At 39.9% G+C, this 72,089-nt stretch overlaps 1 protein-coding gene across 1 annotated transcript; it reads left to right on the forward strand.

Annotated features, from left to right (window-relative positions):
• Window positions 1–25,898: 25,898 nt before the first annotated feature.
• cbln1 (cerebellin 1 precursor) lies at window positions 25,899–48,994 on the forward strand (the record flags this gene model as incomplete). The annotated part of the gene is made up of 3 exons (XM_083894107.1): window positions 25,899–26,159; window positions 27,483–27,602; window positions 48,797–48,994. The coding sequence occupies 3 exons, from the start codon at window positions 25,899–25,901 to the stop codon at window positions 48,992–48,994; spliced, it is 579 nt and encodes a 192-aa protein (XP_083750233.1).
• Window positions 48,995–72,089: the final 23,095 nt, after the last annotated feature.

Raw genomic sequence — 72,089 nt, forward strand, 5'->3', positions numbered from 1 at the left:
ACCTTTATTACATACGCCTTACACAGACCCAACACACACACACACACACACACTGTGTTTCTACACTCAAAATGGAAGAAATAATATCACACTTGGATTATTACGCTCACTCGCTCACCTACGTTTTGTGTAACGACAAACTTGACGCTCTCTATTGCAGCATAAAAATGGTGTAAAGTGTAAACACATCCACGTGTTCCTGTTTCCAGGTACTGTCCTAAATACCAAGACTGGTTAAAACCGGTTTGAACCGACTTTTGACTGAAATAAAACTCTTTATTTACATACACTTTCGTATCAAATGTTCAGCCGTTTAAACCTGGATTTAAACAGATTTTTCTTGCTCAATAAACAGACAGTCTTCTTTGTTTTTTGGCAGCGACGCAAAGCTAAGTCGCTAAGATGCTAATCTTCTAGCCATACTCCGAATCAAAAAAATACTTTATTCATCCACACCGAGTGAAATTGCTTTAAAGCCTTCGGTCAAACCAAAATTTGAACGTTGGATCTTCTTGCCGCGAGGTAACAGTGCTAGCTACAACACTGCCATGTGGCACAGCCGTTAGTTAGCCGTGAATGTTTTTTAAGCTAATATACGCCATCCAATCATTTTCCGTGTCATCTTACTTCATTTCATTTGGACTTTTCTGGCGTTGAGTCTTATTAATTAAAAGATTCAGAAGAGTCAAGGCCCTCTGGTATACTTCCCAACATGCATCGCGTGCATGACCCAAATTAACCTTCATCAACACGTAGGCAGAATTTGGAACTGCATGTTAGGACCACAAAAGCAGGACTCAAAACGGTTAAACACCTATGTTCCGAAAACCCTACAGAATACAGAACGCTAACCCCAACACTAAATGACATCGACTGATGCCAGATTTGTCGGGGAACATTACACTGGAGATAAATCCACACTTTCCCCAAGGCGCAAGACTCGTTCCGCCCTGCGAAACACTTACCAATGGCTTTTTAGCACCGCAAAATCGCCCTCCACTGAAAAGGCCATTGAAATGTGGAGGTTACTACATGGTAATCTCAAAACGCCGGTCGGAACGAGGGCAAGGAGGTCAAACCTCATAGGGCTTTAGGAACATAGGGCTGTCCCCACTCAAAGCAGTTCATATGTCTCAAAAGGCAGGTTCAGTACAAACAAATCCAGGCAAGGCAAAGAAAAGAGTCATTAACCAGGCGATCGTCCAAAAAAACCCGCAGGAAAACAGATCTTGATGGATTATTAGGAAGCTTGGACCTTTGACACGGAGGCAAAGAAACATGACAGAAGGAAACAAAAATCACGACATTTAGGAGAATACCGAGATGTATCACCATGCAAAGAGCTGAACTTCCACCCCCCCACCAGTAGGTGGAGTATAAGCCCCGCTCAACAAGCAGAAAAAGAACATTAAGACAACAGAAGAAGAAGAAGAAGTCTCTAAGGAGTCGTCATCCGAGCCTCGACCTTGGCTGACACCGCTCTAACCACACTCCAACCGTGAGCTATAGCATCATTTTCTTCTTCTTTTGGTGCGAGTGCGTCCCAATCCCTGCATCCAGACTTGTACCGCCACCCGATGGCGAACTGGGATACTACAAAGACCCTGATGCGCGAGTATATGATGCGCTTAAGAACTGTTTCCTTCTATATCTGCTAATTTTACCGTGAATGAGGCTCCAGTGCGGGGGGGGGGGGGGGCGCCATATCCTATGATGCATGGATGGATGTTTCCTGTATGACCGTGTGTGTGTGTGTGTGTGTGTGTGTGTGTGTGTGTGTGTGTGTTAATCATGGAGTGCCACAGTGGAACACAATCAGGTGAAGGTTTAATTCTTTGGCTGTTAGTTTACAGAGGTTTATAGCTGCAACGCGAGGCTCAGCGCGTTCACGGGAGGCATAAACAACGCACTACAACACACACACACACACACACACACACACACACACACACACACACACACACACACACACACACACACACACACACACACACACACACACACACACACACACACACACACACACACACACACACACACACACACACACACACACACACACACAGCACCGGGGAACCATGTGTGCTCGGCCATAAAAATAAAAGCCCCGCTGAAGATCTCTGCTGTGAGTAAACTAAATTATTTTTCTTCCTCTTCCATCCTCACCCGATTTTTTATTCATTTTCCTCCCTCTCCTCCTCCTCTCGACGAGCTCCTTTATATCTTTTACACACCGTATATATGCAAAGATCTACAGACTGCGTTCGTACGACTGCGTTTATTCCCGTTTCTAAAAGGCAAACGCTCGCTTTACTGTAACCTCAGTAAATCTCAGAAGACAAAAAGGGCGGAGATTGAAGGACGAGTGACGACAGCTCATCACACAGGTGTTGGTAGACGAGGGTCAAGGTGACACACGAACCTCCTCACAATCAGGTTAGCTCAGTCGATTAGCACGACAGAGGGGGTCGCGCCCCTGGGAACTGTGGGAAATTGAGTTTTTTTGGAATGCACCGGGGAGGTTTGAGTGCGAATGAGAGACAAAGACAAGGAGATAAAAGGTCAAAGCCAGACTTCCTCCAATGAGTCGAGTTTAGAGTCTTCATGGAAGCAAAAAGTACCAATCGTCTTTATATGTGGGACTCTGGAGGCCCCACGAGTCGGCAAAGTGTGAAAAAAATGACAACTCGCTCGTGTTTTTGTGGAGATAAAACACACGGATTGTTACGTACGTAAATGAAATGTAATAGCTTGACTTTGTGTGATTCACGGAGTTACATGAACAATGTAAAGCTGCACAGTCCGAACTGGTGTCCAAAAAAAAATCTGCCATGACTGACAAAAAGGCAGTAATTGACAATGTTGTGATGATTGTGAAAATCAGAGTGTCATCAGCGTAACGGAAAAGTGTGGCACAACATCTCATGTTTTTGTCGTCCGCCTACAGTCCAAGTACAGCAGATTAAACTCGCCATGTTGACCTTCCGCGCTCGTTGCTACGTCACAATGAGACATTCCTGGAATTGTCGTCTCGCGGAGCTACGCTTTGTCGCAAAAAAAAAAACGCGAGATTGCAGGCCAAGGCGATCGTATCCAGAAGAGCGGAAGTCTGCGAAGCGTTCTATTCTTGGCTGCACAGTGCAGCACAGAGTTCTACACACACTTCCAGCCTCAGAGGATAATTCATATGTGCCGGCTAGAGTCGCCTTTCCAAATGCTAACTGCTGTTAGCTGCAGTAGTTTCCTGTGTCTCATTTGCATATTTAAAGAGACAGGCGCTCATAAGCGAGCGTTTTGAACAGGGCTGTTTTGTTCAGGGTGATTAAACTGCTGTGGTGCTTCATCCTTAAGGTGTTTTGACCAAATCGTGTCACAGACATGTTCGTTAGGACACCAGGGAACGAGGTTAGCTTGTAGAAATTGGCTATAATACGAGTCCTTTTAAAAGCATTTAATGAAATTTTCAAAATAAAAGTCAAATCGCAGTTTATCCAGAGCCTTTTCAAATGTCAAATAGTGCTAAATGCTGACACAACTACTGATGGTACCTGCTCGAGCTGGGAGCATAGCTGGAAGAGACGGTTTACATTCCCAGGACTTTCCTTTTACGAAAAGCCGTTTCCTACTCCGTTCCTCGACCTGGAACAAAAGTCTCAAGCTGTTTTTAAAAATTATTTTAGAGGCCATCTTTGGGAAGTTGCTCCTGCTCCTATTGTATTGTATTGCTGTTGTGATTGTCCTTGACAGGTCTCTCTTGAAAACGAGATGGTTAAATAATAATACTAATAACAAAAAGAGTAAACTCACGTGGATAAATGCAGGAAGTCACAGGTGTTCAGTGATGCAACAACAGAGGTGAAGATAATCAACAGACGAGAGAATAACGAGACGCGAGCGCTGGATACAAAACTAAACAGGAAGTGAATTCAAGTCAATGAAATACTAAAACACAAAAAAACTCAAATAAAAGCCAAAATAAATCATATATAACCATGTTTAAGCCCCACGTCATTTGCATAAACATATTCACACTTTAATGTAGAGACATAAGAGAGAAACTTAGAGTCATTTTAAACCCTTAATCCTTCTTATATGAGAAGTTTTATCATGTTATTTTACTTTATATACTATATATACGTATGTGTGTGTGTATATATACGTGTATATATATGCACATGTGTATGTATTTATACATGTATGTATGTATTTAAACATATATACATAAACATATATATATATATACATACATACATACACACACATATACATAAATACACATATACACACACACGTGTGTATATGTGTATTTACGTATATGTGTGTGTATTTATATGTGTACATATATGTACATGTGTATGTATTTATACATGTATGTATGTATGTATGTATTTAAACATATATACATAAACATATATATATATACTTACATACATATATATATATAGCTACATACACACACACACACACACACATATATATAAACATACATAGTAAATAAAGTAAAATAACATGATAAAACTTATCATATACGAAGTTATAAGTGTTTAAAATGACTCTAAGTAACTCTCCTATTAAAACATGTTTCTACATTAGTGTGAATATGTTTATGCTAATGACGTTGGGTCTTAAATATGTTTATAAAGTCAAATCATCATTAACTCTCTTTCCATTCAAACACACTGTACTTCTCCAATCTTTTTTTTTTCCAACAGTGATTTAAAATTTTATTGAGTGTTTTTTTTATTATGCTTTTATATATGGAATATAAAATTTAACAGCTCCACTGAACGTAGCATCTATCAGGGTTAATGCGCCTGAAAGTAAAGAATAAAGCTTTTGTTTTTAACGACCTACAGTAAAAAAAAAAAAAAAACAGTCCAGAGACTGTGATCATAAACACTTTTCAAGATTCCTGATGAAATTCACCCAATATGAGAATCTGAGACCGACTCACTCCACTTTATTTATTCAGGGGGGTTTTATTATGATTTTTTTTTCCCACTGTATTTATTTGTGTTATGTAAATTTCTGTGGTCGTGCTGGTGAATTTGATGATTTAATAAAACACGCACTTGGCTGAAGTTTGTGTTTCTCCGAGTACTTTCTCTTTGTTGTGATTAATGCACAACACCCGTGGGCACACAATGAAGTATTCCTTATATTGTGTCGTACAGAGTGTGCTGCTTTGTTCTTTAATGTAAAAACGGAATTACTTTATTTATGTAGCACTTTTCAACGAGAAGGTTGAAAAGTGCTTTGCAAACATAACAATGGAATAAAAGAAGTCGTGGAAATTCATAAATATTTGCCCCAAACCTCTGAGCAGTAATTTAAATATGATAAAAACCAGTGAACATAACAGAATGTGATGTGATTTGTGATCTAAAGTTCACTGTGTGCATGTTTTATATGAGCTTGTTTTATCACATTTTATTTTACAATGACCTTGTTTTTACTTTTACTTCAAGTTCAAAGCATAATCTAAACCACTAATCCAGCTGTAAACCAGTGTATATGTGTCATTTTGTTGTTGTTTTTTTTGATCCAGGTGCAAATCATCACAGTATAATGTAAAATATAGAAATTATACATACAAATAGTTATCGCCCTCACTCAGCTCTCAGCCCACTCCTTTGGCATATTTCTAAATTATGCTCTGGGTGGAGTTAAACCAGGGGGTAACTTGTGTGGGTCACTTCTGTTGTCGGTTACTTTCGTTGTGGCATTTGTGTTTGTGTTGTGGATTTTGTGTTTGTTTTGTGGTGTTTGTGTTGTGGCGTTTGTGTTTGTGTTGTGGCGTTTGTGTTGTGGCGTTTGTGTTGTGGCTTTTGTATTTGTGTTGTGGCGTTTGTGTTGTGGCGTTTGTATTTTTGTTGTGGCATTTGTGTTTGTGTTGTGGCTTTTGTATTTGTGTTGTGGCATTTGTGTTTGTGTTGTGGCGTTTGTATTTGTGTTGTGGCATTTGTGTTTGTGTTGTGGCGTTTGTATTTGTGTTGTGGCATTTGTATTTGTGTTGTGGCTTTTGTGTTTGAGTTGTGGCGTTTGTTTGTGTTGTGGCGTTTGTATTTGTGTTGTGGCATTTGTATTTGAGTTGTGGCTTTTTGTGTTGTGGCGTTTGTGTTTGTGTTGTGGCATTTGGGTTTGTTTTGTGGCATTTGTGTTTGTGTTGTGGCTTTTGTGTTTGTGTTGTGGCTTTTATATTTGTATTGTGGCGTTTGTGTTGTGGAGTTTGTGTTGTGGCATTTGTGTTTGTGTTGTGGCTTTTGTATTTGTGGTGTGGCGTTTGTGTTGTGCCGTTTGTATTTGTGTTGTGGCGTTTGTGTTTGTTTTGAGGCGTTTGTGTTGTGGTGTTTGTGTTGTGGCGTTTGTGTTGTGGCGTTTGTATTTGTGTTGTGGCTTTTGTATCTGGGTTGTGGCATTTGTGTTGTGGCATTTGTGTTTGTGTTGTGGCATTTGTGTTTGTGTTGTGGCATTTGTGTTTGTGTTGTGGCATTTGTGTTTGTGTTGAGGCGTTTGTGTTGTGGTGTTTATGTTGTGGCGTTTGTGTTGTGGCGTTTGTGTTGTGGCGTTTGTATTTGTGTTGTGGCTTTTGTATTTGGGTTGTGGCGTTTGTGTTGTGGCGTGTGTATTGTAAAATACATTTTTGAAGTGGGTTAGGGTTAGATTCAAGTCGATTCAGAATTGTGGACGATTAGTATCGCGATTCTTATGTGAATTGATTTTCTCCCCACCCTTATGTCTAACCGCCTTTTCTTTAATTTGATTCACCCTTCATTTATCCAGGAAGGTTAAAATTCCAGCGAGTCCTGGTCAAAATAGTAGAAATACTTACAGAGAGGTGGTGAGGGTTAGCGTCAGAGGCAGCATGCAAAACGAGGACACTGGGAGGTTCTGGAAGTTCTTTCACTGGCAAGAAAAAACACCAACAACAAGCTTAAGAAGAATATGTGCTGACGAGGAGATTGAGAGCAGGTGTGCACCCAACCTCCCAACCCACAGGTGAGGTGATTGTACACAGGGGCGGAGACACAGGGGCGGAGACACGGGCGGAGCATGACAAAGATCCTTAATCCGAACCCCTTAAAAAGCCTACGTAAAACAACAACATAAATACAACATCTTAATGTTTTAAGACTCTTTTTGTGACCTATGGCATTTTGTTATTTCCCGATTGGAAACAATTAATGTTGAACAATTGGATCTGAAGCCGTATTTAATGGGGCTGAACGATATGATTCGCGATATATCAGAGGGAACGGAAATCTTGACATCGTGATTCTCGTTTTCATTCGAAAAACATATTTAAAATGATTTACTGTGTGATATTTGTGCAGATCTGTGCAATCTGTACAAAGATGTCCCCTGCAGTCTGAAGAATATGATCTGTATATATCAAGAAAATTATTCATCTAAAATTATATTTTGACACACATTTTGTGTCAAATTTGACATTTTTGACACACATTTTGGCTGCGATTTTGATTAAAATTTGATTAATTGTTCAGCCCTAGTATTTATTGCCAAAAATGTATTGATGTGTGTCTAAGAATCTGTCTAATCTGCTAATTCAACTGTTCTTAAAGAATTCTGGAGAATCATGGAAGCAGAGAAACAGAAATAAATAAGAAATAATAATAATAATAATAATAATGCATTATATTTAAAGGCACCTTTCAAGACACTCAAAGTCGCCTTGACTTGCATGTACATGCAAGTGAAATGATGCCTGTTATGTTATATTACATCACATTACAAACACAGAATGTGCAGAGACTTCTAAACGAATCATCTATTCACTTGTTTATTGAGGTGATTTCATTAGGACAGTGCACATGAATCAGCAAATCAGCAGAAAGCATCGATGTAAATATGACACAAATTCACTCATTTGCTAAATTACATCCGTCGTCCTGAGGCAGGAACCACATAATCAAACATTTACTAAGTAAACATGTTTTTTTTATCATCGCCCAAATTAGAATTTCCAACTTGCGCTTGGACATAGAATAAAAGAACATATGCACTCACGCAGGAGCCTCACATATTAAATATGTTTGCACTGAGTGGGTTCACTTTATGGCTGATAAAGGCAGACGGAGATCATGTAATATTGATGGCAGATTTCCATGGTGTGTGCTACTTGTTTTCTGAATAAAAAAGCTACAGCGAGCTTAAATAAACACATAAATAACTAAGAAAATGTTTCCTAAACCTTTAATGAGACAAAGATTATTTGGTTTTGTCATCGGCCGCATGTATTTTTATCCCCGTCGTCTAATATTTACACGACGCGCGGTTTTACTCGGCGTTTAGTGAACCGAGTCGCGTATTAGTCACCAGCAGCCCAACATTAATGCTTATTAAAAATAAAACATGGTAAAATATTTCCCGCTCTGCTGGATTTAATCCCATTAAACTCTTAATTTGTGCCTTATGAAGTGATATAATTACATAACTAGTAAAAAAAAACAGCACGTTCTTCGTGTGAACACTGTGGAGAACTTTTATTTAGCGCTGAGATGTTTTTAGTTTAATGGTGAATGAAGAAAAGTGAGCACACATAAGTAATTAATTGTACCTCAGAACAGCAGGAACCATTTTCAAGGAACTAAAAAGTTCCCACCGACCGCCGTTGTCTGTGTTTCTGCTGAAGAATTAGACAAAGGGAACATTAGACAGATTATCATCATGAAAACAAGCCGTTTACAATCCAACAAACAAACAACAAATAATCGATTAAACACTAGAGAATATACAAACATACTTACATAAAAACGCCACAAATAAACATGTTGCACAATAAAAACAGGTAAAATTCGTTCCACTCCCTTACACCAGGTGGCGGTAATGCAAATTGTCAATACATAATCAGTGCCACTATTTTTTTTATCTTAAAATCTATTACATTGACTTAAATGTGAATATTTTAAATGATCATTTCCACATTTGACTGAAAATAATTGTTAGTTACAGCTCTAATATTTACGTTCATATATCTTGCTAGCTAGTTTATAGCTATCTATCTAGCTGTATAGCAATCTAGCTAGAAAGCTAAAGCAGCTAAACCATCGTGACATTGACTGACTCTGTTATGTATTCTTTACAAAACCCTTAGTCTATCTATCTATCTAGTTTAGTGTTAGCTAAAGGTTAGCTAAAAGTTGCCAAAAGATAGTTTAGAGTTAGCTAAAAGGTGACATATCTATCTATCTATCTATCTATCTATCTATCTATCTATCTATCTATCTATCTATCTATCTATCTATCTATCTATCTATCTATCTATCTATCTATCTATCTATCTATCAGCTAGCTCGATCTAGCTAGCGACTAACTAAAGCTAACCATGATGTTCTGGACTGACCATTTTAGTTAGTTTGCTAATGTGTCATTTGTGCTTTTATTTTGCCTCATGACTCCATAAAACGTGTCACTTATTAAATCCTAAATGACTGAACAGTAGATTCAGTCTGGGCGCCGAGCGTTTCTGTTTTGCTTTAGCCAAATGCTATATGCCATTTTACAAATACACAAACATACATAAAAAGTCCTTTTCTTGAATATTTTAGAAATCCTTTGTCAAGCAGCGACGTTATAAGGACTATCTTAGAAAGTTAAAGCCTCATTTTTATGGGTTTTTCCTGTGAATCTAATGGTCCAATTTTTCGCCGCATATTTCACATCCGACGCCGACCTCTCTGTGCACTTGGCTGTCACGCTCTGCCACCACTAGACCCACCAGTGTCCTGTCAACAGAATGTAATCAGTTTGAGAAAATGAGATTACAGACCCGCACTTTCCATATCTGATTTGATTATTTCAACACAAGTGCTGGATGTGACGACAGGCAATAATTCACTTAATGTTCAGCCGGCACTTCAAAAAAAACGCCTATAAATAGCCGGAAAACATATGTTAATTAATCTTATGCCAGGACCGCTGGATATTAAGCAACTTATTAGGTTTGTGTCAGAACATCAGGATGCTGATACATCAATAATAACAAGATGGGAAGCGATGCCGCTGTGTGCCGTGGCCCGGGGTCAGCTGGAGTGAGGCCGCAGCAGTTTGAAGGCTGCAACCTAGCAACGGTCAAAAGAGTCATGATCGGGAGCAGCTGCTGTGACTTGCTTTTCAAAAAATACTCTGAAATCAGTTTTTTATTTACACAACATCTTTGAAGAGTATGTTGAAATAAACATGATTTCATGCAACCCCCTTGCAAAAAAAGGATGGCGTGCAACCTTTGTTTTAACTTGTTTTTTTTTTTACTGTCACCATCCATTATGAATGTTAATTGTGAACCTGAATGTGCGGTGTTTTCCGCTATCGCTGCCCCCTCTGGGATAATAAATAAAGAAACATTTTGAACTTTTGAGGTTGGCGCCAAGGGCACCTCCAGAACATCAACTGCAAGAATATCATCGGGCAGGGAAAATGGCCAAGAGATCAGACTAAATAAGGTTTTGCTTGGTGCCCACGCGTCAGCAGGTGAGGTAAATTGACAGTTATGGAGACCACATCTGATAAATGCACCCCCAGGAGGCCAGAAGAGGCAGTATATGGACAAAAGTATGTCTCTGGACCCCTTATCCCCAATGAAGGACAATCTTAACGCCTCACCAAAGATATGGGTTTGACTTTGAGTTTGGTTTGGAAGAACTTGACATCCTGTCCTGACCCTTAATCCCATGATCGAGCAACTTTGGGATGAACTGGAACAGATTGATCGTGAGCCAGACCTTCTCTTGCCCAACATCAGTGTCTCTGGCCTAATAAATGCTCTACAGAATTATTGGACATAAATTGACCATAGAGACACTTCAACAGGTTGGGGGAAGTCTTCTAAGAAGAGGGGAAGCTGTTGTAGTTGCAGATGGTCAATACTTTTTGTGGAACAATAGCCTAGATTTCTAGATTTTTAGGAGTCTGAAGGAGGTGTGGAAGTCTTAAAAGGTTTTATAAGGGTTAACCCTAATGGGGTTAACCCTTAGTTAAGGGCTAACCCTAACCCTAAAACTACGTAAACAGTACAGTAGAAAGACTACACCAGTGCTCAAATGGATTCAGATTTTTCAGCAAATGACTAAAAAAAGAGGTGGTAGAAGAAAAAACTATAATCACAAAATGCTTACACTGGATTTTTTTCCCCCCTGCAATAAATACTGTAAATCTCGATGTGAGGACAAGAAACATTGTGGACACTACATTTAAGTGCTAATTAAAGCCTCGGTAATGATGATTTCACTGCCTACAGGAATGGGGGGAAAAAAGAGCCTCACATTTTGGCCAAATGCACCTCACCGGACGATCCATCACTGAACAGCCATAAACAAACAAACCCAGGAACAACCGCCACCAAACTACGCTTCTATACTACACACAACTCTGCTGCGTTCTCTTTTATGTCTTGGAAAGGATGCATTTTCTGGAGGAAAAAAAATGAGGTCACTTATTTAAATGTCTACTTTAAATCCCTTGTGGTGCTTTTTGGCAGAAATCGGGACATAACGGTGATGACGGCAATAAAGAGACGTTCCGCCTGTAAAGTCGAATGATCTTGAAAGAGGGACGTCCTGTCCTGCGATTGGTCAGACGCTCCTGGATTTCCGATTTCGAATCCCTTGATTAACATTATTCGGAAAGGTTTTCATGACTTTCTTGATCCAACTTGTCATAGATGGTCCAAGATGATGCGGTTACAAAAAAAAGATGCTGAGCTGTCATGCCTCTCCACAGTTCAAGAGGGGAAGACGAAGCACAGAATCCTTTTTGGGCCATTGAAGAACTCTTCAATGCCAGAAATGCTTGACCGTTGATGTGAACTCCGCTCTTATCTCCTGAAGCCCTCTACAGCCAGAGAACATTCTGTCTTTGGGAGTGAGTGTGGAGAGAGCCGCCTTTACAGAAGAGCCACTTGTTACCCGTTGTTACTCGTAAGAGTTCGGGGGCGTCCTGAACTTGCGATTGTCCAAAGAATTGCAAGGGTTGAATCTCTCAGGTGAGTCTGCAGAGCTTCCTGAAAGCTCTTGGTCTGAGTCCCGACCGTATGTTCTCCAAGAACATTTGTTCTGTCGTATCTCACGACCTCACTCGTATTTGTCTTCCCTTAATTAGTCATGATGGGCACGAAAACACAATACCCTACCCTAAAACTAACCATACTGTTTACTGTACGTGACTTTTGTTTATATTTAAGATGCCGTGATCCATGATACAACACCAGCACGACTCGACTCCACGCGGTTCGGAATCAGTCACGTTGTTTTCGATAACTTCATAGTACCTCCTCAACGTGGGAGGAGGGTGTTTTAGTTCTATATCACACAAACAAACGAGTGACTTGTAAATTCAGTTGTTTTCGGTGTAACTGAATCATTAGAATCGGTTCATTACAGAATCGTTCAGCACTTCCCGCATAACTGCAGCACAGACTCTGTCTGAAACAGTCGCTGAACTGAAATGCCATCGAAACGGGCCGTGATTCGGCTCACGGTCGCTGGCTTTTGGCAATGCTCTCGATAAATACACCTCTGTTAAACATTTTAGACATTTTCTTTGCTAAATGTTGTTGATGAACACATGGATCTTTAAGTCTTTTTAACTGAGCTACAGCTCGGTATTGTTGCTAAGGCTGATTCTGTCACAACTGATCTGAAGGACTTGGACCCAAATGCACGACTAGATGAAATAAAAAAAAACTATCTTTTATTTTGAAAATACAACAAACAAACATATATATATATATATATATATATATATATATATAATATCAGAGGGAAAACATGCTAGCAAAAACAAGGGCTTGCACAAAACCTGACAAGCCAATGGGACGGGGGTTACGTTGGTTCTCTGACAAGACAAACTGGCCAAAGACAAAGAGACGCAGGCCATATTTTGAAATGAGAGGAGAGTGAAATTTCAAAATAACACAAGAAAACCACAAGACAACAACTACACTTGGTCATGACAGATTCTGACAGTTTTGTTTGTCTGTTAACGTCCCATTTGAGCATCGTCTCAGCTCGCTTGGAAACTCGCCAGAGCAGGCACAAAATGAGCCGAGCCGAGTCGCTCTAGAAATTATAGTAGAAAAGTTACATACTAGAACTTTCATATAACAATGAGGAACATGATGGAGGGAATGTTCATGGGCAAAGACTCAGAGGGGTTTTTGTGGCATGGAGTATTTAGTAGCTTTGCCAGGGAGGACTGTGTGATATATTTACAAAAAAGCTCCTCCAGTTTTCCAAGGTTTCCGTCACGTTGCTTGGTTCCATCCAGTATGATGTTGGATCACTGTCTGGCTGAGGTGACCCGGGTGTTTTTGAAAGCCTGAAACGATCATCTACCCTGAATAAACTCTGGCTTCATACTGTGTTTTTTTTTACAGCTGCCACGACTTGATCCACATTGAAGATGAGCTCACCTTCGACTTCGAGGCATAAATAATCCAACTGCTTCATGTTCCATTAAAGTGGAGAAGGTTTTAACCAGGAAAAGCGCACTTTAGATTGTGGGATAAAAAAGTTGAACTTTAGGCACAAATTTGTTTTCTGCCGACTGTCACAATGACGGCCTTTTCTTTCTTTTCTCAACGTCTTCTCCTTCTTCTTCTTTGTGTAAATGTCCCAGGTGGTCGACAGCATCCTCTGCCTCTCTTTTCTCTCTGTGTTCACTCACTGGCTGTTTCTCAGACGGATGACATGTACAAGCAGTACATGTACGACAGAGGAAAGCAGCGAGTGAACCTCCCCAATGAGACAAAAGGAGGTCAGACAGACAGTAGAGGGCATGTGTTTGGGGTTTTTTCCCCCTCCTCCTTCTGCCTGTTTTCATGTCTTTAAATTCTACTGTACTAAGTAAAACATTCAAAATGTACTGACCTCACTTCCTTTGCAACACCATCTCCAAACTCTCACTGATCTTGAACAATCTATCCTTTAATGCTTTATTTATTTTAGTAGATTTTGTCTGATGCTGTTTGTAATGTGCCTTGAATGCATGTTTTGTCACTGTAAACTACCGTTCAATAGTTTGGAGTCACTTATACAATTTTTGTTGTGTTTTCCATTAAAAATCACACTTTTATTCATCAAAAAGAGTTGCAAAATGAATATAAAATATAGTCAAGACATTGACAAGATTAGAAATAATGATTTTTATTCAAAATAATCATTTTGCCCTTTCGTTAAAGAACCAGCAAAACTGTTTTCAGCTGTGCTAACATCATTGCACAAGGGTTTTCTAATCATCCAATAGTCTTCTAATGCCATTAGCAAACACAATGTACCATTAGAACACTGGAAATGAGCCTCTATACACCTGTGTACATATTCCATTAAAAACCAGACGTTTTAATGATGTATAGAGTGTATTTCTGATTCATTTAATGTTAAAAAAAGTGCTTTTCCTTCAAAAATAAAGACATTATAAGTGAGTCCAGGTACATGTGTTTTTATCATATAGAAAGAGACTAAATAAATACTGTTCCTGAGGGAATGGGAATACATGCTAGCATGAAACCACCTACACACACACACACCCGCACACACACACCTGCTGAACCCGACTCTGTAATGGCGTGTTTTGTGTATGTTCGTCTTTGTGTAAGAACATGTTTCCGTCTGTTTTCCCAGTGAACCTTGTATTGTTCGTGTGTCTTGTGTGTGTGAGCGTGAGTGGGTGTGTTGTTGTTGTGCAGTAAAACAAACTGAGCTCCTCTTTGCTGATTAAAATCAACAACAACAATAGCCGTTTGTTTGTTTTTTTCGTACGGTCTTTATTTAATCTTCATTTACCATATGCTGTGATCATTTATATCCACACTTTCACTTTACCTTTTTTTTTTTTACACCTCATTTAAAGCAGTATTTATATTTCATGTACTGGCACAATTAATGTTTTTGGCTCAGGATTTAAACTTAAAGATAGACTGTCTGACAGTGGTTCCCAAAGACTGGGTCGGGGCCCAAAAGAGGGTCAGGGGTGATTTTTTTTGGGGGGGGGTCAATGTCCAGCAACATCCATAAAATTAAATTAATTTAGTTAATTTATTAAACATGAATATCATGCAAATGTCTGGTTTAGTGCTGCAACTAACAGTTATTTCCATAATCGATTAATTGGTTCATAAAATGTTGAAAAATAGTCATCGGTGTTTGTCAAACAATGGAAAATGACGATGTCCACAAACCAAAAATGATCCAGTTTTAATGATTTTTGATAGTTATATTGTGCAAAAATAATCATAAAATCACAGAAACTGGTTTTATTTCTTTAGAAAAAACACAAAATAGTTGACGATTAATTTAGTACTCATTCAAAATCATAATAAGGTGTTGCAGAAATGGCAGAAAACTTTGTTTTATTCAAGTCATGTACATTATGACGCACCTTTGAAATAAAATGTAGGAAACATGACAGCTTTGATGTCCAAGATGTCAAAATCCAGCGTCTAAAAGCAGGTTTATTGACTCATCTCAAGGTTCTATGCACAGTACATGTGCGTTTTTCTCTTCTTATTTTTACTCACCCACCAGCACAGCTTTCCTTATTCTGCCAAACAAACACATTTTTGACAGAGACGCTGGTCGGTTTCATGTCGGCGTTGAGCTGCATCAGCTGTTTTAGACATGACAAAGACGCACAGCTGAGGTTAAACTCTGGTCTTCCCCCAGCTCCCTCCTCTGTCAAATCTATATTTATTTATTCAGTTATTTATGTATTTTTTTTAAACATTTTATTTTGAACAGCTCAGCTGACACTGACGTCCGTGTCTGTAGTTTGAAGTCGATGCCGCCTTCAGTCATGTGAAATAAACCTAATTTATCGTTGTGTAGAAACAGCAGCAGCTCGAAGTGATGTTTTTTGGGTTTCTGGTTCCCATCGCCACCCAATGCCAGGAAAGCGGGCTGAGACACAGGCGCTCACGTAACTAAAAGCCTCGCTACCTCGCTCTTAGACCACATTTTCCCGACCAGAAACTGAAGTTTGTAAACCTGCTCACCTCCTCCGCACCGAAGTCCATGGAGAAAACCGGCGTTTTTAGCTCATTAGAACATGACAGATGTTGGTCCACTGCTGCCTTGCCAATGGACATGAGATGAAATATAGACGACTGTTATTGGACAGGAAGTTGAGGACAGATCATGTTAGCTACGTTAGGTCAGTGGTTCGGCGAGTTGTCTTTCAAATTTCGATGTCGATGCTGCCTTCAGTCATGTGAAATAAACCTAATTTATCGTTGTGTAGAAACAGCAGCAGCTCGAAGTGATGTTTTTTGGGTTTCTGGTTCCCATCGCCACCCAATGCCAGGAAAGCGGGCTGAGACACAGGCGCTCACGTAACTAAAAGCCTCGCTACCTCGCTCTTAGACCACATTTTCCCGACCAGAAACTGAAGTTTGTAAACCTGCTCACCTCCTCCGCACCGAAGTCCATGGAGAAAACCGGCGTTTTTAGCTCATTAGAACATGACAGATGTTGGTCCACTGCTGCCTTGCCAATGGACATGAGATGAAATATAGACGACTGTTATTGGATAGGTAGTTGAGGACAGATCATGTTAGCTACGTTAGGTCAGTGGTTCGGCAAGTTGTCTTTCAAATTTCGATGTCGATGCTGCCTTCAGTCATGTGAAATAAACCTAATTTATCGCTGTATAGAAACAGCAGCAGCTCGAAGTGATGTTTTTTGGGTTTCTGGTTCCCATCGCCACCCAATGCCAGGAAAGCGGGCTGAGACACAGGCGCTCACGTAACTAAAAGCCTCGCTACCTCGCTCTTAGACCACATTTTCCCGACCGGAAACTGAAGTTTGTAAACCTGCTCACCTCCTCCGCACCGAAGTCCATGGAGAGAACCGGCGTTTTTTAGCTCATTAGAACACGACAGATGTTGGTCCACTGCTGCCTTGCCAATGGACATGAGATGAAATATAGACGACTGTTATTGGACAGGAAGTTGAGGACAGATCATGTTAGCTACGTTAGGTCAGTGGTTCGGCGAGTTGTCTTTCAAATTTCGATGTCGATGCTGCCTTCAGTCATGTGAAATAAACCTAATTTATCGTTGAAGAGAAACAGCAGCAGCTCGAAGTGATGTTTTTTGGGTTTCTGGTTCCCATCGCCACCCAATGCCAGGAAAGCGGGCTGAGACACAGGCGCTCACGTAACTAAAAGCCTTGCTACCTCGCTCTTAGACCACATTTTCCCGACTAGAAACTGAAGTTTGTAAACCTGCTCACCTCCTCCGCACCGAAGTCCATGGAGAAAACCGGCGTTTTTAGCTCATTAGAACATGACAGATGTTGGTCCACTGCTGCCTTGCCAATGGACATGAGATGAAATATAGACGACTGTTATTGGACAGGAAGTTGAGGACAGATCATGTTAGCTACGTTAGGTCAGTGGTTCGGCGAGTTGTCTTTCAAATTTCGATGTCGATGCTGCCTTCAGTCATGTGAAATAAATCTTATTTATCGTTGAAGAGAAACAGCAGCAGCTCGAAGTGATGTTTTTTGGGTTTCTGGTTCCCATCGCCACCCAATGCCAGGAAAGCGGGCTGAGACACAGGCGCTCACGTAACCAAAAGCCTCACTACCTCGCTCTTAGACCACATTTTCCTGACCAGAAACTGAAGTTTGTGAACCTGCTCACCTCCTCCGCACCGAAGTCCATGGAGAAAAAAAACGGCGTTTTTAGCTCATTAGAACACGACAGATGTTGGTCCACTGCTGCCTCGTTGGGTCGTGTTGTGTCAGTAACACATTTTGGACTCACTGACGGAGGCAGCGGTGGATCAACAACACCTGTGCGCCGTGGGGGTCGAATCAGTGATTTTCTCGATGGGATTTGGTTTGTTTGGTTTACAATGTGACACAAAAAAAACTTAAGGATGTGTATTTGCTTTGATATCCCAGAATAATCACTATTCTTATCAGAGAAACATTGGATGCACATGTTTTATATATATATATATATGTTTTTATATAAGTGTTTATTCTTGTCAGATCGCGGCGACCTTGGCCTTTTTTCTTTTTTTCAACAAGAACCACCAACATTTAATCAGTTCAAACCTTGAGTTTAACTTAACATTTATACCAAACGGGAGGTCATTTCCTCTTGGCATTCTTGATGTATTGTGTTCAAAAGAAGGCGACAGACAAAAGGGACACTAATTGTTTTATTTATAATGTTTATAAATGATAAAACAGGCTTGCAAATAGAAAAAAGAGATACGTATTCCTTTCAGTTTTCACACCAGCTCAGCTCCCAAGCTATTTTTAGACCACTGACGATTATGGGACTTGCACCAAAAACATATTTTTCATGACTTTCCTTTAGTTTATCCAACTTTATACCATAAAGCTGTCATCAAAACAATTTTATTTGGTTTTGATTTGATCATTTTGTCTCCGTCGGGCGTCTCCCCCCCCCCCCCTCTTAAAAAAGATGAACTTTGGTGATCTCACCTCTTAAATGTCAGGGCGTCACTGCGCACACTCGGAGTCTGCGGCTAGAGAGCCATCGTTGGACCAGCAGGCAGACAGACAGACGGCACGGAGACGGGTTAATTAGGCTGGCAGGTGGACAGACAGGCAGTAGGGGAGAAGAGGACGAGGACGAGGCCTCGCGGGGCCCAGAGGCGATGAATTTAACATCCAGGGCTGAACTTTAAACGGGCTGAATGTAAGAAAATGTTCTTATTAAGTCGTAAAAAAAAAAAGGGGAACATGATGTGCCATCAGACATTAAGGAGATTAAGTTTACATTTTCATGTAAGGGCCTTTCTGAAACCAAACCTAGAAAGCCTCATTACCCCTCTAAAAAACGTCTCAACCAGAGGAGACGCAAAAAGAGAGTCTACAATGGACATGAGATGAAATATAGACGACTGTTATTGGACAGGAAGTTGAGGACAGATCATGTTAGCTACGTTAGGTCAGTGGTTCGGCGAGTTGTCTTTCAACTTCGGAAGTTTGGACTAGATTGCTGGCTACGCTTGTCCCTAAGATAACGAATGGACCCAAGATATTTATTGCAAAAAGTAATCCATATTATGAACTAATAATAACGCCTATTGCTGCTGTTGCCTACAACATCAAATCATCCCAAAAACCTCAGCAAACAAATGATAAATGACGTTGTCATTAAACGTCACACCAGGTTATAACAGACATCCATCATCAGCAGCAAAGATAAAGTTACTCTTGTAAAGTTCGTTTCTTGAGAACAAATATTCCACAGACGGACACTTTTACAGTTGCTCACATCTGCATTCATTCGTTCATTGTCTGTGAGACCGATCTGTCCCGTGTGAGCACAAAGGGTTAAAACATAAAGACTCAACTCCACTTTAGTGATCGCACCTGGTACTTGATGCTTTCTCTGATCTGATCAGAGAGAGTGTCGTCAGAATCAAACCCACCATTTTTAAGATGCAGATGTTCCAGGGTTTAATGGCTGACAAGGATCCAGGACGGCAGTTTCCTGGAGTAATGGAAAATGACGTGACTGCGACCCAAACTGAGTAGAGTCACGTCGTAAACCTCACTCAGGGACCTTAATTAACGCCCATTCAACTGTCCTCATCATCATTCACCTGTCCTCATCATTCACCTGTCCTCACCATCATTTACTTGTCCTCATCATCATTCACCTGTCCTCATCATTCACCTGTCATCATCATCATTCATCTGTCCACATCATCATTCATCTGTCCACATCATCATTCACTTGTCCACATCATCATTCACCTGTCCTCATCCTTCACCTGTCATCATCATCATTCACCTGTCATCATCATCATTCACCTGTCATCATCATCATCATCATCATTCACTTGTCCTCGTCATTCACTTGTCCTCATCATTCACCTGTCATCATCATCATTCACTTGTCCTCATCATTCACCTGTCCTCATCATTCACCTGTCATCATCATCATGCACTTGTCCTCATCATTCACCTGTCCTCATCATCATTCATTGTCCTCATCATTCACCTGTTCTCATCATCATTCACCTGTCATCATCATCATGCACTTGTCCTCATCATTCACCTTTCATCATCATCATTCACTTGTCCTCACCATTCACCTGTCATCATCGTCATGCACTTGTCCTCATCATTCAACTTTCATCATCATCATTCACTTGTCCTCATCATTCACCTGTCATCATCATCATTCACCTGTCCTCATCATTCACCTGTCCTCATCATTCACCTGTCATCATTCATTTGTCATCATCATTCACCTGTCCTCATAATCATTCACCTGCCATCATCATCATTCACTTGTCATCATCATTCACCTGTCCTCATCATCATTCACTTGTCCTCATCATTCACCTGTTCTCATCATCATTCACTTGTCCTCATCATTCACCTGTCCTCATCATCATTCACCTGTCCTTATCATTCACCTGTCCTCATCATTTACCTGTCATCATTATTCACCTGTCCTCATCATTCATCTGTCCTAATCATTCACCTGTCATCATAATCATTCACTTTTCATCATCATTCACCTGTCATCACCATCATTCACCTGTCCTCACCATCATTCACTTGTCCTCATCATCATTCACCTGTCCTCATCATTCAACTGTCATCATCATCATTCACTTGTCATCATCATTCACCTGTCCTCATCATTCACCTGTCATCATCATCATCCACTTGTCATCATGCTTCATCTGTCCACATCATCATTCACCTGTCATCATCATTCACCTGTCCTCATCATCATTCACTTGTCATTATCGTTGGTCTAATGGAAGAGCACCGTCACAGTCACTGCTGTAAATATTTTACAAAATATTTTGCAAAAACCAACACACCTAGACAAACAGAGTGAGGCGGTGATGGTTTTATTTCCTCATGTCTGTCAGTCCAGTTAAACCACAGTCAGACAATGTTCCACCTGTGTGACCGACAGCCTCAGACTGTTGAGCTAAAAAAAACAAAAAAACAACAGAGAACAAAGTTGTCCCGAGAAAGGACTGAGGACTGAGCGAAGAGTGACAAGGAGAGAGCGAGAGAGTCAGGGGTAGATGTGGCTCTCGTCCCTTGCGTCCCATGTCTCAGTTAAGTCCTTTTGGCCTGTCAGTCAGCGTCAGCCGGTATTATAGACTGAAGACGACTCCCGGGAGAGAGACGAACAGCGGCGGAGGAGGACAAAGTGGAGACAGGAAGAGGAGGAGGAGGAGGAGGAGTGGCAAATGTGAAAGAGAGTAGTTTACTTGTAGCCCATGGAAGTTCTGAGCCTTGGGTTTGGGCTGAACCGAGCCAGCAGAGACCCGTACGATACAGGAAATGTCAAACTTTTCATGAAATTTCACGGGTTTTACGAATTTCCCAAGGTTTTTCCATCATATTACCTCAAAATACCCCAAAATTATCTCAAGATACCCCAAGATTACCTCAAGATACTCCAAGATTACCTCAAGATACTCCAAGATTACCTCAAGATACTCCAAGATTACCTCAAGATACCTCAGGATTACCCCAAGATTACCTCAAGATAACCCAAGATTACCTCAAGATACTCCAAGATTACCACAAGATACCCCAAGATTACCTCAAGATACTCCAAGATTACCTCAAGATTACCTCAAGATACTCCAAGATTACCTCAAGATACGCCAAGATTACCTCAAGATACCCCAAGATTACCTCAAGATACCTCAAGATTACCCCAAGATTACCTCAAGATTACCACAAGATACCACAAGATACCCCAAGATTACCTCAAGATTACCTCAAGATACTCCAAGATTACCTCAAGATACTCCAAGATTACCTCAAGATACGCCAAGATTACCTCAAAATACCCCAAGATTACCTCAAGATACCTCAAGATTACCCCAAGATTACCTCAAGAAAACCCAAGATTACCTCAAGATACTCCATGATTACCTCAAGATACTCCAAGATTACCTCAAGATACTCCAAGATTACCTCAAGATACCTCAGGATTACCCACAGATTACCTCAAGATAACCCAAGATTACCTCAAGATACTCCAAGATTACCTCAAGATTACCTCAAGATACTCCAAGATTACCTCAAGATACGCCAAGATTACCTCAAGATACCCCAAGATTACCTCAAGATACCACAAGATACCCCAAGATTACCTCAAGATTACCTCAAGATACTCCAAGATTACCTCAAGATACTCCAAGATTACCTCAAGATACGCCAAGATTACCTCAAAATACCCCAAGATTACCTCAAGATACCTCAAGATTACCCCAAGATTACCTCAAGAAAACCCAAGATTACCTCAAGATACTCCATGATTACCTCAAGATACTCCAAGATTACCTCAAGATACTCCAAGATTACCTCAAGATACCTCAGGATTACCCACAGATTACCTCAAGATAACCCAAGATTACCTCAAGATACTCCAAGATTACCTCAAGATACTCCAAGATTACCACAAGATACCCCAAGATTACCTCAAGATACTCCAAGATTACCTCAAGATTACCTCAAGATACTCCAAGATTACCTCAAGATACGCCAAGATTACCTCAAGATACCGCAAGATTACCTCAAGATACCTCAAGATTACCCCAAGATTACCTCAAGAAAACCCAAGATTACCTCAAGATACTCCATGATTACCTTAAGATACTCCAAGATTACCTCAAGGTACCCCAAGATTACCTCAAGATACCCCAAGATTACACCAAGATACGCCAAGATTACCTCAAGATACTCCAAGATTACCTCAAGGTACCCCAAGATTACCTCAAGGTACCTCAAGATTACCCCAAGATTACCTCAAGATAACCCAAGATTACCTCAATATACCTCAAGATAGCCCAAGATTACCTCAAGATACCTCAAGAGTACCCCAAGATACTCCAAGATTACCTCAAGGTACACCAAAATTACCTCAAGATACCCCAATATTACACCAAGATACCCCAAGATTACCTCAAGATACCCCAAGGGAAGGGAGCAAAAGAATGGAACGTTTGGGGCTGTTTTTTTTGGTACGATTCCAAAATACAATACAGGAGTAATCTGACCGATTTAACAACTCTGTTTAACAAGTGTTTAATCTTTGTAGGTCAAGACCTCACGATATATCGTCAAAACAAATAAAAGGTTTTTTTAAATTCAACTTCGTTACACAGTTAATGTTCCTGAATGGTCCAAAAATGACCGGCATAAGGCGATGACATGGTTGAGACCGTAAAATATTCACCCAGCTCATGGGAAACGTTCTCATATTTAGTACAAATGTATGATCTCGGCGTGATCATTAATGTGCAGAGCGAAAAGCAACGGTCCGAGGATAGAGCCCTGAGGCACTCCATACTCAATTGGAGTGTCGTTATGATGAAAAATCGCACTACATTCCACCAGAAAGATAGCAATTAAGCTATTTTCTAGTCGGTCAATAAGAATACTGCAATCAGTCATTTTCAAATGCTAGTTTTTTTTATACTTTTTACCTTCACGGTATCGTCCAAAACACTAAACATCTATTTTCCCTTTAAATGGGAACATCCATTCATCTTCTACCACTTTATCCACCACATGAGGGTCGCTGAGTCCAATCCCAGCTGACATAGGGTGATAGACAGGGGTCACACCTTGGACAGTTAGTATTTAGAGTGTCCAATTGGACCTAATCCCCCAAATCTGCATGTTTTTGGACTGTGGGAGGAACCCGGAGAACCCGGAGAAAATCCAAGCACATGGGGAGAACAACCCCGGGGGATATTGACTTTATAAATTGCGTGAAAAGTTGTTTTTGCAACTATAGAGAGTCGCCCCCTGGTGACTAAGTGCTCCTCCTTCTTATACATACTGTACACTCTGCTGCCTCATGACTGTAGAGCTGATTATACAGTGATTCCCTGTGGCTCTGAGGAAAAACCTCGTCAAAATACAACTCAATTAAAAGAGAAAACCTACAACTAAGTGGTTGGTTTTTTTTTTATGTTTGAATCCACACGTATTGAGGTTTTAAAGACAAAACCATATCATATAGTTTTCTTTATTCACCCCCCGTTGGTTTGTTTCCCCCAGCGGAGCTCATTTAGCTCACGTTAAGCTTTGCTGCATCTTTAACATCTGCCAAAGAAACCTCACATTTCTCGCTCTTTTAGACGACGTTTCAACCGCGTGTTTAACGCTCGTTCAGCGCAAAACTGAAAAAAAAAACGTTTTCATGAAGCCTCTGAGGGAGAGAACACGTGTCACATGACTTCCTGTAGGTGAGGATGATGATGATGATGATGATGATGAGGTGATGAGGTGAGGAGATAGATAGATAGATAGATAGATAGATAGATAGATAGATAGATAGATAGATAGATAGATAGATAGATAGATAGATAGATAGATAGATATATCTATAGATCTATAGATAGATAGATAGATAGACAGACTGACTAAACGATAGATAGACGTACTAATAGATAGATAGATAGATAGATAGATAGATAGATAGATAGATAGATAGATAGATAGATAGATAGATAGACTGACTAATAGATAGATAGATTGATAGATCTATCTATCTATCTATAGACAGACTGACTAATAGATAGATAGATAGATAGATAGATAGATAGATAGATAGATAGATAGATAGATAGATAGATAGATAGATAGATAGATAGATAGACTGACTAATAGATAGATAGACATATCATTAGATATATAGACTAATTGATAGATAGACAGACTGACTAATAGATAGATAGATAGATAGATAGATAGATAGATAGATAGATAGATAGATAGATAGATAGATAGATAGATAGATAGATAGATAGATAGATAGATAGATCTATAGATCTATAGATAGATAGATAGATAGACAGACTGACTAAACGATAGATAGACGTACTAATAGATAGATAGATAGATAGATAGATAGATAGATAGATAGATAGATAGATAGATAGATAGATAGATAGATAGATAGATAGACTGACTAATAGATAGATAGATTGATAGATCTATCTATCTATCTATAGACAGACTGACTAATAGATAGATAGATAGATAGATAGATAGATAGATAGATAGATAGATAGATAGATAGATAGATAGATAGATAGACTGACTAATAGATAGATAGATAGATAGATAGATAGATAGATAGATAGATAGATAGATAGATAGATAGATAGATAGATAGATAGATAGATAGATAGATAGATGTGTGTGAGAGAGAGGAGGGGGCGGGGCCTGGTGTGGTCTTTACACGGTGATTGGAAAACATCTAAGACGCGCACGCGCTAATCCGCTGATGGGCTCCGTTACAGGGAGGGAGTGAGGGAGTAAGTGAGGAAAGGATGCAGGGAGGGAGGGAGGAGTGTGTGAAAAAAGAAAAAAAAAGAGAGTAGATGAGCAGGGCGGGAACATCTTCTCTCTCTCTCCGTCTCTACCTCTCTCTCTCTCTTGCGCGAGCCTTTTGTGTGTGAAACTCTCACATCTCACATATCAATAATTCAGGCGCGCGCGACACCAGAGAGCAGACGGAGCTGCCCGCCGCGCGCTATGACTTCTGCTGCCGCCGCCGCGTCACAACTCGTGCAGGCGCTTCGCTGCTGCCGCGTCCGCTCCAAGTGACAGAGAAGCCGCCGGGAAGAAGTGAGACGACAGGACGACGAGAAGTGGAGGAAAAAACTGCGCGCTCCACGGGAGGTGACCGAGAAGAGGAGAGAAACCTGACAATAATCCGCCTCAGAGTTCGCTTTAGATCCTTTTTAATCCCAAACCCGGATTGACACCGACCTGTCACACACGGTGCATCACCAGGAGAAACTCTTCTGTCTTACTTTTTGTCTGTAAAGCAGAAGAAGAAGAAGAAGCGCAAGAGACCCGCGGTTCGAGGCGCGCGCTCTGCTCCGGTCCAGTATGTTGGCGCTCTGCCTGCTCAGCGCCGTGTGGCTCGCGGGTCCGGCCCCGGCTCGCGCGCAGAACGAGACGGAACCAATCGTCCTGGAGGGGAAGTGTTTAGTGGTGTGCGACTCCAACCCGACCGCGGACCCCACGGGGACCGCGCTCGGCATCTCGGTGCGCTCCGGCAGCGCCAAAGTGGCGTTTTCCGCAGTCCGGAACACCAACCACGAGCCGTCCGAGATGAGCAACCGGACCATGGTCATCTACTTTGATCGGGTAGGAAACACAAATATATTCTTTTCTATTCTATGATAATAATATTAATAATAATGTCATGTATAAAAAGCATTAAGAGAGCGCAAACCTCACATTTTCCGCATCCGTACACATTTCTAACTTGGACCAAAACCCACATTCACAAAAAAACATCCAAATTATTATTATTATTTAAAACTTTTGGAATTTTTCTACTCAGAAAACCACAAAAACACGAGCTTCCTTATTTTATGGAGACAATAATCACCAGTCCTCACTCAGAACAGGAAAATGTTCCATTTTGCGCTATTAATGTATGTATTAAACCTTATAAACACAATATTTAACCATAAAATATAATGTTTATTGTGGATTTGATGGAAAACTTTATCAAAAAACGGGTTTTTCACTTGTGGATTTTAGCAAAAAATCTTGATTTGCAAAGTGTGCCAGAGTTTGACATCATGTTTGCGCAATATTTACTGCATATGATGTAAAAAATGTTACATAAAAGTGAAGAAAATGCGAAAAAGAGAATAATATACTGAGCAAGAACATTCATTTTGCAATAAATGGTGAAAACCGTTGTTTTAACGTCAGTTTAAATCAGTTTTCTGCTTTTCTGAAGCTGTGACTTCAGTGAGAGGCTGGATGAATGATGCGTAATCTCGCGCACCTCTGCTCTCGTGCTCTCGTGGTGCTGAAATGAGTGATTCGTTATAACACGCGTGTGGTTGTGGAAAGAAAAGGATCCTGTAAATATTTCACAATCACGAGAGTGTGTGACGTGACCATCTTCTCAGCCCAAATAATTTAGCCACGGCGCGGGGTCACGAGGGCGAGGTCCGAGCCCGCGTGCCGTTAAAGGTTAATTCCCCCTCAAATTGTCGTTAAAGCACGCGCCGCACAGCTCGCCTCCGCCCATAAAAGCAGACATTTGGCTGCAGAAATCCATCATTGAAATTCTTTCCTATTTTGAAAGATTGATTAAGTTCCTTCTCTCATAAAGTTTTTAAACTCCTGAGGCTGAAAAGATGAAAGAGAATGGGGAGTTATTCCTTTATGTGTTGTCCAGGGGCCACAGGGGCCCATTTGAGTCCTCTGTTCAAAAATAAACATGCAATATTAAAAGGGCCCATGCACGAAAATATCCCAGATAGTAAATTAATTACACTGTGTGAGCAGAATCTCACACAATTGCAGATTAAAATCTGAAAAGATGCAATTTTGGCAGAATTTGGGGTCACATTTTCTCCCTTTTTTTTTTTGATTCTTCAGTGAATATAGTTCCGTCAACAGAATATCCTGCTTTTATTCTCCCATTTTTTGTGTCTTTCTTCGCAGGTTCTAGTAAACATTGGGAGGAATTTCGACGAGGAGAGAAGTAATTTCATCGCGCCGCGCAAAGGGATTTACAGTTTTAACTTCCACGTAGTGAAAGTCTACAACCGCCAGACCATACAGGTAACATGTGTTCATAATGTGTGTGTGTGTGTGTGTGTGTGTGGGTGGCCCCCTTGACCATGCAACCCCTCGCTGAGTTTTTTCCCCCCCCTCATAAAAGTTGAATATCACCCACACTGGCAATCATTTTGTAAATGTTTAAGATGTCTTTCCCCCCCGGGGACAGTACGGTGGAGGCGGGCGGATGAAAGCCAGTCGTTTCGCCACCCGCCGGGGGCTCCATCTTAATTAATCAATACATGCACAGAGGACTGAGCCAAGTCAGGCGCGTGCAGCCAGCAGGGGGACGAGCTGCTGTGGTTTGAGCTGTGTGGTGTGTGAGCTGTGAGCCTCCGTGAAGCAGCAGCAGCGGCAGCTTCATGTTTTCAGCACCACGGACAGCGGTGGAAAGCAGCTCCAGGCTGATGCTGGGACATTTTTTGGGTTATTGAAAAAAAAAAAAAAAGCATTTAACTCAGTTTTGAACAGAGGAAACAGATGGAAGGCATTTTAATCAGAGGTCAACGGATGTGTGTTTTTTTTTTTATGGCCGGTGCCAATACTTTTTTTTTAAATTTTGTAAAATATGATAAAAGATAAAACAAACAATGCGTAACGTCCGCGACCGGCTATTGAACATGTCACGTTTGCATGTCTGCAGTGCAGTTACAATGCAGCGTTTGCATTAACAACGATGTGTAAAATAGTCAGTAAATACCTGAAACTGGTCATTTCTGGGAACAAAAATGCTAAATTTGTGATCGTAGCACAGAAAAAAATGGCAAATATCCGCCTGAATAATCAGGGATTGCTCTGCCTTTCAATTTTAACCCTGTAAAGCCCTTACCATTAAATAATTGACAGAAAATTCAAATTCTTTGAAACTGGAGCCTTTATTGGTCCTTCTGAACAAACAAACCATTTTTTTTTTTTTTTCAAATATCAATTTCCATATAGGGGTTTTAATTTGTATCATATGTGATACAGCGGGTCACAATGCTCAAAGATTCTTTTTTTTTCTTGAACGATTTTTTCTTAAATCCCTTACCCAGTGTCCCTGAACACACCCTACCAAGAAAACACACGTTCCGACCTGTTTCTTTATATTCTTCACATAGAAACAGACTATAATAAAGAACATGTCAGACTGTGGCTAATCGTAGGAGTCGTCTGAATCCAGAAGACGGCTGTAATGCAAGCGTCATGGACGCGAGCTGCCATTAAACCCCCCCATAGAAGAAGAAAAAGAAGAATCTTCATATTTGTCGAGTGACGGAAATCCCTTTAGCGTTCTTAAGGCCATTTCCGGCGTTTACCGCGCGGCATAACGACGCTGTACGAGCCACTCAGTGTTAATTACAACGTATTCTCGCAAATTAAACTGTTGTGCAATTACGATGCTGGCTCCCCCTGGGGGCTTTGACGTTATAGTTTTTTTTTTTTTTTGCTACTATACTCAATTATTGAATTAATTAACATGGCAGCAGCAGTGATGACAATAATAACAACAACAAGGAGGGCGGGTGAACATGTGAAGGGTGGGGGGGGGGCTTTGTGTGGTAGAGCGTGGACGGCAAACACTTGACTCGTGGCAAAGAGGTAATTAAGTCGGGAATACGGCGCAGATCCGGAGTGGCTATAACGTCTGTCACATTACCGCCAGCATTGTCATATTTGTGCTAATTTGTGGCGTTGTCGTAGCGTAGCCGCAAGGCTTTTGTTAGCTGTAAAACGATTCGCACGGGGAGGAAAGAGAGAGGGGAAACTGACTTTTTTTTACAAATATAATGTTTAATTCTGGGGTTGTAAAGCAAGAAAATGGCAGAAAATGTTGAGACTCAGATACAACAATATATATATACATATATATATATATATATGTATATATATATTAGTATTATTCTCATTTGCAGCGGAATCAAACTACAAACTATAATGTTAATAAACAGTGTTTCAACTGGACAAACAGCCTATTTTAACAATTCTATTTGATCCGAAAATTAAAAAAATGTGGAGCAAAAAGTCACCAGAACTACAGAAAATAAATAGTTGCAGTTCATTTTTGGACGACTACAGCTGTTTTAAGTACAATTATTAAGCGTAAAGCCCTCTAAATCTTTAGGAGAGAGTCATGTCGACGCCCAAACGCACTTAACACAAGCTTTATCTAAAATAGTTCACCTACAGCTTCAAGATGTATTTTAAACAATAAATTGTGAGAGAATGTGTCAAATTAGAGAAGCTAATGTGCTGCAGAGATAGCATGAAGTTACTTGTGTGTATGTTTTTTATCCCCTTTGTTTTTATCCTCGCTTTTGAGCTAATTAAATTGCTAGCGCGCGCTAATATTGCTAACGCTAATATGGCTGCCGCGAGGTAGCGCACTAATGCTAATCTCGCTAATACACGTTTGCGTGCTCGTATTATTGCTGACGCGAGCTAACGCCAATCTCGCTAACGCTAATCTCACTAACAAATGCTTGCATGCTAATATTGTTGCTGACACGAGCTAATGCTAATCTCGCTAACAAATGCTTGCATGCTAATATTGTTGCTGTCGTGAGCTAACGCCAAACTCACTAACACACGCTCGCGTGCTAATATTATTGCTGACGCGAGCTAGTGCTCTGATGCTAATATTGCTAGCGTGGCACAAACAGACAAACTAAAGGGATTTTACAACGAAACAGAGCAATTTTTTTGTATTTTTTATGAATTTAATTGCGGCCACTGCGGGAAACTATACCGTTTATACCATCATATTAAACAGGAAAGTACCCTAAATATCACATAATTCGACTACAAAACTGAGAATTTACAGTAATACAAAGTGTACTGTGAAAGTACACAGAATCTAGAGCACAGTCCTTTATTTAAAATATTAAGTGGTTTGTCGTTTGTTCACCAGAAGCACAGAAAATAATACTTAATACTTAACACAACCTAAATTCTGTTTTGTCATTTATGTTTTATATTTGTTCTGTTTTAATATTCATGTAAAGAAAGTCAAACTTTTTTTTTGACCTATTTTGGAGTAGTTCATTTGAAATGACTGTGTCTTTTAGTAGTTTAGACTCAGGAAAAACACTTTTAGGTCGTAAAATTATCATATTTTTTGACACAAAACAAACAGGCGTTGGTTTCTGGCTCCCCCCCCCCCCCCCCCCCCCCCCGAACGCCCTCAACTCTCGTCCACGCGTCCCACAAATCCATCCAGCGCATCTGCTGTGTCAAAATCTCCCACTGTTTGATTGCCTTAGAGGCAGCTTACTGTGGTGCAGACAGGAGAATGAGAGACAGCAGGAGGAGGACGAGAGTTAATGCAAAACAGTGAGGGTGAAGGAAAACAGGTGAGGGAGGGAGGGGGGGGTGACAAGGCCAGGAGAATATGAACACGGAGGTAAATGAAGGGCATTTAAGGAAAAGGAAAAAACAGACCAAAGGTTTCGCCAGAGAGAAGTAAATGGTGAAAATGTAGAAAATGGAAGCAAAGGTTCAGTTCAGAGCTAATGGTGCGTTTCATTTGTAGTCGGAACTCGCCCTCCAGTCCATTTCATGTGGCTCGCCGCTTTATATATATCGAGTTGTAATAGAGGGTTTTTTTGTGTGTGTGTGTTTAATTTTGCGTCAAAAATACATTGTTTTTTTCGTAAACTTTCCATGAGCAACACGGACACTTTTATTTTGAAATTCTGTCACGTATCCGTCATTGAAATGTCGTAATGGAATTTCGTCACGTATCATTTTAAGCTCAGATATCGACGTAGGGCATTGTTATCGACTCGTATTGCTAACAATTGCTAACCCGAGATTCGTTAGCGTCCGTGTAATTTCTGAGACTTTTCCAACTTCCGGAAAGTGGCTACGTCTTCATACTTTTTGACATTGCACCGTTCAAATACAAACTTACAGAGCTAGTTTTGTCAATTTGCTAGTTTTGTAGCCTTAGCATTTTTAAATGCTAAGTTTTACAGTGGTCGCCATCTTGTGCTGCCATGTTTCTACAGCAGCCCTGAATGGACAAACGTGGCATAGCATGTGTTTCACGTCATTTAACGGAAGCTTACAGGGCACCGTAGTTTTCTGACAAGAAATTGAATTAGAAAGAAACTGCGTGTTACTGTAGCAGATGTTAGATGTTGATATTTTGTGTTACATAGAACACAAATCAAGAAAACAGCTGACTGAGTGTTCACCTGATTGCTGATTATATGACCACACATCTGCTCCGAGGCAGTGATTTGACACCACAATGACACAATTGTGTTTTAACACACTTACATTTTCACTGTGAATACAGTGTGTAATAGCTGAGTTTGTGTGATCTGTAATGAACGTTGTGTAAATGTGTGTTTTTGCTGATTTAAACTGTCGTGTGTAAGCACCGCGTCATTAAAGCGATGGCTAATTCTGTTTTAAACACTCTCTCTCACACACACACACACACACACACACACACACACACACACAGGGTTTTAAACATTGATGTGTGGCTGTTACCACTGAGATGAAACTTCTCTTCTCTGTAGGCCAGAGATTATCAAACAGTTTATTTAATATAGACTGACTCCCTGTGCTGCTCTTTCAGCTGCGTGAACACAAAAATTACACGTGCGCACACACACACATGCACATTTTCAAAAAGTGAGGACATTTTCAAAAAGTGAGGACATTTCAGAAAGTTGACATTTTCAAAAAGTGAGGACATTTTCAGAAAGTGAGGACATTTTCAGAAGTGAGGACATTTTCAAAAAGGGAGGACATCTTCAAAAAGGGAGGACATCTTCAAAAAGGGAGGACATCTTCAGAAAGTGAGGACATTTTCAAAAAGTGAGGACATTTTCAGAAAGTGAGGACACTTTCAGAAAGAAGGGACTTTTCCAGAAAGGGTGGACATTTTTAAAAAGTGGGGACATTTTCAGAAAGAGACATTTTCAAAAAGTGAGGACATTTTCAAAAAGTGAGGGCATTTTCAGAAAGAGAGGACAATTTCATAAAGTGATGACATTTTTCAAAAAGTGGGGACATTTTCAGAAGTTGTGGACAATTTCAGAAAGTGATGACATTTTCAAAATTTAGGACATTTTCAAAAAGCTAAGACATTTTCAGAAGTGAGGACATTTCAAAAAAGTGAGGACATTTTCAGAAAGTAAGGACATTTTCAAAAAGTGAGGACATTGTCAGAGAGGAGTTTTCCTGAAAGTGGGGACATTTTCAAAAAGTGAGGACATTTTCAAAAAGTGAGGACATTGTCAGAGAGGACTTTTCCAGAAAAAGGGGGCCATTTTCAAAAAGTGAGGACATTTTCAAAAAGTGAGGACATTTTCAGAAAGTGAGGACATTTTCAGAAAGTTGACATTTTCAAAAAGTGAGGACAAATTTAAAAAAGTGAGGACATTTTCAGAAAGTTGACATTTTCAAAAAGTGGGGACATTTTCAAAAAGTGAGGACATTTTCAGAAGTGAGGACATTTTCAAAAAGTGAGGACATTTTCAGGAAGTTGACATTTTCAAAAAGTGGGGACATTTTCAAAAACTGAGGACACTTTCAGAAAGTAAGGACATTTTCAAAAAGTGAGGAAATTTTCAGAAGTGAGGACATTTTCAAAAAGTGAGGACATTTTCATTAAGTTAAGAATGAATGAATACACTTTCAAATGTATATTCCCACCATTTCACACTTCATGGACTTGCCACTAGGTGGTGTTTTATAGATGACTGACAGGCTCATCCTACAACCACCTGATTGGACTGCAGAGACGGTACATTCTGGAGAGAAGGTGTGTCGTTAGCTGCTGGTTTGTGAGCCGCTTTCATACCTGGTTGTCATGACGATGACTCCTCTGTTGATTGAAATTGAAATTTACCTTCATAATAGTCGGCATCGCCCTGAACAAAGGTGCGTTGAAAATATTTGCAAACCTCTTAAGGAATAATTTAAATACATTTTTTAAATTCAGGAAATTATCCATTTGCCTTGATGCACTTCGACAGTTAGGTGGCAGGGCATTGTGGGTACAACACAACCAAGACATACGCGTGTGTAGAACGATACCCGGAAGGAATGGCTATGTGACTGTGTCGTATGTTCACCTAAAAACAAAATAAAACACCCAATAGCGATAGCATTAGATGGAGATCCGGTCTCCACGACCGAGTTTTCCTCGTTCGCTGTTTGTCTCTCGTCTTCTCATTCGGTAACTCCTGCTGCAGCGCCGCCTCAGGCGAGGAGGGGAACACGTTATTCAGAAGGTTCCAGAGGGCTAATAGCAAGATGAAGACAGTTGCTTCAAGTGAGCAGGAGGTGTGGACCAGAGGCTTTAGTCTCAAAAACAAAAAATATCTCGGAATGACTTGAAATTCACCATCATAACAGTCTGCATCGCCCTGAACAAGGATCCGATGAAAATATTTGAAAACCTCTCAAGGAATAATTCTAATGAATTTTTGAAATTCAGGAATTGATCCATTTGCCCTGATGCACTTTGACAGTGAGCTGACTTTAGTTTAAAAAACAAAAAGTATCTCGGAATGACTTGAAATTTAACATCATAGTAATCGGCATCGACCTGAACAAGGATCCGTTGAAAATACATGTGAATGTGTTGTATGTTCACATAAAAACAAAATATAACACCCAAAACCGATAGGATTTGATGAATGTCGCAACCCCCAATCGAACCGAGTTTAACGGAGACTGTGAGGTGTGAAAAAATAGACAAAATTGGAAGCAGATTCTGGGATTAGCTGAGGGGGGGGAAAGACATCCAGAGTGCTAATAGCAAGATGACGACAGTTGCTTCAAGTGAGCAGGAGGTTTGGACCTGAGGAGCAAAGCAGGTCAGGGGGAAAATATAAGCTTCGGTCCAAAGGAGCACAGAAGCAAACACATGGTCAGAAACTCGGATTTAAACTCGGATGGTGTAAGTTGGGTTAAACGTGGCTGCGTCTCAATGGATGAGCTGGGGATTTACGTCGAAAGAGCTTCAGAGATCAGATGGTCAAACTACACACTTTGGGGATGAGGCCAACGACAACAGTCGGACAACAGAGGAAAAGGCAAACGCTTGATACTTCACACGAAAGCATCAGGAGACCAAATAAAAAAAAAAAGCTACGTCTCCATTTGCCAACAGCTCTCCACAGTCTCTGATCATTAACGACGTGTTAGCCACATTGTGTCCGTCTGCTAGCAGGAGATTTTGCTCTCGTGTTTTCTCACACATGGACTTGAGCTGCTGCAGTCTGCTCGTATTTTTTGCGTCCAAGTGTCTGCCAAAAAAAAAAAGAAAAGCACTGGGCATTTCCACAGTGGCAGACGTCCACGTAGTCGGTCGGACCTGGTCCAGACTGCCCGGAATAACTGAAACCTGTGTGCAGCATAACGCTTACTTCAATCGTTAGTCATTCACGTCCAATGTGTGAGATGTAGTAATTTACTGTGGTGTCAGAGAGTTTATGTTTCTCTACTCGAGACAAAACATCTGCATGATCAATGCAGATCGGATAACCTGAAGTATTGCCAGTGCATTATAGTATGAGCGATTTAGACGGGGACGCAAAATGGGGTCCGTGGACCAAAGTTGGCCCATCAAAGCCCTTTATTTGGCCGATTTGACAATGATAGTGATATTTATATCACACACATAGCGGGATAGAACGGCTCAAGGCTATTATTAAAAAAGTTATTTGAATAATTTACGTATTTTGTCTGTGAAGCAAAGGCTGGAAAACATGCAGTGAATGTTCTGACGGAGTCACCTGCACTTTAAAAGCTGATATTTATTGTAAAATAGTTGTTAATTTAGCTATGAAAATAGTAACGTAAGAAGATGTAATAAGCAAAAACATCTATCTATCTATCTATCTATCTATCTATCTATCTATCTATCATTTGCACAGCCAAAACATAGTTTAGAGTTGGCTAAAAGTTAGCTAGAAGTTGCCAAAAGATAGCTTAGCATTAGCTAAAACAAAAGATAGGCTTAGAGGTAGCTAAAAGGTGACAATGCTATCTATCTATCTATCTATCTATCTATCTATCTATCTATCTATCTATCTATCTATCTATCTATCTATCTATCTATCTATCTATCTATCTATCTATCTATCTATCTATCTATCTCGATCTAGCTAGCAACTAACTAAAGCTAACCATGATGTTCTGAACTGACCATTTCCTATTTATTTATTCACTTTACTTTATCTATCACTTTTCTATCTATCATTTCCCTTCAATCAGAGTTTAGGACTAGCATTGTAACCCTATTACTTAAAGTTAGCGGGAGCAGTGTGAGGCAGCATTGGTGTCGCAAGAATTAGTGAAGAATGAGGACTTTTGTTTAGAACCGTAACTTGTTTCTGCATTTTCTCAGCACAAATATCCCGTGAGATCCCGAATCTCCTGAAATCTCGTCCCTGAAATCGTTGGATTAAACACCAACAAGTGTGTAATCCTGCGTCTTGACTGGATCATCTCGTCTTTGCTTTCTCGGGATTAAAACGTTGAAAATCGGTTACAGAGTTTGTTGTGTCGAGCATTTTCATGCAGATATTATTCGTTTCCCTCCAGTGTTTTGTGTAAATGCGATACAGAAACATGGATCGTATTGAAACATATTGGAATTATCTTAATTAACCATCATCGTTTGCTGCTTTTGGACATTTTGGCAGCAGGTTTTTGTCTCGGAAGCCTTTGATTCTGCGGTTTCCTCAAATGTATGACGACGTTCCCTGAGGTGGTGTTGGTTAAAGGCTGTGACCTTTGCCCCTGGTTGCCTCCCTCTGTTTGCATCAGCTCTGTTTTGTTTTGTCGTTTTAATTATTTATAGGCTGGAAGATGTATTTGTTTTTGTAAGTTTAGATATATTTTCTTCAATTTGCTGAGCTTTGTGTATAATGTGCCTGTTTCACCAGAGTCAGAGTTACAGTGTAGGGACATTTCAGTTAGTTTGCTTCACACTGGAAAATACAACTTTATTTTAATTCAGATTATTCAAATCAGAGAAGTCGGCCCAAACAAAAAAAAAAGTCTATGACTATAATCATATTTTCGCAAGTACATGTACATTTTTGTGTAAAGTTACTTCTTACAAGGGTATCATTAGGATTTTATTGATACCAATACTACATATCGATAATTATCTATATCTTATTAATACAGACATTTATCACTTAGAGAGCTGACTTCAGTCTAAAAAAAAAAAAGTATCTCGGAATGATGATTGATTAGTTAACGATCATTATAGTCGGCATCGCCCTGAACAAGGATCCGTTGAAAATATTGGCAAAAATTTTAAGGAATAATTGTAATTAATTTTTTTAATTCAGGAAATGAGCCATTCGCCCTGATGCACTTTGACAGTGAGACTTTTTTGAAAAAACTAAAAGTATCTCGGAATGACTTGAAATTTACCTTCATAATAGTCGGCATCGCCCTGAACAAGGAGCCGTTGAAAATATTTGAAAAACTCTTAAGGAATAATTTTAACGAATTTCTGAAATTCAGGAAATTATTCATTTGCCCTGATGCACTTTGACAGTGAGCTGAATTTTTATAAAAAAAAAAAAAAAGTATCTCGGAATGACTCGAAATTTACCATCATCATAGTCGGCATCGCCCTGAACAAGGATCAGTTGAAAATATTTGTAAACCTCTTAAGGAATAATTTTAATGAATTTTTGAAATTCAGGAAATTATCCATTTGCCCTGATGCACTTTGAAAGTGAGCTGACTTTCTTCAAAAAAACAAAAAGTATTTCGGAATGACTTGAAATTTACCATCATAATAGTCGGCATTGCCCTAAACAAGGATCCGTTGAAAATATTTGCAAAATTTTAAAGAATAATTTTAATGAATTTTTGAAATTCAGGAAATGATCCATTTGCCATGATGCACTTTGAAAGTGAGCTGACTTTCTTCAAAAAAACAAAAAAATATCTTGGAATGACTTGAAATGTACCATCATAAAAGTGGGTATCGCCCTCAACAAGGATCCGTTGAAAATATTTGCAAACCTCTTAAGGAATCATTTTAATGAATTTTTGAAATTCAGGAAATGATCCATCTGCTCTGATGCACTTTGACAGTGAGCTGACTTTAGTCTCAAAAACAAAAAGTATCTCAGAATGACTTGAAATTTGCCATCATAATAGTCAGCATCGCCCTGAACAAGGATCTGTTGAAAATATTTGCAAAACTTTTAAAGAATAATTTTAATGAATTTTTGAAACTCAGGAAATTATACATTTCAAATGCTTGGTTACTTTTCCGATGTTCTGATCCATGTCGTTTCAGCCTGATCTGATAGTGAGCATCATATTGGCGAGTAAAAAGCAATACTGTCCTGCTGTGATCATGTCAGCAGCGATTGGTGGATGGGGTGGGGGGGTTAAATTCATTGGAAGATTTGACAGTGACTGTGTTTTGTTTGTATTCGCCCCCTCTACAATAAAAAGATTAGTGAACACAGTCTGTTGCCGGGTAACAAAATTTTTTTTTATAGCACCTGCCACATACAACATGGGGATGATGCCAGAAAAAAATAGATATAAATGCTCTGAACTTCACTTGGTATTGCCTGGTTTATAATTTACTGTAACATAAATTGAGCCAAGTGTAAAATTATATTTCAGCCTTCTACTATTTTAACTGTTTATGTCACTGTAGATTTTCCTTTAGAGACACAGAACTACTCCTTTTTTATTAGTACATTTTGAATATTCATGAATTATTGCGAGTAACTACATCTTTTTTTTGGTCTCATATGGAGGGGAAAAAGTGCTCATTAAATGGAGGCTGACACTTTCTAAAAGGCGTTTGCTTTCAGGTATTTCTTCACAACATCTGCTCCAAAAGGAGCATTAAGAAAGAGCAAGAGAATCCACAAATGGAAAAGAAAAACACACTTGACCTAAATAAAACGTCTGTGCCAGAAGAAACAGGATGTTCAAGCTTCTAAAAAAGGTGCAGCGGGAATTTATTTTTCCAGAAATGTAAAGAAATGAGAAACTAGGGTTATTTTTTTGTCTTGGTTTTTGCCCCCAAATCATAAATATTCAGTTTTCACAGAGTCACAGAGAAGCAAATCTTCACGAGAACTTCTTCACATTTTTTAAAGGAGCTGAAATGAAAGAGCTTTCACTTATTTTTCGTCTCTCACAGTCGCTGCAGTTTGTTTTCACCTTGAAAACTGTGGACATTAGACAAACTCTGCCGCGGGCAGCAGATTTACACGTCATGCTTTATCGATCGCACCTGCAGCTCGACCTGCCAGTCACAGCGCTGTTACAGGAGGAGGAGGAGGAGGTGGAGGAGGAGGAGGAAGAGGAGGAGGAGGAGGTGGCCCGCTCTCTCTGCTCTGTTTGTTTGTTTGTTTGTCTTCAAATCCTCTCCATACAATCAAGCAAACAGCGGTCGTGTCTTCCTGCTGATTCATGCACTAGATGCACATTTGATCCGATGTCGTCGTTGTTGGTAAAACAACAAAAGAAAGTGATGACGGATCATTTTATGGTTTCAAATCTGTTTCCTCCACAACATTCACTGAAGAGGTTTGGTTTTCTAACCGTTTGTCCTTCTGGTTCTTCTGAAACTTGTCCTCCTGATTCTTCTTCTTCTAGCTCTAATTGTTCTTCAGGTTCTTCTTCATATTCTTCTGGTTTGTGATTCTTCTCCCATCTTTCCCATCCTTCTTCTTCTAACTCTGATGCAGATTGTTCTTCATATTCTTGGGATTTTTCTCCTGATTCTTGTTCTTCTGGCTCTGATTCTTCTACTGGTTCTGATTCCTCTACCGATTTGTCTTCATGTTCTTCTACTGATCTTTCGTCTTCATGTTCTTGTGATTATTGTTCTGCCTCTGATTCTTCTTCATATTCTTCTGACTGTTCTACTGATCCTTGTTCTCCTGGTACTGATTCATCTTCCGATTCTTTTTCTTCATATTGTTTCTTTGATTCTTCTCCGGATACTTCTTCTTCTGGCTCTGATCTTTTTTTTGATTCTTCATATTCTTCTGATTCTTCTACTTCATATTCTTTTGATTCTTCTTCTGACTCTGATTCTTTCTTTGATTCTTCTGATTCCAATTCTTCTTCTGATTCTTTTTCTTCATATTCTTCCGATTCTTTTTCCGATTCTTGTTCTGATTCTTCTTCCGATACTGTTCTTCTGACTCTGATTCTTTCTTTGATTCTTCATATTCTCCTGATTCTTCTTCTGACTCTTTTTCTTCATATTCTTTTGATTCCTCTTCCGATTCTTCTTCTTCTGGCTCTGATTCTTTCTTTGATTCTTCATATTCTCCTGATTCCAATTCTTCTTCTGATTCTCCTTCTGATAATTCTTCCTCTGGCTCTGATTCTTCCGATTCTTTTTCCGATTCTTGTTCTGATTCTTCCTCCGATACTGTTCTTCTGACTCTGATTCTTTCTTTGATTCTTCATATTTGTCTGATTCCAGTTCTTCTTCATAGTCTTTCCACTGTTACTGATTCCTCTTCCAGTTCTTCATCTGATTCTTCTTAGTATTGTTGTGATTTGACTTCATATTCTCACAACTCTCATTCTTCTTCCTCCTGTTCTTCCCGAACGATGATATTTTTGTCAGTGCGAACGTGGCCCCAAAAACTCAGAGATTCTCTGCGTTACGCTGAAATCCTTCCTCTTATTTACTAGTTTTTGCAACAACTAACTTCTTGTCACAATGGAGAAAAGAGCGTGGACAGACACTGTGAAATGAATTGATGATAACGAAGACGACGACGATGAATAAAACGGCTGATTTTTCGACTTCATAACTTCAGAGGAACTTCTGCTACAGGGGGGGGAAACTTGTCCATTTTTAAAAACAGACAGACAGTGACACAGATGCCAGGCAGACGCACCATTATGTGTGAATCCATCACTGTGACAAAGTATCTCTCTCTGTAAAAAAAAAAAAGATTAAAGAGAAACAAGGGAGGGGAAAACGGAGAGAGAGAAGGAGATCGTTGCCTCGTCAAAGACCGACGACCGGACGGGAATTGATGACGCGGTAACAGGATGTCAACGCTGTCGCGGGCTTTAAGTGCTGCAGTCAAACGTCCGACGACGTGGATTTGCATATTGTGAGTCCAGATTTCCTGTCTTCATATTTCCCTCTTTTTTCTTTTTCTTATCTCCCCCTCTCTCTCTCTCCCTCTCTCTCTCTCCGTTACTCAGCCAGTTAATTGGTGCTCATGCATAAATGAATGTGGATCGATGGAGGGCCTGACACCATGCACAGCCCCATTATCATGCTTTTATATTTATGGGTGGTAATTGTGTGGCTGTGTCGCTTGACTGTGTGCGTGTGTGTGTGTGGACGCCAAACTCATCCTTCTGAAGCCACGGTCACATCTTTATTAGAGCGATACATCACTATATTGCAGTGTGTGTGTGTGTGTGTGAGATGACAGTGAGTCAACAGATAAGTAGAAAAGACAGATTGTAAAACATTTTTTTTGGAAACATTTAAGACCGTTGACTGTTTTCTGTCATCTCTCTGCCAGTTTTTAAATGCTCACGCCGTCTCTGGATACTGTGTCGTCGTCGTCGTCGTCGATCTTCTGCTGAGTCTGGACTTTGCAAAAAATAAGATACTGTCACGCTTCGAGATGAAGAAAGCAACAAGAAAAAAAAAAGCATCAGGGTGATGGTTCCCATCATTGAGATAGTCCTGAATAGGAAGAAAATGAATTGTATTTCATGCAAGTGACTTAGGAATGCATACTCTGGTCTAGAGGGGTGGTATAGTCTGACCTAGAGGTGTACACTCTGGTCTCCAGGGGTGGTATACTCTGACCTAGAGGGGCATACTCTGGCCTAGAATGGTACACCCTGGTCTAGAGGGGCATACTCTGGCCTAAAGGGGTATATGATGGCTGAGAGGGGTATACTCTGGCCTAGAGAGGTATATGCTGGTCTAGAGGGTTATGCTCTGACCTCGAGGGGTATATGCTGGCCTAGAGGGGTATATGCTGGCCTAGAGGTTATATGCTGGCCTAGCGGGGTACATCCTGGTCTAGAGGGGCATACTCTGGCCTAGAGAGGTGTACTCTGGTCTACAGGGGTGGTAGACTCTGGCCTAGATGGGTACACTCTTCTCTAGAGGGGCATGTTCTGGCCTAGAGAGGTATACTCTGGTCTAGAGGGGTATACTCTTATCTACAGGGGTGGTATACTATGGTCTAGAGGGTTATACTCTGGCCTAGAGGGGTATACTCTGGCCTAGAGGGGTATACTCTGACTTTGAGGAGTATATGTTGGCCTAGAGAGGTATACTCTTGTCTACAGGGGTGGTATACTCTGGCCTAGAGGGGTATACTCTGACTTTAAGGGGTATATGTTGGCCTAGAGAGGTATACTCTTGTCTACAGGGGTGGTATACTCTGGCCTAGAGGGGTATACTCTGGCCTAGAGGGGTATACTCTGACTTTGAGGGGTATATGTTGGCCTAGAGAGGTATACTCTTGTCTACAGGGGTGGTATACTCTGGCCTAGAGGGGAATACTCTGACTTTAAGGGGTATATGTTGGCCTAGAGAGGTATACTCTTGTCTACAGGGGTGATATACTCTGGCCTAGAGGGGTGTACTCTGACTGAGGGGTATATGTTGGCCTAGAGAGGTATACTCTTGTCTACATGGGTGGTATACTCAGGCCTAGAGGGGTATGCTCTGTTCTAGAGGGGTATATTCAGGCCTAGAGGGGCATGCTCTGGTCTAGAGGGGTATACTCAGGCCTAGAGGGGCATACTCTTGTCTACAGGGGTGGTATACTCTAGCCTAGAGGGATATGCTCTGACCTCGAGGGGTATATTCAGACCTAGAGGGGTATACTATGGTTTTGGCCGATGAATGGAAACCGACAGTTTGTGCAGCTCTTTCTTTCTTTCTTTCTTTCAGTGTTTTTATTTAGCGCATGTGTCCACGCACAGAGCTCACTTTGACACGGTGGGTGGACGAGGATGTGTTTGTTATTTTTAGTCCTGGCCTCCTTTAAAAGTGTTTCTGTTTGTTTTGTGGGCGCAGAGATGAGATCACACAGTCAACTAAGAATAATAAGAATAATAAGATATACAAATATAATAAGAAGGAGAATTGTGTGAATTCACTTGTGAATCTCTCTGCTCCACAAACGGAAATGAATGAAGTGCTTAAAGCTGTCACCTGATCTGCATCTGCATCACATCACACTCGTTACCTTGTTCCTGAGAAGCTGTTCTGTTTTAGTCTCACTTATTGATGATGAGATCCACATTTTTGGAGGGTTTTTTTTGGTAATTTGTGCTCACCGTCCTTCAGTGATTGAAGACTCAGGGAAACGTTGTAATGTTTGTAATGAATCACGTCGCACGCCTTAATGAGACACCTGCACTGATGATTGCGCTGCGTTAACAGTGACGCAGACTCACGGAGTGTAAACAAATGTGTTAATTCATCCGTGTTGTGTAGATTCAGACTCTTAGACTCTAACTCACTGACATGAGATGAGCGGGTGAATATGGGACGTTTGTTGTTGTTGTTAAGTCATGTGATTGTCTTCACTCATGTTTCAGAGAACCGGGGTTAAATTCTTAACCCAAAGTTCTATGTCCCTCATGTTTTAGAGAACTGTGGTTAGATCCTTAACCTAAATATGTGTCTCACTCACTGATCTTTCAGAGAACTGGGGTTAATTCCTTAACCTAAACTTCTCTTTCGCGCATGTTTCAGAGAACTGGGGTTAATTCCTTAACCTATATTTCTCTTTTGCGCATGTTTCAGAGAACTGGGGTTAATTCCTTAACCTATATTTCTCTTTTGCGCATGTTTCAGAGAACTGGGGTTAATTCCTTAACCTAAATTTCTCTTTCGCGCATGTTTCAGAGAACTGGGGTTAATTCCTTAACCTAAAGTTCTCTTTCGCGCATGTTTCAGAGAACTGGGGTTAATTCCTTAACCTAAATTTCTCTTTCGCGCATGTTTCAGAGAACTGGGGTTAATTCCTTAACCTAAATTTCTCTTTCGCGTATGTTTCAGAGAACTGGGGTTAATTCCTTAACCTAAATTTCTCTTTTGCGCATGTTTCAGAGAACTGGGGTTAATTCCTTAACCTAAAGTTCTCTTTCGCCAATGTTTCAGAGAACTGGGGTTAATTCCTTAACTTAAAGGTCTCTTTCACCCATGTTTCAGAGAACCATGGGGTTTCTAATTTTAAAATGTCAGCCGTGCTGCATCGTATACCAGAAATTTGCACGATAACACGAGTAAAAGTCGATATATTGTGTATATGTAAATGTCAACATACATCAAATTAACCTAATTAAATATATAGGTATATATAAATATGTTGTAAATAAGCCATAATACACAACGTCTTCCATCGTATATATGTAAAGTGACTGTATTTTCCCGCAAATGGAAGCTTTAGTCCAATTCCTTAATAATACATATAAAAAAAAACAATAATGTAAGTATAGTCTGAGTGTTTTACAGTTGGGTTGTGAGAGCTCTTGACTGTGGCTCAGACTCTTCATGGAGGTTTTTTAAAAGTGTATAATTATGGGACGATTATGTTTTCCGTCGGTCAGCAACTATTTAACATTGACCGTGTGAAGTGGACTGCTGTTGTGTTCTCCGTTCGTACATAAATCCTGCCTGTGCTGTAAAAGTCTTTTTAATGTTCCTTAATGACACGAAGCGTCTCTCAGGCCTCGGTGAACTATTATTTTAAGAAGGCATCCAGTCATAATGTATTTCATCTATTCATTTTCCATACATTATCCCGCTGAGACTAATAAACCGGCCCTGAGCAGCTGTTAAAAACCATATAGCCTTTACAGAATCTTCTTTGGTGTCGGCGTATTTCTTTAATTTTCACATGCAGTGGAACTATTATTCTGATCGCCTGTGTTTTCCTTCACATAATCTGGGTCGTTGCCTTTGTTTCCACATGGAACATTAACTAGAAAATGTAAACGAGTTCACACCACGGGTCTAAAAGGGTTTTCTTAAAAGAAGACATTTTATTTCACCTTGTGTTGTGCTTTAAATGTGCATTTTTTAGTTTATTTTAAAGTTAAAACAGGGTTTTTAACCTCTTCACTCAAGCATTTTCTTATGTTAATCCATCCTGTGTTGTATTTTACTGTTTTATTTGCATCTTTTGCTTTATTTCAAAGTTAAAACAAGGTTTTTAACCTCTTGACTCGAGCATGTTCCTACTGTTTTCCACAATGTGTTTTATTGTTGTATTTGCTCTCTTATCTTTATAAATCTTATTTTCCCTCTTATTGTGAAGCACTTTGAACTGCAATCCTTGCATGAAAAGTGCTTTTTTAAATTATTATTATTCATTTTAAAGGCCTGTTAAATATGTTTCATGTGCATTTTGAACTGTTGGACAAGACTTTTTCACTGCTAGGTAGAATGATGAGAACTTACATAAGAGTTTAATATGTACATTTATAAGTTTATGGTGGAGGATCAGCCCTAGAATATCATTTTGACAGTATTCTATTACTCATAAATATCTTTATTTTGCTAACGTACATATAAAACAATCACTCTTAGATATAATTTCCTGTCTAATCCTGATAAACGCCTGTCTTTTGTAGGTTAAAGTTAACTGTCCATTTTAAGTGGGCAATAAAAGTTAACATTAACAGTTAACAAAAAAGGTCCAATAAAAACATAAAACACAGTAAATTATGATAAAAAAAAACAAAAAAACACAAGGGAAGGCCAGATAGAATATATATGGGAGTTTAAAAGTGATTTAAAATGTTCAATAGTGGCAACAGATTTAATTTGAAGGGGTAAACTCAATAAAACTTCAATAATTTGTAGGCACCGATGAAAAAAACCCCACTTAATGTGACTTTCAAGAGCTTTTTGCCTGAATCCTCTACTTATTCCCTATCCTGGTTCACATGAACACATGACATACACAGAATTCAGAGTCCAAACCATGTCACACATTCTCAGGAAACTAGTCCAAAAGGCAAATCAACATCCCCCCAAAAAAGCATAAATCTAAAGCTACAAATACAGCTGTAAAGCTTCAAAACTTCACAAAACAACGCGGCAGAGGTAACGTGGACGTGGACCTCTTATATGTTTGTGTTGTGGGGAACTAATGAGCAGCTGATGAGCTGCAGGTGCAGGAGAGGAGGAGGAGGAGGAGGAGGAGGAGGAGGAGGAGGAGGAGGAACACCAGGTGAAGGCAGCAATTAGACGATTACACCGAGGGCAGGATCACGAGAATGACAGCGGAATAAGTGGAAAACGGCATGAAAACAAAACCAGTGGAAACCAAAACTCGATAAATTGTTTGGCGTGAGCGTCTCAAAGATACGATGAGGGACGTTTGATGAAGACACTGCAGAATGAAAGAAAGAAAGTGTTTTGCCGATTGAACCTTTAAAATTTGAAGTATTTAGTATTTAGATGAAGTAGTATTTTTAGTACTTTTAAACTTGGAGAAAGAAAGACTGACTCACAAGCCCCTCCTCCTTCCAAACACCTGTTTCTAACTGTCCAAAACTTAAATATCGTGATAACATATCGTATTGTGACTTAAATATAGTTATAATATATCGTATTGTGATTTAAATATTGTGATAATATATGGTATTCTGACTCAGATAAGATGATATCGTGATAATGTATCATATTGTGACTTAAATATCGTGAAAATATCGTATTGTGATTTAAATATTGTGATAATATATCGTATTGTGACTCAGATACGATGATATTGTGATAATGTATAGTATTGTGATTTAAATATCGTGATCGTATATCGTATTGTGATAATATATCGTATTGTGATTTAAATATCGTGATAATGTATCGTATTGTGACTCAGATACGATGATATTGTGATAATGTATAGTATTGTGATTTAAATATCGTGATCGTATATCGTATTGTGATAATATATCGTATTGTGATTTAAATATCGTGATAATGGATCATATTGTGACTTAAATATCGTGATAATATCGTAATTTGACTTTAATATTGTGATAATGTATCGTATTGTGACTCAGATATGATGATATCGTGATAATGTATCGTATTGTGATTTAAATACTGTGATAATGTATCGTATTGTGATTTAAATATCGTGATCATTTATCGTGTTGTGACTCAGATATGATGATATCGTGATAATGTATCGCATTGTGATTTAAATACTGTGATAATGTATCGTATCATGATTTAAATATCGTGATAATTTATCGTGTTGTGACTCAGATATGATGATATCGTGATTGCAGAGCAGACACTCTAGTCAATAACAAATGTCATGACTCACGCTCAGTCACTTCCCTTGAAGGTGCTCGGCCTCCTTTTAGAAACGCATCACAACACAAACTCCCGTGTTTGTTGTTCCTCTCTCATTCGGCGGCGTCGGGGTTTACTCTGGGATTTCACGGCTTTTATAAAGTGTGATCCTGCATAAAGAGACGCTCCTCTCAAATTCATTTCACTTTGTTTTAGCACCGGGGCGGCACCGGGGGAAGCTTAAAACCATTATTTCAGTCAAGCATGAGGGAGAAACAAAGCCGGGGAGCGTCTTTATTTCTCGCTGCGGCTCCATGAGTGGAATGATGAAAGCTGCTGTCTGGAGTTTTTGTCGGCGCCGAGGCCTGGAGAACAGGGAGGGAGGGGAAGACATGGCTGACAGCTACTGTACGTACGTCTCTTTGTGAGGACAGAAGACGCCGAAACATTAGTCGAGTCAGAGATAGTGTTCTGCGTCTGTAGTAAATCTCTGTGTAAATGTCTCTCCGAGTCTTTGGGAAATCTTTTCTAAAACTCACTGACTGCAGCGTCTGGAAACTGTGTCATGCAAAGAAAATATTCTGGTGTTTTATCGTCGAATTTTTGCAGCATACACTCTTAGAAATAAGGGTTCCAAAAGGGTTCTTCTACAAGGGCTGAGGTTCTACCTGGAACCATTTGCTCCTCAAAAACCCTTTCTCTGAAGAAAGGGTTTTTCAAGGGTTCTTAGTAACACTAATGGTTCCAGTAAGAACCATTTTGATCTAGAGAACCCTTTCCAACCCCTTTCCCGAATACAGGGGTTTCCAAGGGTTCTTGGTAACACTAAGGGTTCTATAAAAAGGTTCTACCTGGCGCCAAAAAGGGTTCTCCTATGAGGAAAAGCCGAAGAACATTACATGGTTCTACTTAGCACTTTTATTTCTAAGAGTGTAGGCACTTTTTGCTAACTATATAGCGCCCTTTCCACTTAAAAAAATAAAATAAAATAACTATGTGCACTTTCACTTGTTTTTCAATAAGCTCAAACTTTCAAGGATTTCAAGGACAACGTGGGGACCTGGTGTCAAGATTACACATCCAAATGTAGCTCTGCAGTGCCTCTTGTTTCAACCGTCAAACCAATCCTCTTGTCATTTTTGTGCTCAACAAGTCGTTGGTGCATTTGGATTTCAATAAAATGTGCTCGGCCGTCATGTTTGGGAGAAAATGGTAGAAGAAAATTAAACACAGTGTCATGTTATCTCTCTCTGCTGAAAGGTTATTATGGAATTATTGGTCAATAATGCCAACCCTAGCTTGTTTTCCATCTTTCAATCTTGCAGTTAAATTACGAAATGTTGGTTACCTTTTCTGTCTCGCTACTCTTTTGTGTTATGTTTTCATGTACGACGTGGGTGCGTCTGTAAGTTCGTCTTTCTGCTAGCAACTTCCTGTCTACAGTTTCCTGTATACCGTGATTCCTAAAGGGTCGAATAACTGCCAGACATCGAAAGTGAAAGTTATCTTGGGAAAAGTGGCAGAAGAACTAACTCTTTTAACTAGTGCTGGTCATTTGTAGCGCTGCTTTTTTCTTTTAATAAACAGTTCGACTGTAGGTGCTAACGCCGCTAAAGGAGCTAACGGAGCTAACTGGTAAACGGTGCCTGGACTCCAGAAAAACTGCGTTACTTTAGAGACTCCTTTTAACAATCGGGAGTCACGTGAACATGACATCACATGCGTCTTATTCCGGGCCAGTTGTCATGGAAACGCGTCATGCGCTAACATTAATGCTCGTCAAAGGCCCAGCACTACATTTAACATTTTTTTTTGACAATTCTGCAGCCATAAAATCTAATTAAATTCAGGAGGAAGGGATCTTGTTTCCACTTCTTCTTCTTCACTCTGTAAACTGTCTCTCTCTTTTCTTCCCTCTCAGGTGAGCCTGATGCACAACGGCTGGCCGGTGATTTCGGCGTTCGCGGGCGACCAGGACGTGACGCGCGAGGCGGCCAGCAACGGCGTCCTGATCCAGATGGAGAAAGGGGACCGCGTCTATCTCAAACTGGAGCGAGGAAACCTCATGGGGGGATGGAAATACTCCACCTTCTCAGGCTTCCTGGTTTTCCCCATGTAGAGGAGGGCGGCGGAGAGGAAGAGGAACTTAAGCTGGTGGAAGTACGACGCGAGAATAAAGAAGAGGGGACTTCTGTTTTGGGACACTGCTTTAGAGGGCGGAGAGACGACTGTTAGGGAGACTCGAGAGCGTGACGCAGAATGATCATCACGAGGGTCGGCATCTTCACGTCCCTTCCTCCCGTCCATCCATCCCGTCATCCATCCCTTCTTTGTGTTTCCTCTGCGGCTTGCGGACGGCCCCACCCCCCCGAAAACTTTCCCCAAACCTCTGCTGAAAGACGCGGATCCATTATTTATACGTCCCGCGGGGTGTTCGACAGCCTGAGTGCAACCCTTCCATCCATCTTCCCCCTCCCTCCACATTCATCATTCAATCATTAATTCATTGATCTCCATCAACATCAGCTTTTGAAGAATGTTTCTGCCCTAATCCGCCGTGTCCAGTTTGCTTGGAGTGTCTCTTTTTAAGCCCAGGCTGGAATTAAATGGCACTGATTTTGGGTCAGCTTCAACCCCCCCCCCCCCCCCCCCCCCCCCCAACGCCAAACTATGATTTTTATAATAACGGGGGGAGGGGAGGGGAGGGGGAATAAACGCTGATCACAAAATCAGATGCTGAAGACGCGTTTGCTTCTCCTTTACCGCTGTGTTTTATAGCTATAAAAAGGACTATGTTTTTCTGAGACCAAGTTTCTCCCAGAGTCATAGTTGATTTACGCTTCTATTGCCCTAAGTCCCTCGTTTTCCCTTCTGTATCCTTTGTCATCAAATCAGATGTTTCGGCTCCGAAAGGTCAACGGCTCGATATCAGTACATTTGCCACGTAATGCTCGATACTCTGCTGCCAATGAAGAAGAACCAAACAGCCCAGATTGTGACAGAGTTAAAAAGCTAATGCTGCTTTTCATTTAGATATATGTACCTTTTGTGCTTGGGAAGGCAGTCATGTGAGGTTTAGGGTTTTTGGATCATAGCTGTATTTTACGTTTAATCCGATAGTTTTGGCAAGTATAAGGAAACAGGGCTGAGAGTTTCACCATTTTTTAAATCTAAATCACAGTTTCTCAAACTTTGGACCCATATTTAACCACAATATCAATAGATTTCTGCAACACCAGATATCATTCTGCTTAGGTAACTTAGGCATTTCCATGATATATCGTTTATACACCGTACCTTGTGTAAAAGGCTGGATTTAGTAAGTAAAATTACTAAATTACTAAAGTTTATTTGACACAATCCAAAATCCCCAAAAGTTTTTTGCCAATTTAAAAATAAATAAATAATTCATAGATTTTGAAAACCATTGGAATTTTTATAAAACATTTTTTTGTTTTAAAGGTTTAAAGGTCTGTAAGAATAAGTGACGTCCTCTACATCAGGGATCTACGTTGGCCTTCACGTACATAGTATATTATGTATAGATATTTATCATGTATAGATATTTCCACTACAAAATGTGAAATGCACTTTGTTTTTTTTCTTCTGGTTGCCTTTATACACCCACAACTAAAACCATAATTATGAGAATAATGTATTACTCACTGATAATGAATACATAACAAGACTGGACAATTTTTAACAAATAAAATAATCCCATCATGTTGCCCTTTTAAAAAAGTGCCCTATAAAGTAAATATAAACAAAAATATTATTTTTTTACATTTTTGTTACAACAGGAATTTCAGATTGAAGCCTAAATATAGACGTATTAAAAGAGCGAGCATCGGCTCGATACAGTGCCACGACTCTCCTGTGACTCCATTTAATGAAACTAATATTGGTATTGATGCAAGTCTCAAAGAAAGTATTGCTCCACTTTCTCACTCCAGTGATTTTATCACCATCTTTCTCTCTCTCTCTCTCTCTCTGGCAGCCGAACAAAACATTGGAATCGACCTCCATTCTGTCAAACCGTCCCTTCCTCCTCCACCACACCTCCTCCTCCACCACACCTCCTCCTCCACCACACCTCCTCCTCCTCCACACCTCCTCCTTCACCACACCTCCTCCTCCACACCTCCTCCACACCTGCGCCTCACCTCCCGCCATCACTGCTGCTGTTTTTCCAGATCTGTAGCCCCTCCCCCGACCAGGATCCTCTTCTCTCTCTTCGACTATGCTGTTTACCCACAAGTGCAGATTTCTGTCTCCCTTTCCCCCCTTTTTGTACTGCCCTGTAAACCCATCACCGACCCTTTTCCCTCTCTTTGTTTTCCACTCTTTTCGCTCCTCGGCGGGGCCCCTCCCCCCCCCTCTACCCTCCCCCATATCTGTACCTTTATCTGCTGCTGTACTCGTTTGCCTCCCAGCGCGGGTCCTTCCTCGCTTTTTTTTTTTCTTCAACGTTGGACTTTTGGACACTGAACTTACAAAACCACGAACTCTATTATATAAATATATATATATAAATATATACATAAGTTTACACAGTATATGTATTATATAAATATATCGGGAAAAATCCAAGCCACTGTTTCTATTCTACTGGTATTAGGAGTATAAAACTGATAATACTGAAAACTGAATCTGGTTGATGACCTGTAATATCTGTATTTCTGTACTTCAGTGTTATGTAAAAAGAAAAAGAAGAAAAAAATATTCTACGAGAAACTTACTAGTGATTGTGTGGAAATCTGAGGCTGCCGTTTCTGCTCTTCTGATTAAAAACATGCTTCTTGTTTTTGTTTTTTGGGTCAAACCAAGTTGTGGCTAAAAAGCTGAAACTACTACTCGACATAGAAAAACCTACAGCTAATAAAAATGACTTTTATTTCTTATTATTATTACTATTATTATTATTACTGATATGATGATGACGACGATGATGATAATCTTGACTGTAAATTACATGTGAATATTTAGAATATGATCACATTCTTTGGGTTTTTGTTTTTTTTCCTCAATCAATCAAATCAATTTATCTACTGTTTTCTTATTTATTTGCTCTGATGAAATCAATAAAATTTAAATGGGACTTTTATTTTTCTTAAACCTACTTTAAAGCCTGGTCTGACAGTTTTTTTCTCCATGTATTGATGTATTTTTCAAGCTGGCATAACTTCACAACTACACATAACAGGCATTCTTGAGGACACCTTTGTATGGTATGACCGAATGTGAGGCCAAATTGTATTATCTATTAACTATTTAAATCTTAACCCTAAATTTGGTTCTGCCTCATTAGGACTGGTCCTGACAAAGTCAGTGTTTATGCCTGAAAAAAAGGGTCCTAAAGAGGCAGCAAATACAATAAACACACACATGCACAGGCTAACTGGGGACAGTCATTCTACGCCACTCAACAGAGGACTTCAGTTTTTGTCATTTGGACCTGAATAATGTCCCCTAGTAGTGAATGTGTATCAGCACAGAGGTCCACTGTTGGCTAGGTTGAAGAGTACACACACACGTGCACGTTTACCACACTAACTGGGGACCGCCATTCTACGTCATCCAACAGGGGACTACATTTTTGGTCATTTGGGTCTGAATAATGTCCCCTTGTGGTGAATGTGTATTAGCACAGAGATCCACTCTTGGATAGGTTAACAAGTACACACACATACACGTTTACCAGGCTAACTGGGGACTGTCATTTGACGTCATTCAACAAGGGACTACATTTTTTGGTCATTTGGGTCCTGAATAATGTCTCCTAGTGGTGAATGTGTATTGGCGCAGAGGTCCACTATTGGATAAGTTGAAGAGTACACACACACACACGCAAGTTTACCAAGCTAACTGGGGACTGTCATTGTACGTCATCCAACAGGGGACTTCAGTTTTTTGTTCATTTGGGACCTGAATAATGTCCCCTAGTAGTGAATGTTTATCAGCACAGAGGTCCACTGTTGGCTTGGTTGACACACACACACACACACACACGTTTACCGCACTAACTGGGGACCGTCATTCTACGTAATCCAACAGGGGACTTAATTTTTTGGTCATTTGGGTCCTGAATAATGTCCCCTAGTGGTGAATGTGTATAGGCACAGTGGTCCACTGTTATATAGGTTGACGAGTACACACACACACATGCACGTTTACCAGGCTAACTGGGGACTGTCATTCTACGTCATCCAACAGTAGACCAGTTTTTGGTCATTTGGAACCTGAATTATGTCCCCTAGTGGTGAATGTGTATAGGCACAGTGGTCCACTGTTGGATAGGTTGACGAGTACACAGACAGACACACACACACCTGGGGTTGTGTGTTTGTCTCCGTACTTTCTCCACACCTCTCTTTCTTTCCACTCAGTCATTTCCACACACTATTTTTTTCAATCCCCCAACTTCTCTTCACTTCTTCATTCTGTCTTTTTTTTTTATCTCCCTCTCTTTTCCTTTTGCTTCCTCTCCACCTTTCTCTCTCTCTCTCTCTCTCTCTCTCCCTCCTGGTTTCTAACTCCCTCCTCCATTCCCTCTCCACTCTGTTGGTTTTTAAGGTTTTGTGGTCTGTTTCTCTCCAGACTGTAATGAGCTCCAGGGGGAAAATTAGTGCTGGAATAAGAAGCAAACATCAACACCATCCCACCATCTCTTCTTCCTCCTCCTCCTCATCCTCCCTCCTCTTCTTCCTCGTCCTCTTCATCTCCTCCTCCCTTTGCAGCCAACTTCAGTCCGTCCTTACTCTCCCACCAGTTGTTTCTCCTTCCTCTTTAGCACATTCTCACTCTCTCTGCACCTTCACTTGTCTGCACACCCGTTAAAATGTCATATGAAAGGTTTCCTATTTAAATGTTGCTATTGTATTGTGATAGAATACATGATACTGTTTTATTAGGCAAGACAAGGCAACTTTATTTGTATTTGTAACACATCATACAAATCGGAACTCAATGTGATTTAAATATAAAACAAAATAATAGTCAAAATTTGGAAAAATTAAGCCTAAATTTAAATATATATATATATATATATATATATATATATATATATATATATATACATACATAAATAAATATATGTCTATATATAACAAAATAAAACAGAACACAGAAAAATAAAGCAAGAGTTAGAGTTAGATTAATGGTAGTGCAGCATAAAACAATAATTCACTTTAAAATAATGCAAAAGACGAACATTTAAAGTGCTTCAAAATACTTTCGGTCGATCCCCTAGAGGCGACCCATAGGTACGTTTTTAGCGCACCGGTTAGTTAGCAAAAAGCTAGCATGTTGCCACATGTAACGTCTGTCTTCGGCAGACGTTGACGTGGAAAGCTTTAACTGCTAACCCGAACAGGCGGTTGGAAACTTCAACGGAGAGCCGCTCGATGACGACACACACGAGGTACCAGACTGCTGTTATGTACACCACCACTAGGGGGCAGCTATTTTAAAAAACATACAAGGGGTATGGGTCGTGCATCGTACGTTTGGTGCAAGGATAAAAGAAATTGTCTATGCTAACGGGACGATTTTTGAGTAACAGAATCCTCTAAAATGTCGCTTTATTTGCCTCAACGCGCAAATAAAGAGAAGCTACTTACCCATAATGCAGTTCACAGGGTGCTTAACTTGATGCCTCCACAAGCACACGTGAGCGACTTTTCCCCCAAAAAACATGCGTTGTACTGCGTTTATATATATATATGCAACACTTTTTATTTATTATGTTTATTTCCCATCACAGCTGTTGATCGGCCTTGTTCTCCCGCAGTAATCTGATTGTGGCAGAGTGAGGTGGAGCAAACAAAGTGTGTGTGTTAAAAATAAAATATAAACCATATGTCCTTTAGGTCAAAGGTGAAGTAAGTAGTTTATAGTGCCATCTAGAGGAGAGGCTGAAATCTACAACAAAGAACTGCTCCTCTGCTCACCCCCTCCCTTCCCTGAGCGCTACGGTATCCTCAGCCGGTCAAATGTCGTCCTCGTCGTCTTTCTCCGTGTCAGCAAATGAGGAGAGAGTGGAGGCGGGACTTCCGCTACAAGTAAAGCGACGCTTGTTTTTGTTCTCTCGCGTTTGTCCTTACAGGCTCCCGTAGAAACATGGCGTCTCGCTGCTAACAGTGGCTATGCAACCGCGACCCGCGACCATGTTATTTTACATGACTTGTCGAAACACTACGAAAACACAGCGACTAGACAATGCAGGAGCATATAATATGTATAAAAAAGTGGATTTTGGGTCAGATAAATCCATAAATACTACACAGTGTCCCTTTATGAGTAGGATAAGGGGTTAGGGAACGTATAATGTCTTTGATGCTCCTTTCTTGTCTGTTAGGTAATATACCTTCCTATTTCCTCTCCTCTTCCTCTCATCTCAGTGTCAGAGTGAGCTGACAGTTGAGTCTGACGCAGCGTTATATTTTCCTCTCTGTGGACTCACACACACACACACACACACACACACACACACACACACACACTTTCACCCTCCGCACACACTGTTGCCCTCGCGCCCTGTCAGTGCAGCCACATGGACATGAAGACAGAAGAACCAGTCTTATGTGGTTAAAAAAAAACAAAAAAAAAAACAACAGACAGTGTGTGAGACTTGACATTTAGACACAAGATAGTATAAAAAAAGCACAGACCATTTTTTAACCTTTGACCTCTTGTCTGAACTGACCCTTTCCTAAGGTCACACTCACTCGCGGACACATGAATGTTATATTCACACATCGTCTGACACTTGGAGTCCATCAACACGTCAGCTCATGTCACTCAAATGACACTATAAATAAATAAATTAATAAATAAATAAACATACAAACATGGTGTATTTAGTTTGGTCCAGGTTTTCCTTTTATAGGAATATGTGTTTTTTTTATGTACATATTCCATTAAAAAACAGACGTTTGCAGCTAGAATAGTCGTTTACCACATTAACAATGTATAGCGTGTATTTATGATTCATTTAAAAAGTGAGCCCAAGTGAGTGTATATTTATGTATATAAATATGTATATATGGTGTGTATTAAATATGTAATAAGGTGAAAATGAAGAAAAACGACATCCTCTCCAGATGTGAAGGTGTGTCACCGTAGTACGCATTGAATAAAACTACAACCTGGATCTTTAAAACCCAAATATGGCAAAGTTCATCTTCAAAATACAAATATGTTAAAATTCTATGAAAGAAGTACTGTATGTGGACACTTTATTACGTCAAATGTGATAGAAATGTTGACTTCACCTAATGGATAAACTTTTTATAAAGTTAAATACAATTGAAAACGTGCCATATGTAAGAATGTGGCCAAAAACAGTTACTACATTCAAATTCAAAATACCGAGGTCTTTTAGGTTTTCGTTTTCTGACGTAACTGGCAACCCGTGGTTGCTCTGCAGCTGAGACTCTACTGACTGCTGCAGTGATTGGTAGACGGCGGTAGGTGGCGCCACATGACGCAAAAACGTGATTTCAAGACATAAACGTGATTTGCAGTCTGCAAAATATATATTTTTTAATGCAAATATTTTGTCTGTACTGTTGTTGTTGTTGAGTTCAGTTTGTTATATGAACATTATTCCTGAGTCTCTGTGACATATTAGGAGGATTTTATGATTTATTACATAATGCACCTTTAACCACTAGTTTTCCAAGTCTGGAAGCATAAATCTGTTGAAGAAAAAGCCGAGTTATTCAACTTTACCACTTTAACATCAAATTTTTACATCAGATTTGCTTTTTTTTGGATGTTTTGATTCCCTTTTTGTTTCCTGTAGGTTTTTAAAACCAGTCTAAAGCACATTCATAATTTGTTTAATTGTTTATTCATCCATATTGCAATATTGTATTATTAGGTATGATGGTGTGAGGAATATTCTTGACTCCCTCACCTGTGTGTGTGTGTGTGTGTGTGAGCTCTCAGCCCTGGTTCTGGTTCTGGTTCCGGTTCCGTGACCGACAGCGTCAGTGAGGAGGATAATCAGCGCAAACATGTTCTACCTGCCTGTGACACAGCTGCGCTGCAGCAGGTCGTTCCCCTCAGGAAAACACTGTCATCCTGCAGCGATGATGAAGAGACGCGGGCGTGAGGCGGTGAGGGAAAAGACGTGGTATTGGATTTTTAAAATAGATTTCCCGTATCCATAGAAGGTGATGCCATAATTCGTCACGTTATACACGTTGAAAATGCTAATTCTGCCATGTAGCTACATGTAAATACAATTTGACAACCATTTTTCATACTGGCTTGCTTCCTCTGCGTGAGTCTTTGGTACTTTTACGTTTCTCGGACGTGATATTTTTGCCGCGCGGATGCTAACGGGAACGCGATCGCGTTTACAGAAGTTCAGAAGTCACAGAGGTGTTGATGATTGGGAAATTTCTAAATTCATTGTGCACAAATATAATTTTAACAACCTCACGACCTCTAAGTGGACAAAGCTCTGCATCCCCATGTGCTCTCTGGCGCCCCCCTGAGGGAAGCTCGGACCCCAGGTTGGAAGGAACCACGATGTTGCCCTGAAAATGTGCTTTTATCTCAACGTATATATATATTTTTTAGTACCTTAAAATGAGGAAATTAGTTAGAGAAGAAGAACACAAAGAAGAGTTGACTCCTGCTGTGAGGCTGCAGTACCACTGATATGAAAAAGAGGGAGACAGAGAGCAGCACTGCAGTTAAAAGTTTGCGTAAAACTGCGGTAAATATGGTGTAAATGTTTCTACGCGACAACCAGAGTGTTTACATTAATATTTTGTACTAACACTGACAAACAATGACATTTAGTTGCTTTGGTCCCCACTAACAAGGTCCATATGCATGTACGTGTCTCGTCCAGTGGACACGCCCTCAATTGCTTCAAAGCGTAGTGTCTGGTTGCTTGGTAACACGTCTTCCTGAGTCAGAAAATAAATTTTTTACCACTTTAATCTGACTTTAAAGTTCCAGTGTGTAATGTTAAGGGTGACAGATATATATATATTTTTTTTTTTCCTCCGTTGCTTTATGTGCACTTTAAATTCTCAGCATCTTCGTAAAAGCTTCGAGCCGCTGACAAATATAGACTCATCCACTTCTCAACGGCTGCAGGAGATAAAAATGTGAGGCGGGCTTTTGTGAACCCCCTCGTAATGAAACGCGGTGGTCTGGTCTATAGTGGGCTAATAATAACAATTCTTAAAGGCGGATGTTCGTGGAGGTTCACATGGTTCATTAGTTAAAAAAGTGAGGAAGCTCATTTCACTTTGACTTTGCAGGTGAGAAATACAGTGTTTGTGATGAAAATGCATGGTGAGAAAAAAAAAAGAAAGAAAGCGAAAATTTTAAATATGCACTGACCTGAATAAATGTCTAATTTGCTATTTTTGACAACTTCTGTCTCAGGCTCCGAAAAATTACAATTCTCAAGAAAGAGGCTAAATAAATTAGAATTTAGATATAGAATTTATTATATATATGTATATATGTATGTATATATATATGTATATATATATGTATATATATACATATATATATTGTCACCTCTTGTGTCTATATCAAATATCACAATTGTCAAAAAAGAGTCAAAAAATAATAACTTACATTTCCAATATTTAACATGTTATAAACAACATTAATGTGGATTATGATGGAAAAAAATATAAAATATTAGAGATAAAATAAAATTGTCCTTTATCCGTCCCAATATGGGGACATTTGCACTGTTACACCTGCAGATAAATAGATATAAGAGACTTGTATTCAATTGTATTGAATATGTATATATGTATATATGATGATTACAAATAATTTAATACACATTTTTTATCCGAAAACGTAACGTTTTAAGATTTGCCCAATATTATTTTAATAAAACAATTTATGGACGTGAACATTTATTTGACTATTTTGAATGTATCTTGATTATTTATTCAACAATACACCATTCATGTTTTTTCTATCAAGGTTTATTGACGGTAGTTAGTAGTACAATTTTATTTTATATAATTTGTCATTTTAAAACACAAAACAAACAAGCAAAAACCATTATTTATCCTCCAGTGGACTGACAGTCATAAACAATCCATATTGGTCACCCTATAATACGACAAAATGCTCATTACGTCAAGAAGAAGTAATGAAACATGTGTGGTTTAAACCAAACAAGCAGGTGAATAAGAGAAACCAAAAAAAATGGGCAAAATAGTCTTAAAAATGGCTTAAATGTCAAAATGTCCTTCAGGAGATGCTGCACTGCAGTGAACCACAGCCAATAAACCTCAGATCAGATCCTCTCTCTACAGCCTTACTGTGTTTTACAGCACTATATAGATACTATAGTTATATATTTACACACACACACATCATATGATTTCATGAATTTCAAAAATTCATTAAAATTATTCCTTAAGAGGTTTTCAAATATTTTCAACAGATCCTTGTTCAGGGCGATGCCGACTATTATGATGGTAAATTTCAAGTCATTCCGAGATACTTTTTGTTTTTGTGCATCAGGGCAAATGGATCATTTACTGAATTTCAAAAACTCACATAAATAAAGCAGTAGAAGATGAATGAACGAATATGAGAAACGTCCACAATATCTACACCACTGTAGATGACTTTTTCCAAACTGGACTTCACTGTCCTTCACTGCAAAAACAAAAATCTCTCTGAGGTTTTTGAAAAAGAAGAAAAAAAAAAAAAACCCGCCTTGGGAATCGAAAAATGGACGTTAGTACAGTCAAGGAGAAGAGAAGGTGAGAGGGCAGGGGAAATTAGAGAGAGAGAAGAAGCCGAAAGAGGAAAAAAAAAAAGGAGGCAAAAAAGTGCATCAGGAGAGGCTTCATGATGAGAGAGGAGGATAGAAGAAGAGCGTGGAGTGTGTAGGAGAGGAGCAGAGGAGCAGAGGAGCAGAGGGCTGCAGAGAGAGTGTTTTCAGGCATCCAGCAGCAGGTGTGTGGAGCTTGGACGGATGCCGAGAAACACAGGAAGAATCACCAGCCCCATAGAAACCAATGATTAAAAAATGTTAAAAATGGTACATGGTACTATGGGTACATCAGGGCACGGGTCGGACAAGTCCATTGATATTACTTAGAAACCAATAGTTATCTAGATGGTAGATTCCAAACTGTCCCATCATTGTATGATTCAAGCCATTTTTGTGGTCTTTAAGAGTCCTAAACTTTGCGGTACCCTCATTAAAGACACATTTCCTTGTTTTTTCTGGCATTTCCTGGTTAAAGAGGTACACTCTGGCCGTTTCTCAATATCCATACTTGTGCGTACTTGCGTACTCCCGTACTTGTGAAAACGTCATCAGCCTCAGTCCAAGTTCTGTTCCATTTCAATGGACACTATTTTATAGTGTATAAAATATTTAAAATGTGAAAATGACAAGAATATATGTATTTATTCAAAGTATTTTATATGTTCATTCATCAACACTGTAGGTGGCGGTAATGAGGCTTAAGTGCTTCGCGCCACCCACCATTCAAACAGTAGAACAAGGAAGTACGCTGCTGTTCCAATTGAAGAGATCGTGCTCGTGTACTCCCTTACTTGGCAAGTATGTACTTCAGTCGTACTTCTCAAGTATGTACTTTCCAAGTAAGCAAGTACATACTGGCATACTTGGGTATTGAGAAACGGCCTCTTAGAAATAAAAGTGCTAAGTAGAACCATATCGGAAAAAAAACTACCAGGGAAAAAGGGTAGAAACCTTAGGGAGAACCACAGGTGAGGGATCCACTCCCGGGACGGACAGACGTGCGGTAGATGTTACCCAAAAACATACAATACATAATAACAAAGAATAAAAAGTAAAAAGTCTTTAAATGCCAGGACACATGCGTCAAACTCAAGGCCCGGGGGCCAGATGTGGCCCGCGAGTGATTAATTGGTCTTAAAAAATCTGTGGTAAAATAGGTCTATGCTGCTATAAAACGTACGCTGACCATAAACTACATTTCCCACAATGCATGGCGATTGCATTACATTTAGTTACATTTATTCTGTATGACAGTTGCATCTGGCCCTTTGAGGGTAACCATTATGCTGATGTGGCCTTCAGTGAAAAGTTTGACAACCCTGTCATAGGAGAACCCTTTTTAGCTCCAGGTAGAACCTTTTTTATAAAGGTTCCACCAAGAACCCTTTTAAAACCCTTTATTCAGGAAAAGGGGTTTTAAAGGGTTCTCCGGATCAAAATGGTTCTTACTGGAACCATTAGTGTTACCAAGAACCCTTGAAAAACCCTTTCTTCAGGTAAAGGGTTTTTCAGAAGCAAATGGTTCCAGGTAGAACCTCAGCCCTTGTAGAAGAACCCTTTTGGAACCCTTATTTCTAAGAGTGTAAAAGAGGTAAAGGTAAATTTATATAGTGACAATTTGATAAATGGGTCTTGGAAACAATCCAAAATGCCCGGGAAACACATTTCACAGGTAGACATTGTTAAAGTCACTGATTTTAAGTAAATATTTCTTATGTTTTGGCCCTTTTACAGAAGTCCGAGAGACAACAGGACCGAGTTGGATGAGGAGGAGAAAACCACGGGAAGAAGGTAAAACGTAAAGGAGACAAATGGAGAGAGAGAGAGAGAGAGAAGATAAAGAGGTGAGGCGCTGAATGGAGTGAGAGGTGGAGACGACATATGGCATCACTTCAGGAGAGCAGAGCCGTAGATGACTGATGGAGGAGGAGGAAGTGAGCGCGAGCGTGTCGCTGGTGCAGTGGGTGAACACAACAACACACTTCAAGGCTGCGTGAGACGCTTCCACGTCCAAAAAGGAATAAAGAGGAAAAACACAGAGTGTAAAACGCATTTAGTCACTTTAATCCAGGAGCTGACGCTGAGGAGGAGTGATCATTATTCTCTTCAGCCCACTCCATCTTTTTTCTTCCCGATCACGGCTTAGCCCAACACACGTTTTCCTACTCCCTCCATTTCACTGCCTTTGCATTTTCTTGTCCTTTGGACATTTGAAGGGACACAATGAGTCTAATAATGCAAGCTTTTCAACCTCCATATGAAGTAAAGTAAAGTTGAGGTTGTTTTGGGGTCAGAAACAAATATCACACAATTCTTTTAGACAGACTTTATAACGTGATCTGACCCGTTTTTAACCGGTTTAAAGGTTATCAGTCGTTTTCTCAGATTTATAGATCGTGGTGTACCACAGGGATCCATTGTAGGCCCTATTCTTTTTCAATTTACATGCTGCCTATCGGTTATGCCTAGATTTTCACAGCTACGTTGATGACACGCAGGTTTAAATTGCTGCATCTCCTGATCCTGATGCCCCTTTAAACTGCTTTTTAGACGAGACGATAATAGTGGTGATGATAAACATTTTTGAAATGCTCCTGATCTCTTCTTCTCTTTAGACAGGTTGGAAACTCGATATTTTAGAAACCCAACAAAAAAAACTCCCTTTTAACAGAAGACGAAATCGCTGACAACCAGACTCAAAGATGTGTGGCCATCTGCCTAGACAGGTTGGGGTGAAATGAAAAATGGGGGACAAAAAGGGGGGGGGGGGAGATGAGGTAGAGACAGAAGAAATAGACCAGGAGCAGATATACAACAATTTATAAGTTATAAGTCAGTGGTGGGGTTATACCTGCCATCTCTAAGAGAGGGCGCCCTCGAGCACTGGCAGGTGGAATTATACCATAGATAATGCCATAATAACTCCGGTACACCAACAATATACACGACTGTTCAAAAGTTTGGGGTCATCGATACAATTTTTTGTGTTTATTCATCAAAAGAGTTGCAAAAATGAATCGAAAATATAGTCAAGACAGTGGCAAGATTAGAAATAATGATTTTTTATTCAAAATAATAATGTTGCCCTTTCGTCAAAGAACCAGCCGAACTGTTTTCAGCTGTGCTAACATCATTGCACAAGGGTTTTCTAATCATCCAATAGTCTTCTAACGCAATTAGCAAACACAATGTACCATTAGAACACTGGAAATGGGCCTCTATACACATATGTACATACAATATTCCATTAAAAAACCAGACGATTGCAGCTAGAATAGTCGTTTAACACATTAACAATGTATAGAGTGTATTTCTGATTAATTTCATGTTAAAATCATTGAAAAAAAAAGTGCTTTTCCTTCAAAAATCAGGAAATTTAGTGACCCCAAACTTTTGAACGGTAGTGTAATTTACCACAGGGTCAGGTGATGGTATAGATAACAGATGACAAAGCGAGGAGCAGGTGTTTGAATCCCTTGATGGTGGTGTTGATAAATATGAATGGACCAGGTATGAAAATGCAAGTTGAACTTTAGACGTTTTGTGAATCCCAAGGAGCGACATGTGATGCATTCGCAGACAGCAATCTGTGTGTGTGTGTGTGTGTTTCTAAGTGTGTGTGTGTACAAATCCACTTGGTATTTTCACATTTTCCTCCCATAACTGCTGATCCATGAATAGTCCAGCGAGCTGCTTCACCACATGTCCTGTCATTGAGTGCCTAATTGGCAAAAAAAAAACACACACACATACACATACACACTGTTGCTGCACACACACACACACACTCACAGAGAGATGAAGAAGTATCGCCCTGCACGTGCACGTGCACTCGCACACGTGCACTCACACACACAAACAAACGCATGGAGAAACAGCAAAGGGAGAAAGAAAAACACAATTAGAGGAGGAAAAAAAAATGTCAGGTCTACTTGGCTGTGTGCAAACCCTGACTGTGTTGGGAATGGGAATAAACAGTAAATGAGGAATGCTCCCCCCTCCCGCCCCCCCCCCCCCCCCACCCTCCACTCACTGTGCTTTTAATCTGAAATATCCTCGACACTTTAGGAAAACTGCATCTGCGCTGTTGAAGCAACCCCATGTGTGTGTGTGTGTGTGTGTGTGTGTGTGTGTGTGCTGTGCAGTGACGGATAAATTATCAGCCCTTTGTTGTGTTTTGTCATTTCAGGGTGCGCACGCATTCCCGATTCGTTTCATCTCCTACCAATTAGCGTGATAAATTGAGGTACAGAGAGACGACACGTGTAAACAAACCCGCATCGCGTTGCCTGGCGAATCCATCCCGTCGTAATAACAATTATGATTATTATTATTATTGTTGTTGCAATAACGCGCCCCCGCAACCAAGTCTTTCCGTTTCCTCTAACGCTTAAGATAACGCGGCGATAATGAGGCAGAAACTCTTGAAGTTTTTCAGCCTCACTTCCAAATCACCGGCACTGAAGGAAATCATTGTGTCTCTCGACACGAGCACCCGTTTTTACGCTGAGCTGGTTCCTCTCTCTCTCTCTCTGCCTCTGACTATCATAGCCAATTTTACAGTAAATTACTCCCTAAACAAGCTCGACAGAGACGAGCGCAGCAGTCTGGCACCCGGCCGCTCGCGTGTAAACATGATTATATCGAGGGGGGGGGGGGGGGGGGGGGGAAGTGGCTTCGCACGCGGTGACAGCCAATTAGGGGCTAACGCTAGCGCGGCTAATTCCTCACGCGCGGCGCGGTGAGCGGCGGGCGAGGACGGCGCGAAGGAAGACAGAGGAGGAGCAATTAAAGACAAAGTCAACATCACAGACCGCGTTGTAATTATTGTGAGCCGAGAAATTATCGGGGCCTCGTTTATTCGGCTCTTTATTTCTTTATTAGCAACTCAATTACGCCCCGACATCACAGTGGACTTATAGACGGCACGGAGAAGAGATGTGAGTGAATTAGGGCCAATTCCAATTCCTATCTTAACCCTCAACCTCAACCCTTAATCTTAACCGGCCCTCAAAACCAAGTGTTGAGGGTTATTTTGTCGCTTAGAAATGGGACACACCCCCTTAAATGCAGATACGTCTTCAGACTGTAGGGGGCAGAATAACGCGAAAGCTGTGTCCAGTCTGTCAACTCCAAAAAAGAAGAAGAAGAAGAAGAACACATTTACGTCACGATTATTGATCTTAAGTTATTAGGTTGTCAGTTAGTTATAAGATGATACTCATACAAATACCACAACCACGGACATATACCATCACTTGTCCGCACCGGCCGACTATTGACAAAAGATCGTGAAATAAAAATAAATGTTACGCAACAATGACGTCAGTAATCCATAATATGGGCCTAAACTAAGATGATACAATGGTTTTCATCATTTTTATATCTCTATTAACAAAGAAAATACTTCATTTGTAGTAGTAGTACTCGTTTCGCTGCTTTCGGCGCCATCTTTCTTATGTAAAAACACGCAATGCATTCTGGGTAGCCCTTGCTCCCAAGGGTGGTCACGGAAAATCTCAACATTGAGGGCGATACAGCCCTTAAACTCGCCCCTCAACTTAATTTTTCTGAGAATCGGGAAAGCACTTGCACTAGAGGGAGTGCGCATTTTTGAGATTGAGGGTTAAGCAAGGAATTGGAATTCACCCTTAATGTCTGTTTTTCTCTGCTGACACTGGAGAGGTGAGGAGTGACATCACTCCGTCACTATACGCTAAAAGTTGTCTGCCACACACACACACACATATTCCCATCCACCTGACAGCTCTGGAGCGCCAAACGCAGCTGCAATCGCTCACAGGGCGGATTTCAATCGGCGTCAAGCACACGCGAGGCTTATTACGATAACAACAATTGGAGTGGCTCAATTAATTCGTCCTCTCTCCTCCCCCTGATTATTCTCAAATCCGTCTTCATAAACATCGCACCATCGATCCTCGGGCGCTGCCGCGGGTAACGAGTCGGCTTGAATGGACTCGTCTTGAAAAAAATGGAGTTAGGGATTGAGGAACTTGACTCGTAACCTCTCAGGGATTTCCCCCATCATCATCTGGCGTGAGAATACTGTTGACCCTTTCACCCGAGCCTCTCACTGAGTGAGAAAGGATTCCAAGATCGGGAGCACCACCACGAGTCTGATGGTACGTTCCATTTGTAGTTGGACGTTTCTAGAGTTTCTAGCCGGACGTTTTCAAGTGAAATGCCAACGTAATCAGACGTACAGTAAATGGAACGCACCATTACCTCTTCCCCAAGCCCTTGAACCTATGGGGGGGGGGCAGTGTTTAAGACCTGTTTTGAGGAGTGACATGTTTTTTTTTTTAACAGAGATCTAAACGTGCTATTGTCATAATCATCCAATACAGTGTACTACTGTAGTGTGAATTAAGTATTTTGCTATGTGCCATGTTTTGACAACCATCCTCACCCAACGTTGTAAAATCACAACAAAGACAACAAAAAACAAGGCTGTAAATCTATTTTGATTCATGCATTCCATTATAATTCAGTATTTACACCGCCGTTCAAATGTTTGGCGTCACCTATAGAATTATTGTTGGTGTTTTCCATTAAAAGTCAGACTTTTATCCATCAAAAGAGTTGCAAAATGACTAGAAAATATAGTCAAGACATTAACAAGATTATAAATGAATATAAATATGATTTTTATTCAAAATAAAACAGTTTTCAGCTGTGCTAACATCATTGCACGAGGGTTTTCTAATCATCCAATAGCCTTTTAACGCCATTAGCAAACAATGTACCATTAGAACACTGGAAATGTGCCTCTATACACCTATGTACATATTCCATTAAAAACAAGATGTTTTTACCACATTAACAATGTATAGAGTGTATTTATATTCATTTAAAACAGTGCTTTTCTTTCAAAAATAAGGACATTTCTAAGTGACCCCAAACTTTTGACCGGTATTATACCTGTTCTAGACATTGTAATAACCACAAAAACAAATATTTCAGGGATTTTACTGACTTCAGTGTTGATTTATCCAGTTAAATGAAACAAGGAGATGTGCATCAACTCCTACGTGCTACAACTGTGTACTGGAAAAGTGCCGTTAGCTTAGCACGACAGAAACATTTGCTTAGTTTGGATTTATTAATTTATTTATTTGAATTAGGACAATGCATATTCATCAACATGTCAGCATAGAGCAACAATGTAAGTATGCCAGAGTTAGCACAATAGCTAATTTTCATCCGTTTGTCCTAAGGCAGGTTAGCACATTAGACATTTAACAGGACATGGTACAAAATAATACAGAAATCACAACAGTCACTTAGCCTTTACACCATTGGTTCTCAAAGTGCGGCCCGGGGCCCAATGGCGGCCCGCAGAAACATTTCTGGCGGCCCCGCAATGAATTACAGTTGATAGTTTTAATCCAGAAGCGACAAAGCTTGTTAAATGTTTATTGGACATTACTGGATACAGACCAATAAGTGTAAACAAAAATACTGGGTATTTACCTGGTTTCTATATGGTGAATTTTTGTTTATTATTGTGTTATAAGCTGGTAATAAGCAGGTAGTTACAGCCCCCAATTACTAGCTATATAAAATAAATATATGGTAACAGAAATATGTTACTTGGTATTAACCTGTAATTAGAAGGTAAGAAAAATGGCCAAAATACTGGGTAATTACCCAGTAAATTATATTAACGCTTATATTACTTAACGCTAAACTGTAGAACTGCAATCTGGTCATTAAAATGATTATAAATGGGATTTCTTTCTGTTTTTTTTTTTCCTTTGGCGGCCCTTAATCCAATGTTGGGTTCCTAAATTGGCCCTCAGGTATGAAAACTTTGAGAACCCCTGCTTTACACCCTTCACCTTAAACCAGGAAATGAACGGGTAGAGAGAAGTTGCGGACGACATGCGGCGAAACGGGATTAAGCCAAAGTCGCAGATTTGTGACTCAGCTTGTTTCCATGTGATGCAGCAGCATCCGCTAACGTCTGGTCTGTTTCAGCAGGTGGCGAAGAGAAGGACGTTAACATCTTGTTAGTGTGAAATATTTGCCATTCGAGGTAAAACAAAAAAAAAGCTCGGAGAATAAATTTCAAACGCCCGTTGGGGCTTCAGGACTTTTTTTTAAGCGTCTCTCAAACAGCTGGCGGTCGTGTCTACGTTTCACAGTCTGCAGCAACAAACGCTCGCGATTGACGACTTCACTGCGCGCGCTGTAAGTAATTCTTGCAAAAAACCGGAAAGTTAGAGGCTAAATAGCGTTGATTAAAACTGTAAAGCTAGACCGTCTTGTCGCCCTCACCTCGGGATATTTCCTCTCGCCCGTGTCTCTCTGCGTCCCAGTGCAGCTGTTTTTAATCTTGTCGAAGCATGCCGCCGCCGCCGCCGCCGCCGCCGCCTCCACTTCACCTGTGTAATTCTCATAATTCCCATGTTAAACGGAACATAATCACGCCGGCACTGGAAAGGCAATTCCGTCCGACCTCTGAAAATGAGAGAAAAGTGGCGGAGAGGAAAAAAAAAATAAATGACCCCCGTGCAGGTTATTGCTTTTCGTTGAGCGTGCGTCAACAACTCTTGAATTTAATGCATTCCCGCGGTGGTGCTGTGGGTCTCACCGGCCCTCGGGGGAAATAACAGCGTACAGCCATTAGGGGATTAGGGACGAGTAAAGAAAGAAAACGTGTGAGACATATACACTGTAAGATTGTATGATCAAGTGGAGGATGGCGTGTGTGTGTGTGTGTGCGCGCTGTATCAATGTACCTGCAGACTCCACTCCATGATTTGTCACTATATAGTTATAGTTGATTTGACAACTATAACGCGAACGGAGCCAATATGCACTCACGGGCCACTTAATTAGCTGCTTGCTTATGCAAATGTTAAATCGCCATTAGCTTGGTGCTCACTAACATGTATATAAAGTAGCATACTAGCCCTTTATTAGTAAATATTAAGCACGTGTTAACACCGTATGTAGGAAAAAACATCTTAATTCATGTCGTAGAATAAGGTGTTAATACATGCTTAATGATTAGTAAAATGCTAGCATGCTACGCTACACTTCAAACGTGTTTTTCAATGAATGTAAGTGTAAATGAATCATAAATACACTAACCAAACCCAAACCCATATGTACATAGGTGTATAGAGGCCCATTTCCAGTGTAAACTAATGCTACTGTCGTGCTAAGCTAACGGCACACTTGTAGCACGTAGGAGTCGACGCACATGTCCTTGTTTCATTTAACTGAATAAATCAACACTGAAGTCAGAAAAATCCCTGGAATATTTGTTTTTGTAGTTATTAGAATGACTAGAACAGGTACAATACTGTTTAAAAGTTTGGGGTCACTTAGAAATGTCCTTATTTTTGAAGGAAAAGCACTTTTTTTTTCAATGAATATAACATTTAATGAATCAGAAATACACTCTCTACATTGTTAATGTGGTAAAATAGCTGCAAACGTCTGTTTTTTAACGGAATATGTACATATGTGTATAGAGGCCCATTTCCAGTGTTCTAATGGTACATTGTGTTTGCTAATGGCGTTAGAAGACTATTGGATGATTAGAAAACCCTTGAAAACCCTTGTGCGATGATGTTAGCACAGCTGAAAACAGTTTTGCTGGTTCTTTGACGAAAGCAAAATTATTATTTTGAATATTCTATTCTCTTTTGATGAATAATCTTAGTGTTACCATAAGTTATTTACTAAGAAAAGTTCATTTCTATACCACATTTTAAACCAAAACGTGTTCTAAAGACAATATAAATACAAATAATTATTTTCCGTTTTATTTTTATTTATTTGAAGAGTTGCATGAAACTGTGCTGCTGTAACTCAAAGAGTTCACATTTGTCGAATAAATAATGTCTATCTATCTATCTATCTATCTATCTATCTATCTATCTATCTATCTATCTATCTATCTATCTATCTATCTATCTATCTATCTATCTATCTATCTATCTATCTGTTGTGAAACCACACATAACCGCAGTTTCTAATCCAAACGATGTATGTGATCCCTGCTCCAGTCCAGTAGGGGCAGTGCTGAGCAGGTCCTCTAACTCTCACAAAATGCAGGTGCCGTCACGGCAAAAAAAATATATAAAAAAAATCACCACAGCATCTGAGACGTCGTTTTAGCATGATTGAAAAGCATGGACCACCACTGAATCTGAAAAATGTCCCCTGGTGGCACGGAGGTCCCCCTTTTGTGAGTGTGTAACGACGCCAACGGTCCACTGTTGTATATGTTGACGAGCGCACACACACACACACACACACACACACACACACTCTACACACTACACATTACAATAACACGTAGCATTAGAATATTAGGTTTTACAGCCCAGTCGTTTGTCAGGAGGCTCTTTAGAGGCTGTAAAACTGTCGGAGTGTGGGGATTTGTCGTCGCCACAAAGGCCCCGCTCCTTCTATTAGTCATAAAATATAGAGAGAGGCAAATACAGGCTGTGATGAAGACATAATAGTGAGACGAGAGCGAGAGAGAGAGGAAGAAGATCTGAGTGTGTGTGGGGGGGAAAAAAGTCACACAAGCAACACTTCAGTGTGAGGTACGGTGGTTTCTTTATGATGAGCAGAAAAGAAAGCTAAAGAAACAGAGGAAAGACAGTAGACAGTGTGAGGCATGAAGTGTTTTATACATATATATATATATATATATATATATATATATACTGTTCATTCCCAGCTCTGTTTCAAGTCATTCTCTGTGCATGGATGAGTGTGAGTGTGTGTGTGCGCTCTGTTGAAAGCAGTAATTTCCCATTTTCAATATCCTGTTCTATTTCATTCTGTTCAATTGTATTCCCTTCAACTTCCACACACACACACACACACACACACACACACTGTTTTCTATGAAGAAAGATGATGCCATTGAAGATGATGACAACTCCCGTCTGACATTTACTAACCTTTTGAGCAGAGATGGGCATGGAAGAGGGGAAAGAGAAAGGGGAGGAGAGGGGACGGACAGATGAGAGAGACGGACGCAGTCAGGGGGAGGAAGGTGTGTGTGTGTGCGTGTGTGTGTGTGTGCGTGTGTGTGTGTGTGTGTGTGTGTGTGTGTGTGTGTGTGTGTGTGTGTAGAAGGGTATGCATGGTAATCATTCCCTGGTTTGAATTCCATCCACCCTTTTTTGCTCAGCTCTTCACGGAGAAGCTTTTTTGTTGCCATCTGCACACTTTTGTCAATCCATGATTATAGTGTTTTAGCAATGCTATATATATATATATATATACAAATATACAAAACTTGTATGTATATTTAACAAAAATAAAATGTGAAAACATTGAATGAATCCTGGGACTGTACTTTTTATTTATTTGACAGTGCAGCCATATTGAAAATGATTTCATAAAAATTTGAATTTTACCCTATTATTATTTGACTTTGTTTAAAAACAAAGTCATTTAAACTTGTTAATAACGGGGGCTGAAAAACAATGCTCATATAAGTTAGTTTAACCCTCCTTTAACAGCTCCTTAATAAAAAACTTACAAATTTGTTCCTCGAGGCAGAAAATGTCACCTGCCCAAAAACTGCTGTAAAAACAGTATTTATTAATATTTTATTCCACTTTAAATGAGTCAATCTGTTTAAGCTACTTCAGCCTGAAATGTACATATCAAATTTGAGTCATATTTTTGAAATTTGAACCTTTTAAAAGCCATTATGCTAACACAACTTCACTATTTTTTTAATATTTTCCATAAAATACAGAGAATTTGCTAATAATAATTATTATTAGGCCCTGGGATGGGTCAGTGATTGCCAGAAACCTTTGTTTTTGATGCATTGATATTGTATTTGCAGTTGCAGATTTAAAAAGAAGAAAACAAAAAAAAACTTACTAATTTATCCCTAGTGGCAAAAAATGTCACCTTCCCAAAAACGCTGTAAAAATTTTATATATTAGTATTATAATATTATATTTTTCAACCTTAAATAAGTCTGTATTTTAAAGCTACTTAAGCCTGAAATATACATATCAAATCATAATTATATTTTTAAAATTTTACCCCTTTTAAGGCCATTATGCTTACACAAGATTCTTTTTTTTTTTTTTTTTGAAAACTTAGCAATTTGTCCCAAAATGGCTTAAGAATGTGAAAAAAAAAACAGAATGGCACGAAATGTCCGCAGGAACTCTTGAGGGTTAATTCCAGACTGGAATCAAACCAAATTTCGAATATTCAAATCAAATTTGCCTAATTTGATTGTGTGACACATATATATATATACTTATATATATACATGTGTGTCTATATGTGTATAAATACGTCTCTATACCAAAGTTCTTCAATGTTAGTCACTGAACTTCACTGTGAACGTGTCATTTCCAGTTTCACACACAGTTTGGGAGCTTCACAACTCTCATCCTAAACGGTACAA

Source organism: Microchirus variegatus (genome assembly GCF_963457635.1).
Source record: "Microchirus variegatus genome assembly, chromosome: 8".
NCBI classification, from domain to species: Eukaryota; Metazoa; Chordata; class Actinopteri; order Pleuronectiformes; family Soleidae; genus Microchirus; species Microchirus variegatus.